At 37.4% G+C, this 72,089-nt stretch overlaps 1 long non-coding RNA gene across 1 annotated transcript; it reads right to left on the reverse strand.

Moving 5' to 3' along the window:
- Positions 1–20,733: 20,733 nt before the first annotated feature.
- Positions 20,734–39,366, reverse strand: LOC122705641. Its single transcript, XR_006344165.1, has 3 exons — positions 39,238–39,366; positions 27,961–27,972; positions 20,734–20,746 (listed from the first exon to the last, which is right to left on the reverse strand). It is a non-coding gene; the product is annotated as an uncharacterized LOC122705641 (long non-coding RNA).
- Between the last annotated feature and the right edge of the window lie 32,723 nt (positions 39,367–72,089).

A 72,089-nucleotide genomic window follows, 5' to 3' on the forward strand; every position in this document is an offset into this window, starting at 1 on the left:
AGGGCACATTCAGTTTCTATTTAAGAAACTGTTTCTACTACACTTTTTCACACAAATCAAGTAAGATTCCATCAGTGTTATGGACCAGTGACTGCTGTGGTTTCCACATTCTTATTTTTCTAAAGATGAGTTTTTTAAGCCCAGTCTTGTACCTACCATTGCATATTGTGCAGCATGTATGTGTTTACAGGTTTCTAGAAGACAAAAGTCCTATCCAAACCCAGAAAATAAGTTTGCACACTTGCACACTACCAAAACACCCTAGTCTTTGAGATGGATACTTTAACTCGATGGGAAAGATGACTGTGGTAGCACCCACATGGACTAGCAAGATCATGGTTTCTCAGAATCTGATTAGTAGAGATGTCACTACTAAGAAGAGTCTGATATAATTTATGTCAATTCCCTCTTTTCTAATAAACACATTTAATGATACAGACCCCATGTGCTTTGGGCATTTACTTAATAGATATCGAGTTCCTACTAAGTCAAAATGCTCAGGAAAGAGGTAAGAAGGGAATTACCAGTAGATAAAGATCTGTGTGTAAGAAACTGTACTAGAGATGAATCCACTTCTGAACAACTGTCTGATATATCTTCCTTTCAACTTTCACTTATTTTTTTCATTTCTTTCTATGAAGGCAGCTTCTCTTCTGTATTTTCAAACTATCTAAACTCTATTTCCCTCCACATTTCTAGATCCAAATTCTTTTCTAGGCTACTTTCCCACTTGTCTTTTGAAAAATATCTAATTTCTTGAAGACTTTAGATCGCAAATCAGTGCTGCATTTAAATTAATTTCAGTTGTTTTGCAATACTCAGTGGCAAAGATATGGGAAGAAACTCATGCCCGTTGATTGATGAGTACTAGCAATAAAACAGAAGTGAGCCTCTATAGGATTAAGGAATTTAAAGTAGTAAAGATTTTTAAAATTGATTGCAGAAAATTATTCAGAGTTGTTACATCCCATGAAGTTAAACAGAGCCTTCTTTAGAAGTGCTTTTACATGCAGATGATTAATTACATTGCAAACTTCCATGGGATTCCTTACAAGTCTTTGATATTAAAGCTACTTATCCCTCCCACATATACCTCCTCCTAACTAGAGTATTGTTAGTTTTTATCACTAACATTATTTAATTGTGTCACTATTCTTTAGACTTCAAATGCTACTTCACATCAGGAATAGAGAGTTGTCAATCTCTAAGGCATATATTCAGAAAACTAAGATCATGGCATCTGGTCCCATCACTTCATGGGAAATAGACGGGGAGACAGTGGAAACAGTGTCAGGCTTTATTTTTTGGGGCTCCAAAATCACTGCAGATGGTGACTGCAGACATGAAATTGAAAGACTCTTACTCCTTGAAAAGAAAGTTATGACCAACCTAGATAGCATATTAAAAAGCAGAGACATTACTTTGCCAACAAAGGTCCGTCTAGTCAAGGCTATGGTTTCTCCAGTAGTCATGTATGGATGTGAGATTTGGACGGTGAAGAAAGCTGAGAGCCGAAGAATTGATGGTTTTGAACTGTGGTATTGGAGAAGACTCTTGAGAGTCCCTTGGACTGCAAGGAGATCCAACCAGTCCATCCTAAAGGAGATCAGTCCTGGATGTTCATTGGAAGGACTGACGCTGAAGCTGAAACTCCAATACTTTGGCTACCTGATGCAAAGAGTGACTCATTGGAAAAGACCCTGATGCTGGGAAGGATTGGGGGCAGGAGGAGAAGGGAACAACAGAGGATGAGACGGCTGGATGGCATCACCAACTTGATGGACATGAGTTTGAGTAAACTCCAGGAGTTGGTGATGGACAGGGAGGCCTGGCGTGCTGCGATTCATGGGGTCGCAAAGAGTTGGACATGACTGAGCGAATGAACTGAACTGAACTGAAAGGAAACTTCTAGATCTATAAATCTAACTAGTAAATAATGTTGCTATTCTTAAGCATCACACCATTAACAATATTATTTTTGCCATTGGCATCTTTTCTTCAACATTCTTTACCTAAAATAGTGGCTCCAGTCAAAACAAAGAATACTTCTAGGATAGTTCAGTTCAGTTCAGTTCAGTTGCTCAGTCGTGTCCGACTCTTTGCAACTCCACGAATCGCAGCACACCAGGCCTCCCTGTCCATCACCAACTCCCAGAGTTTACTCAAACTCATGACCATCGAGTCGGTGATGCCATCCAGTCATCTCATCCTCTGTCATCCCCTTTTCCTCCTGCCCCCAATCCCTCCCAGCATCAGGGTCTTTTCCAATGAGTCAATTCTTCACATGAGGTGGCCAAAGTATTGGAGTTTCAGCTTCAGCATTAGTTAACAATGTTAAATATCGAGTTAATAGTTCAGTCTTTATGGCTGAAATTCACAGATTTAAATTTCACCCAAAACTAATGCAAACAGTCACAGGAGACATAGAATCGGACAAGCAGTTGTGAGAACAGGTGATTATCATACATACCCATAATTCATTGACTGCAGTTATAAATTAAGAAGTTAATCACATTTATTTAAATTTTGAATCATTTCATTATAGTTTTGAAATGGCATTGTTAATTCTTCATTGACAAATGGGAGGATATTTTCTTACAATATCTTGATATCTTGTCTTTTTTAATTTTTGACCTTGGTGAATTCGTTTCACAACACTTGTTATCAGTTCCTTCATCTGTAGAACAAATAATTGAAATTTTACATTCTAATATAAGTCTTTTAGGTCAACGTTAACATATGAGAATTTGGAGTTTTGGTATTTTAAAATATTCAGTAATAAACAGTCAGAATCATTTTGTAAGCACCTTTGGAGTTACACACAGTATGTTCTCTTAGGGCCAAATTGATAGATTATATGACATTTGATCTAAATTGTCTTATCCAAGGAGCTTATATTAAAAGGAGTGGTCCACCCTTCTGTGATAAAAGATATCAAATGAACCCAGTCCCCAAAAATGATCATGAAAAACGTCAACAAAGATCCCTTCCTTGTTCTATGTGTCTACCCCATATTGAATATGTCTACTGTCACAAGTATCTTAACTACAACACAGTACGATTCTTACCTATACATATCCTATCAGACTACATGATCTTTTCTAGGTGCTTGATAAATGCTGAGTAGGTTTATCTAAATCTAAACTATATAGTTATTTCAGCTTTGTTTGAAATCAAAATATGATAAACTGCATATGCCTACATGTACACACATTTGCAGATACAAGGATATGGATTCATGTATGCATATAAGCAGGACACATTGAATGTCTATCATCCTGTAAGAAAACTTGATTATTTCTTAATTGAAAGAGAATGAGAAAGAGAGGCTTAATTTTTAACTTGAACTGAAACACTGAGGTATGAGTGAGGGGAGCTTGGTGTATATAAACTGAAAAGCCACAGAATTGGGCCCCTACTCTATTCTCATGAGCATCTAGTGGTGTGGCCTGAGGTGAAAGTGAAAGTGTCACTCAGTCGGGTCAGAGTCTTTGCGACCCCATGGACTGCAGCCCACCAGGCTCCTCTGTCCATGGGATTCTCTGGGCAAGAATACTGGAGAGGGGTGCCATTCCCTTCTCCAGATTTGAGATAAGTCACTTAAAATCCCTAATCCTCAATGCCCTCATGTATAAACCAAATTGCAAAGATTACTGTGAAGAGCAAAATGCATGTAAAACTGGTTAAGAAAAATCTATTTATTAGTGTAGATTATGTCTGAAATTGCAAATGTGCAGAGAACATATAGTTATGAAAGTCAATGAACAAGAATCTAATGCATATCCGTAAGGGACTACTAATTAACAAATATGTTTAAGCACTCATACAAACACATGCCTATAGATGGAAATATACATACCCACATAGCACACAGATGCATACACTAAAGACACCACCATAAAGCACACATTGAAGTATTTAAGTCCGTAGGTACAATTATTCCCAAGAAAAACTCCTCCCAAAGAAGAAACTCATGCAAAACTAATTTGTTCTTTCATCTAATTCTTTATTTAATTAAGTCAAATACCATTCAGTAAGGTTCCCTGCTTTGATCAGACATTCAGACAACAAGTAAAACTTCTTAGCAAAAGGTACAAAATTATTAAATTTAGCCTCTTCAATAGTGATAGTCATTGGCATCATACCCACCTCCATCAGGCAAGTGCTCAAGCTGCCCTCAAATGAGAAGGTGCCCTTCCAGGCTCTGCGGGTCTCTGGTATTGACCTACCACCCCATTCTCCTTCAAGATATTAATACAAGATTTCTGCTCCAATTAGGTAATTTTTGTAATCTTTTGACACATTGGCTCTACTCTTTTCACATCTAGCATACTATAATCAGGCTTCTTATATCCAACTTTTTTGGAATAATTGCTTCTGCCTAATTATGTCACACAAGACTCTGTGGCCCAAGACAGATCACATTAAGTAACAAGCCGTAGCATCCATTCTTTGTTCAGAGGGCTTTCTCTTTACTATTTCATTCAATATCCTGAGAACCCTTCCTGTGGGGCAGGCACTATTATTTCCACTTCATAGATGAGGGGATTGAGGCTCAGAATGGGTCAAATTACCCAAAGTAATTTTCAGATAATTTGGTAAAGCCAAAATTCAACTCTCAGAGAGCCAAGAGGTCCACTGTTCTGTTAGGAGAAGGGTCTTGATCCTTGTAACAATATAACCTTCTATTCCTTCACCTGTAGTGTTTTTGTCAGGGTTAATGGATAACTCAACTAAGGAAGGTACTCAGCACATTGTCAGCATGGAGCAGGAATTCTATAATGCTGAGGGACTCCATAATGTTAATAGAGATAGTAATGTCCTGCTACTAGTAGGCCTGGCAACAGCAGCGATGACAGGCGTAGCAATAGCAGCAGTAACCTAGTACCAGCAGCGAGTGGAAGCTCATAAATACTTCATTAGATTCTCAGAGTGTCTTCTGTCCTAAACATGTCTCATTTGTAAGTTATCAAATGAAGAACAAAGAAGTAAGTCATTCTGACTAAAGATATGGAATTATCTATTTAAAACAAAGCCCTGGAATCGCCTGCTTAAAAGGAAAGACAGTTTAAACAGTTCTTCACATCTCTTTCTGCCTTAGGCATTTAGCGTGATTTCATTAATGGCAGACAAAATTAAAAAAAAAATCTCTTCCTAGGGATTATATCCTTATCTTAAAGCTCTCTTTGGTACTAATTTCAATGTTTTATGGAATCTTTTGATTTAATAATATCTTGAAAATCTATGTGATACGTGTTCAGAGAATACCGTGGATCCACATGGAAAACAGGAAGCTTCAAGTGTTTTTGTGAAATAAAGCTTTCAGTAACAAAAGCAGCCTGAGCTCTTTTGTGGTACAGGCCAGGTCATTTATTTTTTTTCTTTTTTACCTTTATATCCCCAGGAACTAGAAAGGAAGCACATGGCTATTGAATTCATTCTCAACACTTCCCGCCCCATCTTCTTCTGCCAATGTTTTTTGAATAGTTTATTCATCTAACCGGTTTCTTTGGAACCAGCATCAGGAGATGCCATGGTACCACGGAAAGATGGAAAGCATCTATGTCTGAGGTCAGTTTCTTCCTTAAAAGACACTTGTGTTTTTCAAGACCACGAAAGAGTTAAAATGCCTACTTTCTGAGAATTCCTCTGTGTGAAATGAATAGAAGCCTTCAAAAATGACAGAGTGGTGTTTAAATTCTGACCCCATCACTTTGTAGCTATGTTACATTCACCCAGTAAGTTTCCCTCCCTAAACCTCAGTGTTTTTTATCTGCCAAACAAGCATGATACTATCTATCTTTCTCCATGGCTATGTAGATTAAATACATTGGAAGCAAAGCTCTTAGAATGTGGCTTCATACATACTGAACGGGAGGGGTGGGGATTAGTTGCTTCTACTTTGCCCATCTTTGCACTTCCCAGGGACACATGGTAAGAAGTTATACTCTTGACCAAACGATAATAATAATAATAACAGTCACAATACCAGGTAATAATTATATGGTCCTCCTGTGCCAGACACTTTTCTATGCAATCCATTCAACACTTACATTAAGCAGATAGGGTAATTTTGGCACAAGATTAAGTAAATATGCCCAAGCCACTGATTCTTTACCAGCTGAGCCACAAGGGAAGCCCAAATGACAGGTTAGACCTGTGCAATCTGGCTGCAGATATGACAGTTTTCTATGTTACTATGGGAATGTTGACAGGCAGTGAGAAATACTGCACTGGGAAGGTAGTGAATGTGAGTTTTGTATAGTGACCAGCTACACAGTTTCCTTAAATGGGCCTGCTCTTCCCCGGCACATGTCCTGTTGTCGATGGAAAAGCCCTGCTGAGGTCTTCTGCCCACTGATGCCCGATATGATCTAAACGATCTTCAGCTTCCTTTTCTGTTCCTGCAGATCTTCGCAGGTCTTGCTGTCAATTTCCCTGCCTCTGTTTCCCAAATCTGAACCTGTACATCTGCAAGCCGTTCTTGCCGAAGTGTTTTTCCTTTGTAGAATTGTTTGGGATCGCATTTCTAGTTTGAACTCTGACTTTTTCTTTGAGATGGGATGTTACTTTCTCCTCTTGACTGTATATATTATGAAATCGATAGCCTTGGGGAAAAGCATCCTGCCTTTCTTCCCTAATCTCCAAGTACTCAGCCTGGTCTTCTAGTTTCAGCATAATCAGAGAATGACCATGTCATCAGTGCGACCTCTGACTGGGAAAGTATCTAGGATTATAAGCTCTTTTCTTTGCCTTCCTCCTGGGCCACAGCGTTGTAATCCAGGCAGACCCTCCGTGTGTGCCCTTTTGATTTAACAAAAGCAGGCAAAGGTTGGACGCAAGGTGGGAGGAAGTTAAGCCTGCTAAAACCAGATGATCCCTGCTGGCTACGTGCTTCTTCCTAAGCTGGGAGAAAACTAACCCAGGCAGGAATTTAGATATATCATTCTAAGTCAAAGAGAACCAGAGATCAGTGTGTGAAAAAGTCAGGCATAATGCCATCTAGTGGACAGTTACAATTAATTCAAAAGTTAAAATAGCCGCTCCATTTACTGAGTCAGGCAGAGTTTGGCTATAGTTCTGAATAACTTCACCTATCCACTATTTTCTCCAAGGAGCGACTGAGGACACAGGAGCACCCGTCTTAGGATGAAATTAACTAAAAAACGCTAGAACTCAAGAGCCCAGACAAGTTAGACTTCAGAGGAATACCTATTTCTAATGGAGGGAAGGCCAGGAGAAATATACTTGGACAAACAATTAAGTAAGGATGAATCGCAGTCCTAATGACCGTACAACACCAGGAGGTGGTAGATTTTGACGTCTGGAGAGAACATGCTGCCTGGGTGAACCCCATTGTCACAGAATGCTAGTTTGAGATGGTTGCCAGATTCAGCGAATAAAAATGCAGGAAGCCAGTTAAATTTGTTTTTCGTATAAACAACAAATCATTTTGCAGTATAATCATGTCCCAAACATTGCATGATTCATACTTATACTAAAAAAATAGCTTTTCATTTGTAATTCAAATGTAACTGGCTGCCGTGTGCTTGGACTTGACTCAAAAATCTGATGGACTGTAAAGTTTCCATGCAGAATTTCTTTTTGAGCATATCTCAGTAAATTAATACATTTCTTTTTCTGAGTCCCTGGAAAAGTTGTAAGATATTGGAAAAAATGGGAAAACCTTATAATTCTCCCACGATAATTAAAGTGTCATAAGCAACATAGCAACACTATAGACTTGAAAAACTCCTTTAAATCAGGCAAAAGGCAAGAACAGGAACTGCTGACACTCAGAGTTTAAAGTCAAGGGAAACAGTTCTAGGTGCAGAATAGTAGGACATCAGAAAGAAGCCATTAACGTGTTATAAGTAGGTGTAGTCCCATCTGCTCTTAATAATGGATTGTTCTTGCAAATAAATCAAATATTAATGCTTTATATGCATGACATATTTTGCATAAATCCTATGAGTTCCAAGTAAAAAGCCAAACTTCTGGAAGCAAACCATGCAATTACAGGGACTTCTTTGACACATGATTTTATGTGGGGCTGTTTATCTGCCTAGGAGATCCGAATGCTGTCTTTTTTTAATGCTACCCAATAGGGCCCACTAGCACTTACCATTGTTTGACTATTTGCTATAGACTAAAATTCGTTGCAAATATCACATCCATAATAATGACTAGCAAGTCTCCAAGTGGGTCTCCAGGGATCCTCTCCTCTTGGTATCCACACCTCCTACAATGAACTGGAGTTGGTCTCTGGGCTCAAGAGAATATGACAGAAGGGTGATATGTCACTCAAGACTGGCTCTAAGGGCATTTTGACTGCTCCTTCTCCCTTGCTTTCTTGCTCTCCTTCTCATTCTCATCACCACTAACTCTGGGGGAAAGACAAAGTGGAAACAACCTTTTAAAAAGGCCCGTATAGTACCATGTAGACCATAGGTTCCCAATCCAGTTCTCATCAGGTCAAGAAATATGTGAGCCAGGAAAAGCTTCCAATTCCTGGTAGTGGAATCCCTGACAGACAGTATCACTACCTGGATTAGGGCCCTGTGTTCTGCATGGTGCTGAGTGCTTTGATCTGAGGTTGGACAAGTCAAGTTTGGAGAATGGAGGCAAGGATCTTAAAAGAGGCAGATAAAACTCAAAGGGATCTTTCCCTAGACTCTGAATCTTCTCATATCTCCACTGAACACATTGTACTGTCTTTAAAGTTTCAATAATACTTGAATTACATCTGCTTTATGATTTAGACTTTCTTAATAATTTTTATATAATATACCCAAATCCTATAGTGCTTATTCTTGAATATCCATATTCCAGATTTCTTCCTGAGAATTCTGCAGATCTAACAGACTCTCCTGATCCCAGTGTCATGGAAAGAAACTCAAGAGTTTTGAAGTATGAACATCCCAGTTAAGATGCTGATCTTTACTAGCTTTGGTACTTAACCCTCCTGGTTCTTAGACCATTCATTTGTTAAATAGGGCTAATAACAGTTATGGGCTATGTGAGAACAGAAAAAAAAAACTTCAATATGTTTGTCAAACACATTCCGATAATTTCCAATATTGTTATATCATTCAGTTATTATATCTACTGCTCTTGATGTTCATACAACAGATGCCTCAAATGTAGTATTTAAGCATAACATACATAATTTTCACAGACTAAACAATTCACCCAGTGCCCAGGATAAGAAACAGAACAGTTTTGTCATCCTGAAAAGCTCCTGTATCCATGTCCTCTCCTCTTTTAATCATAAACCATGTTCTCCACAAGGGCAATCCCATCATGAGTTCTAATATACTGATGAGTTTTGACAATTTTTGAACTTGACAACTACCTTGTAAATCCTCAAATCTGTCTGATTACGTTAAGAGCTTTGAGCTGGAGTGAGTGACCTAGATTATTCAGATGAGCCCAAGTGATCACTTGAGTCTTTGATAGCAGAGAAACTGTCCTGGAAATGATGGGTAAGGGAGAGAGAGAGAAAGGAGAGAGAAAAATAGAGAGAAAAGGGGAGACAGAAAGAGAGACAGAGATGCAGGTAGAGAGAGACACAGAGATGATGGAAAGACACACAGAGAGAGAAGGATAGGCAGAGAGATAAAGAGACAGACACAGAGACAATGAGGGAAGAAGGGTGAGATAACCCCACATTCCTGGCATTGTCACCTACAAACTGGTACTTGCCGTCTCCCTCTGCAAGGATCAAATTCTGAGCCTCTGCAGCTGCTGACCTTCAACACACGTGAAAGGAGCTCAGACCGGAGATCAGGAATAAGGTACGTTGGGTTCTAGGAAAAGCTGGACTTTAGATAGTTTTTAGGAGAATATTTTATGAACCCAATTCTTACGTTACCTCATATCTAAAAAAGCACTAAAATCCCTCTTGGTGACATCTGCTCCTCATGACTAGCAGTAACTTTCATGAAAGTAGCAATAAGCTTCTGCAAAAATGTGTGTCTGATTGCATGTGCATCTCTTCACCAACATCACATATATACTCACCCCACCACAACCATCATTTTGGAGAAGTTTCTCAGAGCTACCTGAAGTGCTGTCTCTGAGTTATAGTCCTCACAACTGACAACTCTCCACCTCTCATGGTGTGTGTGTGTGTGTGATTTTTCAGTCGACACTGCACACTCTGACAGTCCCTTCTGAAACTATTTCCAGCTTCTAGAAGCTTCCTGCATTCCTCAAGTCCTGGCCTCTTCCTCCATTATTAACAGTAAAGGAAGCGGGTAGGGCCTGAGGAATGCAGGAAGCTTCTAGAAGATAGGAATGACTTTAGAAGGGACTCTCACCTACAATGTGCAGAAAGGAACATAAGACACTTTTATTCTAGCCCAAAGAGACCTGAGGAGTCTTTTGTTTTAAAGAAATGTGAGATAACATATTTATATTGCTTTAAGTCACGAAGTGTGTGGTGATTTGTTACAGCAGCAATAAGAAATTGATAAGTTTAGCCATGGGCTGGAATTGCTGAGTCATAGGGTAAGCTTTCACTTAACTTTATTGGAAACTGTCAAACACTTTTAGGTGGTTTTACCAGTCTATACTTCCACTAAGAATACATGAGAATTCCAGTTCCTCTAGAATTCATTTGGAATTTTCTTTTGTCATTTCCACTTTTCTAGGAAAATCATACATGCTGTCATTCTATTTTGCATTTCTCCAATAAAAAATGAGGTCAAACACTTTTCATGTATATGGGACAAGTGATGATGTCCCATCTTGTGATGACTGGCAAATCTCTCATTTATTTTTAATGTTTTCTCCTTACACAATTCTAAGAGATTTTTAAAAATATTCCATATATGAGTCATTTTTCAAACACAGTATCATCAATACCTTCATATTTTCTTCTAGTCTTTTCATTTGTCTTCTACCATCTTACTGGTTGATGAAGACAAAACAAAAGATTAATATGTTCTTATGTTTAAGGAAGTTTTTGTTTAATATGTTTAATATGTTATGTTTAATAACATATTATGTTTAATATGTTAAACATATTATGTTTGACATAATTAGTAAACATATTATGTTTAATATGTTATATGTTTAAGGAAGTTTTTACTTTTCCAAAATCATAAAGATTTTCTTCTATGATTTTTTTCTAAGTGCTTTATTTTTTACCTTTTATGTTCATATCTGCAACTGTCTTTAAGACAAAAGTTATTTTTTTAAAATCAGAACAATATTTTAAAGGTTTTTTTTTAATATGGACCATCTTTAAACTCTTTATTGAATTTGTTACAATACTGCTTCTAATTCTTTACGCTTTGGTTTTTGGTCATGAGGTGCATGAGATCTTAGCTCCCTAACTTGGGATCGATCCCACACCGACTGTATTGGAAGGTGAAGTCTTAACCACTGGACAACCAGGGAAGTCCCAAGACAAAATGTTTATATATATATATATATATTTACAATTGAGAAATGTCAAATGGGGTATGGAGATTTAAACATCAAATAGAAAACAAGAGAAGAGAATAAATTTTCGTCTTCTGCTATGCTGGTCTACAAACACTGCTTTATTTACTGACGTCAAGATGTCTTCCCTGATGCTCCAAAGTCAAATGAATCATTCCCTTTCTTAGACCCACCATTGCTCAACATCACTCATGAAATACAATGCATAACAATTGGAGATATTGTATGCAGATGAACTTGTAGTCTTCCCTGCTGGATTGTTAGCTTCTGTGATCAACGGCTGCATCATTATTCATCTTCACGGATCTCACAGAGTTAGCCCAGCATAAAACTGGTGGTGCACCATTACGTGGTTGTTAAAAGAAAGGAAGGATAACCATAAATTTCTCTGCCTCACATCTATAGTTTGCATGGTAGCAGTACTCAGTCTATGACTCAAAAAAGTAATGAAAAACTTTATTTTCACATGACATAAAAATGATCTGAGAAAACAAAAGTCTTTAAGAAAAAGAGGTGTTTTTTAGATAACCATGAGAACAGGTGTGTCAACATTTTACAGTTTTCTGTTCTCAGAAGGTTCATTTTTGGTGACTTGTACTTAAATTAAAATGCATATCGAGTTAATGGAGCCTGTAATCTTGAACTACATTTTTTAAATTAATTTATTTTTTATTGAAGGATAGTCGCTTTATAGAATTTTGCTGTTTTCTGTTAAACCTCAACATGAACCAGTCATAAGTGTACATATATCCTCTCCCCTTTGAACCTCCCTCCCATCTCCCTCCCCATCCCACCCCTCTAGGATGATACAGAGCCCCTGTTTGAGTTTCCTGAGCCAACGGGCATTTGTTGAGCTACATTTTATGTTGTCAGCATCTTTAGTCCTCCGTCCCTTTACAGACTCAGGCTGCCATCAGAGAGCCATTTGTGCTGGCTGAAAGTGCCTTCCTCTGCACTCTTTCTCTCTGGTTCTTCATCAAGTTCATAGGATGTGCTTCCCTGTTATCTGGTATATTTACTGTGTTTTTTTTTTTTCCTCCCTAAATCACTGGTCCCATAACCGTGAAGTTTTTTATCATTTAAAAAATACACTGGTAATAGTGCTTTTGGATATGGTTTAATTGCCTATTGTCTTACTTCATTAACTTGTTAAAGTCCACATGATACCTGTGCAACAAGATGAATTCAATTTACCACTTAGACTCACTCATTTCTACACTCACACATTCTTGGTGTTTTAAGGATTCCTACTCTAATTGTTCTTCTACTGGGATAGTGGAAAAAGCAAAAGATTTGAAATATGAAAGGCACTGATTTAAATTCTAGCTTTTTCATTTATAGCTTATATCCTTGGACAAAGTTACTTAAACTCAGTTAACTTCTATTTTTTTTAGTAAACGATTATTATGAAGACCTGCCCAAAATGCTTTTTGTTTAGTGTCTATAAAACACTCTGCCTTCAGTAAATGCTACTTCCTTTTTCCTTTCTGGGGAAATAAAGGTAAAGGTAGATAAAGGACCCTGAATGACATTTCAAAATGTAAAGGAGGCTAATAGGAACCAATTAGGATTCTTGAGAAACATATTAGTTTGATCAAATTTGAGAAGAGAGGGAATACTCCAGTGACAATGATGGATAGAGACAGTAAAAGAAAATCTTTATCGATTAAGACGCTACCATTGACTAGTAAAGAAACAGGGAGTGTTAGAATAATGGTGCTCTGGAGAAGGCATGCCCTGCTTGTATGGGTTGAAATTCCAGCAATCAGTGTTAGAATTCTTTCCTGATCAAAATAAACTTGGGGGATTAGATTTGCCCTGGTGGCAGAGGAAGTTCTTCATCCCCCAGGACAGAGAATCTAGGGCATGAGCGCTGTGGTGTCCAACTCTTTGTGACCCTATGGACTGTAGCCCGCCAGGCTCCTTTGTCCATCGAATTCTCCAGGCAAGAATTTGCCATGCTCTACCCCAGGGGATCTTCCTGACCCAGGATAGAACTCGTATCTCTTGCATCTCCTGCATTGGTAGGCAGGTTCTTTACCACAAGTGTCACCTGGAAAGCCCAGAGAATCTAGTGGACACCAGATAAATTCAAGGCACAGAGTGTTAGACTGTTATCATAGCACTTTAAGGAAGAAATTACCAAGACCTAGAACAGAACATCTGCTGTCACAGGGATAAAGAAGCAAATTCCTATCGTGGCCAAAGGACATGTAACTGAATAAATTAGTTGCATTAAAATTTAAACATCATAAAAGAATTTCATTGCAAATACTTGCATGGAGTTAACTATTGAAGTATCTCTTTGCATACAATAATTTACTCCAAATACATCTCTTGTCTAAATCCTGCTTCACAAGTATTAGGGCCATGTAAAGTCCCTGTAAATATGCATGAAGTTTCAAAAACACTTTTACATGTATATATTTAAGTGGACATAATTATATTATATATGTTGTATAAATTATAGACAAATCAATTACTTTTCATTTTATTTATTTATTTTTTTACTGTAAAGACTGTTCTCAGCTTCTCCAATGGTATTGCAGTATTGCCCTACGAACCTCTCAACAGAAGAAGGCAGATTCATTAACGGGTTTTCTTGGTGGTTTGGATAATGTTGTAATTATGAATGGATTTCTGTTGATTCATCAAAGCAGTTTTAGAGATGGCCTGAGGGATGAAATCCAGGTCCTGGTTATATAAGTTCATTAAAGAGTTAATTTTACAAGCTGAGAGAGGGTATATTTCCTCGGCTAAAATTCAATTCAGCTCATTTTACTATTACCAGAAATTATTTCTGCACTTTATAAAATAAATACCATTTACACAGAACCAACTTTGTATACATAGAACCAACTGGAAAAGGTTAGTCTTCATTCCAATCCCAAAGAAAGGCAATGCCAAAGAATGCTCAAACTACTGCACAATTGCACTCATCTTAAACATTAGCAAAGTACTGCTCAAAATTCTCCAAGCAGGCTTCAGTAGTACATGAACCATGAACTTCCACATGTTCAAGCTGGATTTAGAAAAGGCAGAGGAACAAGAGATCAAATTGCCAACATCTGTTGGATCATCGAAAAAACAAGAGTTCCAGAAAAACATCAACTTCTGCTTTATTCACTATGCCAAAGCCTTTGACTATGTGGATCACAACAAACTATGGAAAATTCTTCAAGAGATGGGAATACCAGACCACCTTACCTGCCTCCTGAGAAATCTGTATGCAGGTCAAGAAGCAACAGTTAGAACTGGACATGGTAAAACAGACTGGTTCCAAATCGGGAAAGGAGTATGTCAAGGCTGTATATTGTCACCCTGCTTATTTAATTTATATGCAGAATATATCATGAGAAATGCTGGACTGGATGAAGCACAAGCTGGAATCAAGATTGCCGGGAGAAATTTCAATAACCTCAGATATGTAGATGATACCACCCTTATGGCAGAAAGGGAAGAGGAACTAAAAAGCCTCTTGATGAAAGTGAAAGAGGAGAGTGAAAAAGTTGGCTTAAAGCTCAACATTCAGAAAACTAAGATCATGGCATCTGGTCCCAGCACTTCATGGCAAATAGATGGGAAACAGTGGAAACAGTGACAAACTTTATTTTGGGGGTCTCCAAAATCACTGCTGATGGTGACTGCAGCCATGTAATTAAAAGACGCTTGCTCCTTAGAAGAAAAGCTATGACCAACCTAGACAGCATACTAAAAAGCAGAGACATTACTCTGCCAACAAAAGTCCTTCTAGTCAAAGCTATGGTTTTTCCAATGGTCATGTATGGATGTGAGAATTGGACTGTAAAGAAAGCTGAGCACTGAAGAATTGATGCCTTTGAACTGTGGTGTTGGAGAAGACTCTTGAGAGTCCCTTGGACAGAAAGGAGATCCAACCTGTCCATCCTAAAGGAAATCAGTCCTGAATATTCATTGGAAGGGCTGATGCTGAAGCTGAAACTCCAATACTTTGGCCATCTGATGCGAAGAACTGAGTCCTTGGCAAAGACCCTGATGCTGGGAAAGATTGAAGGTGGGAGAAGAAGGGGATGACAGAGGATGAGATGGTTGGATGACATCACCGTCTCAATGGACATGAGTTTGAGTAAACTTCAGGAGTTGATGATGGACAGGGAGGCCTGATGTGTTGCAGTCCATGGGACTGCAAAGAGTCAGACACGATTGAGTGACTGAAGTGAAATGACTGAACTTTGTATAGCTCATTATGCACACACCACTCATAATCTTTGTAACACTGCTCAAGATAGCAACAACCTATTTCTTACAGGAAATTAAATGTATGGATATTAGTAAACTTGACCACACTCATAGTTAGAATACATTAAATGCATGGTTTGAAACCTAATGGCTTTTCCACATAAGCCATGAGCTTTTGCTGTACCATATGAAAAGTTCTGCTTCATTACTTACAAACATTATTTGAGGTCTATGATACCAAAGTTATAGTTTACCTGTGTACACAGGGATGCAAGGTAGCATGGACAATAAGTAGATAAAAACAGATCGAAGTCATTTTCACCAGACGTACAAAAGTTTTCTTTAAAACATTTCACAATATGTATCAAAATAATTTTAGAATATCCATAATCCCAGAAATTCCACATATGGGGAACAATTTAAGACTATCATCAAAGATAAATATGGTTAATAATACTGTATTGTATATTTGAAAAGTGCTAGAAGAATAGATCCTAAATGTTCTCAGCACAAGAAAAAAATATAACTATGTGCAGTGATGCGTGTTAACTAGAGGTCATGGTGATCCTTGTGCAATATATATACACAGAGAATCATTATCTTGTATACCTGAAATTAATATATGTCACTTATCTCTCAGTAAAAAAAAGAGATGAAGACAAAGTTGAGCTTTCAGATTTTTTTCACATATTTTCATGCATAAACTCAAAAAGTTAGAAAACTTCTGTAACCAAAAATTAGTTAAGAGAATTGTCTGGAACATATCTGTATGATATGGTATTCTAAACACTAAATATTTGTAAATAATATACAAAGAAGGAATTATAAAATAATGTTATGCAAAAAGAAACAGAAGGTAAAACTGTACACACAAGCTGGTGAATATTTTATATAATATGTGTGTTCATATCTTTGACCTCTAGCTTTCATTTATCTTTCTCCTTCATTTCTTCCTTTCTTCATACCTTCCTTCTTTCCTTCCTCTCTTCCTTTTTCCTTCCATCCTTTCTTTCTTTCCATCTATTCATCCAGCCATTCATCCAGATATCCATCCATCCATCCACCTTCTGACTATGGCACATATCAAGGATGGTTGTCAAGGAAAATGAAATACTTTTTTAATTAAATTATTGTTTATAATTTTACTTTCCTGCTTTAAACATATATTGTTTTGTATTTTAAGATAAAATACAAAGTACCATTAAAAATAATAATGTCTGCTTGTAGTGCAGTAAAAAGACTTTCTTTTCACAGTTTTAGGGTTGTTACAGCCTGGATCATACTTGCCTAAAGTAGAAAAATTCCTATCCTGACTCAGGCAAAAAGGTAAAAAGGCTGGGAATGGGTAGAAATGAGGATACGGAATTGAAGGAAATTTAAAAGGAAAAAAATGACAGTGGGTGGTAATAAGTTTCTTTGAATGAATAGATAATTCTTCTTAGAGGAACAGGGAGTGGGGAATGATAATTTATATATATACCATTACTAAATAAGGATTATGTGTATTGTGTTAGCTCTATAAAAAAGAATGTATAAACCCTATACACTTTGTACTGAGAATTGCTGCCATCAGGTAAATAGTATTCCCTATTTAAAAATTTTATAAACCTTATTTTTTCATTGAAAGTATACTTAATTTAATATACTATACTAACTCATAATTGAAGTATAGTTAATTTACAATATTATATATTAGTTTGAGATTCCCTTGGACCGCAAGATCAAATCAGTCAGTCGTAAAGGAAATCAATCCTGAAAATTCACTGGAGGGACAGATGCCAAAACTGAAGCTCCAATACTTTGGCCACCTGATGTGAAGAGTCAGCTCACTGGAAAAGACCCTGATGCTGGGGAAGACGGAAGGCAAAAGAAGAAGAGGGTGGCAGAGAATGAGATGGTTAGACAGCATCGCTGACTCAAGAGACAGGAACTTGAGCAAACTCTGGGAGGACAGGGAAGCCTGAAGTGCTGCAGGCCATGGCGTCGCAAAGAGTAGGACGTGACTTAGTGACTGAGCAGCAATGTTAGTTTCAGGTGTGCCACACAGTGATTAAATATTTTTATAGATTTTACTCCACTTGAATTTACTATACGCTATTGGCCTAAATCCGCTGTATTGTAAATATATCCTTGTAGCTCATTTATTTTATACAGTGGTTTGTGCCTTATACTCTCCTATGCCTATCTGGCCACTCTCCCTTCCTCTCCCCACTGGTAGCCACTAGTTCATTCTCTATATCTCTGAGTCTGTCTGTTTTTGGCCATGTTCATTCATCATTAATTTTTATATTCCATATGGACCATGTTTTTCCCTGGGCATATGCTCAGGAGTGGGATTGCAAGGTCATATGGCAGCTCTATTCTTAGCTTCTCAAGGAAACTCCATAGTGTTTTCCATAGTAGCTGCACCAATTCACATTCCCACTAACAGTGTACTAGGATTCTTGTTTCTCCATATCCTTGCCAACATTTATAATTTGTAGACATGTTGCTTCTAGCCTTTCTGATAGGTGGAAGGTAATATCTCATTGTGGTTTTAAATTGACTATTTTTATTATCATAGTACTTTGATGAGTATAGTTTTGTAATACAGTTTGAAGTCACAGAGTGTGATACGTCCCACTTTATTTTTTATTCACAAGATTGCTTTGGCTATTTGGGGTCTTTTGTGGTTCCATATAAATTTTAGAATAATCAGTTCTGCTGCATGAAAAATGTTATGGGTGTTTTGATAGGGATTATATTATATCTGCAGGTTGCTGTGGGTGGTATGGACATTTTAGCCATATTTGATCCTGGACTTTTATTGGGAGCTTTTTAATCACAGATTCAATTTCAATACTTGTATTTGGTCTGTTCATATTTTTTTAATTTCTTCCTGGTTCAGTCTTGGAGGATTGAGCCTCTCTAAGAATTTGTCCATTTCTTCTAAGTTGTCCATTTTATTGGCATATAATTGCTTGTAGTAGTCTTTTCCAGTTCTTTGTATATCTCTGGTGTTGGTTGTAGCTTCCTTTTCACTTCTAATATTTCTTGATTTGGGGTTTCCATAAAGGGAACTTTGTGCTTCCCGTACCCAGATATCTGTTTCCCTCTTCAGATTTGGAAAGTTTTCAGCCTCAATTTTATGAAACACATTTTGATCTTTTTCACTCTCTTCTGAAGGCTCTATAATGCAAACATTGATGCACTTGATGCTGTCTCAGTGGTTTCTTAAACGGTTCTCATTTTGTAGACTTATTTTTATTTTTGCTGTTCTGATTGGGTGATTTCCATTATTCCATCTTTTAGAGCACTTCTGTGTTCTGTATCACCGTCTGCTGGTGTGCACCTTCTACTGTCTTTCTCACTTCAGTTGTTATATACTTAATTTCTGATCTTTCAAAATATTTTCTAGTGCCTTATTAAAATGCTCACTGTGTTCATCTAACTTTTTTTCCCCAAATTCAGTTAGTATTGTTATTACCGATGATTTGAACTTTTTATTAGGTAAATTATGTATCTGTTTCTTTAGTTTTTTCAGGGTTTCTCTCTTGTTCTTATATTTCATCTTGCTTAGCATTCTCTGTCTTTATGAAGTTACGTAAAATAGTTTCCTATCCAGGTCTGGAAGATGTGTCCTTGTGTGGGAGCATTCTTACACAGTCCTGTTCCCAGTGGCTATTGTGGGAAAGCTGGATCTGATGAGAACACAATTCACACCTGCCTGCAGGGGGCGCTAGAAGCTAAACCCTTAACAGTTGTGGCTGGAGGAGGGGCTAGACCTGATGGATGTGTGACCAGGGATTCTCAGCTGCTCAGCGGCCAGTACCCACCTACAGGGAGGCAGGGGTGGGTCCCAAGTTACCGGAGCAAAAGCCCTGAAAGTTGGGTCCGAGCTGGCTCCATTTCCTCTGCTCTGCTCCCTTATGGCCCTGGCACCTTCAGCCTGGAGGGCAGCAGTTCTCAAGCACGAGGGGCCAGAACCGGTGCTGGTACCGGCCAGGGCCCATCCTGTCAGTGCCAGCAAGGGTGGTCCTCTCCCCATTTGGGTGCCATGCTGGGCTTTACCCAGCTGTGTCCCTCGAAACTGCACACTCTCCTGCATCAGTGGACCTTGCCCTGGTGGGGATTTGTTCCACAGAGGAAAAATGGTTGGCGTAGGAAAAATGGTTCAACTTGGCTCAAGTTGAAATATGCCCTAGGGCGGTTGTAGGAGACCAGCCGGAGTCCTGGTCCATTTCAAACTGCTTCCTTTGCTTTGTGCAGAAAGTAAGCAAGTTTGTGTGTGCTCTTCAGGGCTTCCTGGTGGCTTAAATGGTAAAGAGTCTGCCTGCAGTGCAGGAGATCTGGGTTAGATTGCTGGGTCAGGAAGATCCCCTGGAGAAGGGAATGACAACCCACTCTAGGATTCTTGCCTGGAGAATTCCATGGGCCAGGGAGCCTGGCGGTCTACAGTCCGTGGGGTGGCAAGGAGTCGGACATGACTGAGCTTTCAGCTAATAAGAACCAGTTTTAACATTTTCAGGTATTTTGTGATATGATTGATAAACATAGAAATCACTCAAATTAAATTTTATACTCTTACAGTTAAAAAGTTATGTTACAGATGACTCAAAAGTCATGTCTTCTTAACTATTTTACTACATTTTACTTTCAGCTATGCTCTTGAAATTATTTATATCTATTGTACACATTGGAGAAGGAAATGGCAACCCACTCCAGTGTTCTTGCCTGGGAAATCCCATGGACAGAGGAACCTGGCGGGCTGCAGTCCCTGGGATCACAAAGAATCAGACACAACTGAGAGACTAACAACACAACTGTATCCATGGTCTGGATATGCTACATATTGGTGTGCTACTGCAAATCTCTTTTCAGCTCCAACTTCAGTGACGCCACAATGCAACTAGAAATCAATAATTGTGAAAGCGCTCACACCATGGAAATAAATCAGAAAATTCTAAAATAAGACTTTCATTTGTACCTTTCATCCCTGGAAATCTGGTTGTTAAATATTTACCAGCAACCATTGCACATATTATTTCTTTACGACTTCCTCTTTTTTCTCCAAGACATGTCCAAACATAACATATAACTGCGTTTGTCTATCATCCACTTTTCTACATAATGGATCACGGAAAAATAAAAGAAAAATATATCACAATCTACCTATTCCATATTTACTGAATGATAATAATCTTGGTACCATCCAGTGATATTGATGCTGTGGAGGATATAAGGACAAATAAAATATAGTCCCTGCCATTATGGAGGGGGCATAGAGAAATAGTCAAGTGTACACCGCTCCAGTATTGAAAATAATGCAAATTTATATAAGACTGCTTGGGGCATCCCAGGTGGAGCAGTGGTAAATGATCTGCCTGCCAATGCAGGAGATACAACAGACATGGGTTTGATCCCTGGGTTGCAAAGATCCCCTGGAGTAGGAAATGGCAAACCACTGCAGTATTTTTGCCTGGGAAATCCTATGGACAGAGGAACCTGGCAGGCTACTATCCACGGGGTCACGAAGAGCATAGCACATACAAGATTGCTTAATGTTTAAAGTGTCTTCGTAAGCAGTCTTCTTCATTTGATTCTCACAAACCTCAGAAAGCAAACAAGCCAACTGGTATTGTAAGTCTCAATAGAGATCAAGAACAACACAGAGATAAAAGTAGAATCCGATCTACCTCCTTTAACTATGTGACCTGGGCTATTTGTGTTCCCTCCTGCTAAGAAAACATTTTAGGGAGGATTTCCAAATTTCATCTACTAGACTTAATAAAACTATACCTGGATACACTGAGCTTTTCCAAGAAAACCTCAAAGGCCTCTTATGGCAATCTTAAAAGTATCGGTCTATTTTTACAAAGTACAAGCACACAGTGATTCTCTAACTCTGGATTCTCACAGCCAGGACCAGTGGATAGACAGAAGACACACACATGCCACCCTTGAATCTGGCTGTGCGTCAAGTATCTGGACACTGAGGGACACATACAGTCTCCAGTCCAGAATGAAAAGCTATGAAATGAAAAACATTCTTTCAAACAGGACTGCTAGAAAGAGACAAGATGCATCTAACAGGAGTGAGGATGAGACAGGCTGTAACAGCATGAAGAGAACAGCAGGAAAAAAAATAATACTTGCACCAAAAGCTCAGTCAGATTGATGATTTTAAATTGGAAAGGGAAAATATGTCACTTGCAAAAAATTGAATCAATCTGTATTTTCGTTTTTAAAGAATGTTCAGTAGATTTCTGTGGGAAAAGTTATACAAAGGTTCAAAGAGGCATGGTTGCATAGTTAGTATCAGACCCAATCAATTCAAATATATTCCAGACAATTTAGTATATGTCGATTAATGCCACTGTAAATGTAAATGCAACAAATAGAAAACTCATACAGAGGGAAAACGGAGTCACTGTTATTCTTGTTATTTTATTTTAAAAAAATGTATCCTTATCCTCTTTCTCCTTTGGTAACCTTAACTTTTTAAACTTTATCTCTATTTGATCATTATACAGAACATGACTATAAAATATACTATAGTTTCTAGTTGACTCAGTACCCAGGAGATTATTGGACATATGCAGCAAATATGCCATGTTATGACATCAAATCATTTTATTTTTCCCCAGCTTAAAAAGCAATTGATAATCCAAGTCTATCAATAAGGAAGATGAGGTTTTTTCATGGACTCTCCAATAAGTTTTCTCTCCTTAGACAAAATACCTAAGAAATGTCACTTGCCAGGGAAGAACGGAATGCAGTATAAAAAGGAATGTGAATGAGATAATCTGAGTAATGATATCTGTTTGTAGAGTATCCTTGTTTATTCACTTTGTCCTATTTCAATCCTTCTTCTATATCTGTATTATCATCCTCTTTTCCTTTAGCTCCAAAATTCTGCCTCATAACCTAAAGGGTATATGAGTTCATTGAGAATTATGCCAGGAATGAGCCAGTACTAAAGTGGTTAGTGGATAGACCCTCTCAGGGGTGTGGGAGCAGAATGAAACTTTGCTAACTACATAGGCAGATAGGCAGCAAGCCTGCAGAGACTTTGGAGCCTGTCTAGTCAAGGCTATGGTTTTTCCAGTAGTCATGTATGGATGTGAGAGCTGGACTATAAAGAAAGCTAAGCGCCAAAGAATTGAAGCTTTGAATAGCAGTGTTGGAGAAGACTCTTGAGAGTCCCTTGGACTTCAAGGAGATCCAAGCAGTCCATCCTAAAGGAAATCAGTCCTGAATATTCATTGGAAGGACTGATGTTGAAGCTGAAACTCCAATACTTAGGCCACCTGATGCAAAGAACTGACTCATTTAAAAAGACCCTGATGCTGGGAAAGATTAGGGGCGGGAGCAGAAGGGGACGACAGAGGATGAGATGGTTGGATGGCATCATTGACTCAATGGACATGAGTTTGAGTAAGCTTCGGGAGTTGGTGATGAACAGGGAGTCCTGGCATGCTGCAGTCCATGGGGCCTCAAAGAGTCAGACATGACTGAGTGACTGAACTGAACTGAACTAAGACTACCTACCCTTATTTAAATCTGTTTCCTCATCTGTAAAAAAGGGCTAATAAGTGTACCAATTTCAGGAGGATTAAATAGTTAATACCTATAAAAAATCCTATAACTGCCAGAATGTAGTCAATTCTATATAAATTATATATAATCATATATATATACACATAAACACACACACACACACCAGTTAATGCCATATAAATTATATCGATAATGACATGCAAGTTACATATGTAGATATAAAAATCAATTATCATATATATGTATATGGACAGTCATGTAATTTGCAATAACTCTTTAAAATGAAAGTTGAATTTTATCAAATCAATAATTTTGTTTTAGAATTAAGAGAGAAGTAAGAATTTAATGATATTTGCCTCATCACTTTTAGAGATTAATATCCTGACCTAGGGGCTATAGGAGGCCATAAGCTTTAAATGAAATTCATGAAAACTTCTCAAATAAGGGCATTAATTCTTTTATTAGTTACCAATGATGCATTAAAAATGAGCTAAAAACTGTGACTTAACCATAATCATTTCTTACCTCTCACAGTTTCTGTGCGTTAGACGTTCAAAATCAGCCTAGTGGGGTGGTTCTGACTCAGGATCTCTAATTAGCAGACAGTGAAATGTCTGCTCAGGCTGAAATCTTCGGAAAGCTCGGCTGGTGCTGGGAGCCCAGAGTTGGTTCACACAAGGATGGAAAATTGGTACAGGTGTTGGTGGCTTTTAATTCCCCTCCACAAGGGCTTCTCCACAGGGCTACTTGAGGATCCTCAGGCCATAAGTTAGCTTTTCCTAGACATAGCAAGAGCCCCAAAAGAAATATGCAATGCCTTTTTAGGCCAAATTTCAGAAAATACATTGTCATTTCTGTCACATTCTATTACTCATATGGGTCAACTCAGGTACAATGTGTGAGGGGCCTACACAAGACCATAAATAACAGGAAGCAAGGGTCTTGGGAGCTATTTTGTAGGATGGCTATCACGCTGATAAATAATCATTTCTTCTAAGGGCTGATTTAGACATGTGATCTACCCATCTGGGCTGTTTATACTGTAGGACAATATATTCACTTCTGAAATAAACATTTATTGAAGATGTACATTTCAAGCAAAATGTTACATATTTGGTTCCATGAATCAAAGAAAACAAAGATGCAGGACTGTAGAGAAGCCAGATGCTTTTATAAGAATCCAGCAGAGTTGGTGATGCAAAAGGGTTGACAGTGCTAGTAAAAAGAGGAGATATCTTGCTTATTATCTCATGACTTTGGTTAGTTTAAGTTAGTCCCTCAGATTTTGAGTGATTCTAAGTTAAGGAATAAAGTTTAGAGCCTTGTTATAAGGAAAGATTCACTCTATGGAATAATGGTAATCCCACCACATCAGAGATACTTTCTGAGGCTTGGGCTCGAAACTCAACCAATGTGTTCATAATAATCCGCAAAGAGTAATGGCCATGACTGAATTCACCAGGGTGACATATGCAGGAAAGTGAAGTTGCTCAGTTGTGTCCGACTCTTTGCGACCCCATGGATTGTAGCCTACCAGGCTCCTCCGTCTGTGGGATTCTCCAGGCAAGAATACTAGAGTAGGTTGCCATTGCCTTCTCCAGGAGCTCTTCCCAACCCAGGGATCAAACCCAGGTCTCCCGCATTGCAGGCAGATGCTTTACCATCTGAGCCACCAGGGAAGTGAAGGAAAAATAACTTAAATTTTTGAAGGGTCATTATATGGAATAGGAAAGGAACTATAAGTCACATGGAGATGGATTTCTGCTCAATAAGGATAATTTTAAGGTGATTTGATTGGCTATAGCTTACACGGTTGCCTTATTTGGAGAAGCCTAGCTGGATATATGTGATTGGTCGTTCTTAAGTTTCTTTTTCTGATTCAAATGCCTTGACATTGGCTTGGGTTTTGATTTGCTTATGCAGACCACCAAAGTATTAAAGCCAACTCAGTTGAATGGTCTCCTTATTTAATTTTTATGTAATTCTGTATATCATCTATCTAAATATGTGTATACATTATAAATAATATTATATATATATAGAAAGAGAGAGAGAGAGAGAATAGATATATGTCCCTTGCATGTTCCCTGTATGTTCCACTGTTTGCTTTAAAACAATAAAATGATATTTAAGTATGCATTATGAAAACTATAGGAGCTGAGATTCTTACGACAATCAAGCCAATTCTCCAATGCATTCAGAGATACATACTATGTTAGTGAAATAAAAAGCTTCAGAAGACTTAAGTGGCACAAGTTTCATTTACAATAAAGATTGGACTCCCTGCCAAACTTGTCTTTCAAAAATCTAGTAAATGAGACAAGACTTCTCCAAATTCCCTGACACCAGGCTCACACAGTATTTCCTATTTCAGAAAGGGGAGAAAGGGTAGAGTTTCTTGGATTGCAGCATAGCTGCTAAATGGACTTGAACTGCAATCATCTTCTAATAAAAATATCATTAGCACATTTCAAATGGGAAGATACCTAATATCACTTCACAATTCTTATTTTAATTACCTTTTTCCTCCTCAAAATTCTAATGAAATGATTTTGCATTTACATATCTTTAATGATGTTTCAATCATCCATTATGGATATAGGCAATTTGCAACTTTTATTCAACATACTCACATGTGCACTGTTTATGAATTCCAACGTTTATTAGATAATTGACTAATTAAATCTTGTTTAGAGCTAAATTTGTTAAGCATGCCCCATAGACTTCATTTTTATTCCACTTCAATTCTGAAACGCCTCTATGTTTTCTACTGTAAAACTCTGAATAAAACAGCTCTTATCCTCTAAGAGCTGTGGATTCCCACCAAGTTGATAAATGCATTTATCCTATTTCACTAACATCCCATGGATAACAAATACTAACAGCAGTGGTCTTTATAGGATATGTGAAGTCACCTGGGTGTTTATCATTTACTGACTCTTGGGGTTGCAATGGTATGAGGGCAATTAAATGTTGCTTTCTCCCAGGCCACTACACCAGAAGATTCTGGTTCATCATTTAGAAATTCTTTTATTTAGTTTATAAACATACATGACATTATGACAATCACTGAGGTTATGTAAGATATTTAGAAAGATAAGAAGGCAAGAGTCTTTGGAGAAATAAGTATGAAAGTGCTGTGGTTTCTTTGCTTTGCTTTTATAGAATATAAGATTCCATATTTCTGTAAGTATTAAGGGGAATTTGTCAAGCTTGGATAACTAATTCCATATTTAAATGTATTTAATTATCCAATACACAGATGATTTTCTAAACTGTCCACACTGAATTTGCTGAATAAATGTTACAAATGAACTATATGAGGAATGATTGAAGTATTTAAAAATGCAAATGTAAATACTTTCATATCTTGAGAGAAGAAAAAGTGAAACTGGAAACAATAATAGAATTTCTTAAAAGTTTTCTCCTGAAATTTTGCCTGCTGATTAGACTAATGACATCAAGAGACATCCCCAGTGACTACCTATCACTTAACACCAGTCTTTTTCTTACAGACCAGCTGAAACGGTTTTTACAGAGAGAAGACACAGTGTTCTTTGATCACTGCAAGTAACATCAGGATCACATCAAAGGTTCATCTGGGGCTTTGAATTATCTTAAGATTAGACATACAGTTACATTTTCAAACAGTATCAGACTTCCAACTTCTATTAATTTTTTTCTTTTATAAATGCTATATTCCCACCACCTATATCAAGCCATAATAATTTCAGTCACTGTAATTTTTTTTAGACATGTTATCTTCTAGTATTTATATCTGCCAGTAGATATCATGAAGAATTATTTTGAAGGACTGCATGTGGAATGGGATCACGGGTAAAGACAGGTACACATCCACTTAAGACCGTGTTTATGTTAAAATGTGAGAAATAATTGTATGATAAACCATGTCGCCTCAGTAGTCCTTGAGAATACAACTGAATGCCTCAACCAGTTTGTAGATTTTTGTTTTTATTTATTTTTAACTTCCTTTATAATTAATGCCTTTTCCCCAGTTATCCATTATTACTGGATCTGGACAGCTTATGATTATTTCCAAGTTTTTGACACTTTAAGAATGCTTACCACAATGTAAGCAGAGTTGCTTTTGTTCACTATCTGTATTACTTGATTTACTTATATCAACTTTTTCTTTTCCAAATAATTCTTGCTCTAACTCTAGAACTTCAGAAGTGATATGTTATTAAATATCCCTTTATGGGAAACCTTATAAAACTATAGTCAATTATCCTCAAATATCTATTTGTATATCTCAATGATATCGCCACTGGTGTTTACTGAGTCAATTCTACCTTATTTTAAAGTGTGTTTATTTTTCCTTTTTGATGATCTATAAAATATTTAATGTGTGTTACTTGCTTAGTCATGTCCGACAGTTTGCATGGACTCTAGCCTGCCAGGCTCCTCTGTCCATGGAATTCTCCAGGCAAGAACACTGGAGTGGGTTGCCATTTCCTTCTCCAGGGCATCTTCCTGACCCAGGGATCAAATCCAGGTCTCCTGCACTGCAGGCAGATTCTTTACCATCTGAGCTATAGGGATATATTAGTCCTTCATGAAATATAAAGGTAAACTAAACAGTTCACCTAATCTCAATAAGTTCATAGTCTAAAATGTGAAAGTAAGTATAATAATTCTCAGAAAAGAAAATATATCTTAAGAAGTACATACAGAGTCAATGGGAAATCTTCCAACTTCTTGTTCCCATTTGAGAAAATTAGGTAAGAATACTGGAATATTCAGCTTTTAGATGTAACATCTTACAAGTAGATGGCTTAGTCAAGCCATGTATCAGGAAAAAGATCCTTTCAGGCAGAGGGAACATAAATTGGGAATAGACATAAAGTAAGAAACTCACAACAGAGAAGTTGTCTGTAATATAGTTGGATATTGTTAGACCCAAGATGATGGCATCCTAGAGGAATGCAAACTTCAATCAACCTTTCCTGGTTTTGTGAACAGAATGGGAACTACTACTCACAAAGCCCTTCATGAAAGATGTTCAGAGACTGAGAGAAATAATAAACATAGGAGAATATATATACTCATATATATCTATATAAAGATATATACATTCATATATATGCATATATATGAATGTATATATATGATATATATATAATTTATGGTAAATCATTTATGATTCAGCAAAAGCAACTGAGGCAATTAACTCCTGGGTGCATGCAAGAATATCTCTGAAACACTACAGCATTGTAGAACTTCCTTTTTGAAACAGGTAGCAAGTTTAGAGGAAACATATCAGCTTTCTTCCCTTTATAAGAGCATCATAACTCTTTATGGCAAATTTATTCCTGCCCTGTATAAATAACTCTTTGTGCTCATTTATAGATTGGTTCCACCAATTTTTCTTAAGTATCTACAATATACACTGCACACTTGTGAAAACAGTTATTAAACACACATGCACAACTGAATACAATATCTTTTAAAATAGTTTGCAAAACATCTGGGAGAGAGAAAATCATGGAAAAGTATAGATGAAAGAAATAATATTTATATGAGTGCTATCCTGAGTGCCTGAGAGAGTTCAGTTGAAGAAGTCATTTATCTGCTGGGAGATTAAAATGAAGTCATGAATGAGAGGTTCTACAGACACTAGTTGTTGCCATTGCAATTATTGTACGTTAACTCAGGCTTCAAAAAGACATCTACTGATACCTATCAAGCATGTGTATTCTTTAAGTATTTTTTTAAGAAAAATGTTCCTAAAGTAGTTCTCCTTAAGACATACTTCTCTTATTCCATCTTAAATTTCACCTGCCTCAAATCCAGAGTATCCACATAGTTAACTTCCCTAAAGGGATTAACAACTGAATTAACTTGACAAAAATTAGAACAGATCTTCATACTCATTGAGGCCAAATGAAAAGCTCTAAAAGATTGCTCTCCTTCTAGCCACCATGGACAATCCCTGTTGCTATAAAGAAAAATAAGTGTAGCCCTCTTTCTTCAAGCAAAAACTCCATTTAAAATCCAGTGATATAGTTTTGGTTGGGTTCCCACTGATGGCTCAAGCCTTTCCCAGGAAGTTCTAGGATTCTAAACGCAAATTGCCATGCCACAGAAAACATATTAGCATCTGCCTAGTGGAATTCTAAGACAAGCATATTTTTTCTTCTCTTTGACAAATGATGTATTAGAGAGGGAACTAAAGGCCATCCTATTAAAAAAAAAATCTTTTTTCAGGAGAAAGCCAATATGATGACTATTCGGCATTCTTAGCAAAATGAGAAGCTTCGCATATTTAGACAATTGGTCAACCCTCTAGGATACTTTCTTCCTGCTGCCTATAATTTATATGTTGCTATAATTTATTAATGTCCAATAAAGTGATAGATATAGTCATAGGCAGCTCTTAATATCACCAATCTACATTTTATAGACAAAGAAACTGAGATTCAGGGGTTTTGGATGACTAGCCTAATAGCAACTAGCAGAAGTTAGAGGGGCCTTCTCTGGTGACTCAGTGGTAAAGAATCCACCTGACCATGCAGGAGAGGCAGGTTCAATCCCAGATCTGGGAAGATCCCCTGGAGAAGGAAATGGCAACCCACTCCAGTATTTGCCTGGGAAATAACCTGGAAAGAGGAGCCTGGCTGGCTATAGCCCATGGGGTCGCAAAAGAGCCAGACACAACTTAGTGGCTAAACAACAGCAAGAGATCAGAGGAGGGGATTCGGTGCTAATTTGAAATTTTCATACTGACAGTCCATTGGAGTATCCTGGTGAACCCTCACATTACATCTTTTAGCTGTCATCCTGCCCTTCCCGAGTGTGTTACTGTGAAAAATCCACTTAACCAGGCCCTGTGGCATAAAAAAATCAAAGAACCCTGGCTTTACAATTCAACCATCTGGGCTAGTGTGAAATGTAAACCTCTCGGATCACACCCCGCTACACCAAACAGCAGCAGTTCCTGGCACTGGCTTCATGAGACAGCTTCATAGCTGCTACACGTTTCATATATTAGGAAACAAAGTGAGAATGGAGACTTTCTCAGGAATTTTGGAAACATTATCTTTATAGAGAGCTCTGTCCACATTTCCCACTACAATGTAGGAAAGGTTTCTGTAGGTTCTCCACGTGTGGGATGGCAGAAAGGCATTCCCCTCAGAGAGAACAGCATGTAAAAAGCCTGGATGCATAAAAGGCCTTGTACCATAGATGACGAAAGATTTGGTTTTCTGTATTGAAACATGAGGTACTGTTAGAGATCTGTCCAAAAAGAAAATAGGGCCCATTTTGATCTTTTCCACCTATCTAAAGGGGTCTGACTTAAACCTGTGATTAATGTGTGGTACGTATGTATCCATAGCCAAGCATCACAGGTTTTTAAGAGTAGCATGGCCACATTTGCTTTGGAGAGAAAATTTTAGAGTAGGGGGTGAATTGGAGAAGTAAACTATTTATTGCAGGGATTAGAGAGATGGACATAAAAACAGAGTTTGGGTATTTTGCAGAATTTGTGCTTCAACAACTAGCACTCTACAGTTTGCCAGTACTAAAAAATAACTAATAGTGTATTTTTTATCTGTCAGAAAAACATGCCATTAACAAACTTTGCTAGAAATTTATTTTCCTTTTTACCTCCTGGGAGTCTTTTATACCCTAACATCTTTCTTTCCTTTCCTGAATGTAGCCAAAAATTGGCATTAAACTTAGGATGTTTCAGCATTTATTTATGTCATGAGCATACCAAGGATTCTGAATTGATAAATGGAACCTCTTTATATGTTTGGGTTAATCATATCTGGTTAATAAGAGGTAGTTAGTTGGTAGGAAATCTTCAATTACAGAAGATAAATCTATATTCTGGAGATTTAATCTCCTCACTCATAGAGTCTCATCCAATGGTATAAGTTTTCTTGGCCACATAATTAGCATACCTGCTTATAGAAAAAATTGAGATCTACAGCATGAAATTGGAACATAATTGGTAAAATAAATTTCTTGAGTAATGTCACAGGAGGATAAAGATCTACCAAGGAAGAAGAAAAGAAACGTGATTCAATAGTGCAAGTAGCCATGATATTTCCATTAAAAAATAAGCTTATACATGGGCTGTCAGTGTTTAATTAAAACACAGTGAAACAGTGCATAACTCTTTATAACAATGTAATAGTTTTCTCATGGCAATTATTTCCCTTACATAGGGTAAGCTGTACATCTTAGGTAAAGTCTTACTCAGAAATTCAATTCTAGAACTATAATACAATTTGCCATACTGCAGTTTACCATTTAACAACATAATTTATTTGTGGAAAATAAAGACATGCTTTACTTGTTCTAAGTCAGTATCTCCATATGGCACATGAAAACCACAATATATTGAAATTAGGGCACATAGGATAAAAATAGTGACTCTGACACTAAAGTTCTGCTTGTTCTGAGAAATACAATGCCCCACTCTTTCACTCTTATCTTTTGTTTTAGCCATTACAAATCATTCGTAGGTCCCAAACACACTCATATCTGACTTCCTACCTTTGCATGGGCTGTTCCAGTTTCTTGACACAATCCCTTTAATTGGCTAACTACTACCCACCTTAGAGTTTTTATCAGCAACCAACTGGCTGAGGCATATCTCCTTTCATTTTTAGTACTCCATGTTATATTGAATATGATAATTATTCAATATTATAATTCAGATTACCTTGTTCATCTCCACTTTCAGATTTAAAAATATCTAAAAGTAGAGAAAAACTTAATTTTACTTCACCTAGAGTTTTTCTTCACAGTAAGTGTCAGTTGAACCCATCTCACTATTCTTGCTGGGATAATCCCATGGACAGAGGAGCCTGGTAGACTGCTGTCCATGGGGTCACAAAGGGTCTGACATGACTGAACGACTGAACACGCACACGAGTCAGTTAACTGAATAAATGTATAAAGCAACTGACAGACAGGAGTGAAAGAATGAATAAATAGGTGAATATTAACAGAAAAAAATCACATTATATTTATTGGCAACCTCATCTCACATTTAACGTAAACTGTGCTACTGACAAGAATCCTTAATAGTCTTTATTACCAGTCTAACCCAAGTGGAAACAGAGTAGGCATTGGTGTATATTTCCATTAAATTGCACCTTGTTGAATTTAACATATTATCCCAGATCCGTGATAATTAAACTTTAATCTTCACGGGAATCACTTGAGTAAAAATGCTAAAATCTCATACTTGTGGTCCTCCCATTATGTTCCCTTGGGGAAGGCAATGGCACCCCACTCCAGTACTCTTGCCTGGAAAATCCCATGGACGGAGGAGCCTGGTAGGCGGCAGTCCATGAGGTCGCGAAGAGTCGGACATGACTGAGCGACTTCACTTCCACTTTTCACTTTCATGCATTGGAGAAGGAAATGGCAACCCACTCCAGTGTTCTTGCCTGGAGAATCCCAGGGACGGGGGAGCCTGGTGGGCTGCCGTCTCTGGGGTCGCACAGAGTCGGACACGACTGAAGTGACTTTGCAGCATTATGTTCCCTAACTCAGTTGGTCTGGGATATGGTCAAGAATCCTGGAGGAGAAAATGGTAACCCATTCCAGTATTCTTGCCTGGAAAATCCCATGGACAGAGGAGCCTGGTGGGCTATAATCTATAGTAACACAAAGAATAGTGTCAACAATTTAAATTAATAGTGTCAACAATTTATAGTTACACAACAGCGACTGAACACACACACAGGAATGGTCAAGAATTCTGACTTTAAAAAAAAAGATACTTCAAGTAAACCTCATGTAAGTGATCCAGAAGTCTTATTTTAATAAACACTCCTACCGAGTCATCTTAATTCACTTTTTTTTTTTTTTTTTTTGCATTTACTGTCATGGCTAAACCTATTCCACCCTAAAGATATGAGTGCACCCTGCATCTTCTTGTACAAAACACTGATTCTGTGTAAGAAGTTCAGGACAGACTATGGAGGCAGAACAAGGTGATTTTTTCTATAAAAATTAACCTTGAGCCATCAACATGATTGAAACTCAAAAGCTTGTCTATAAATCCATCCCTTAGTTGCCAACTTATTCACAAGTATATGCTGAGAGACTGACCATGTCAAATGAGGGCCTCAGCCTCATAAACTCTGTATTGACTTACTTTCTCTAATCAATCTATATCTTCATAATAAAGAGAAGAGATAGGCTTGGTGGGACATGTTCTAGCCTCCTTGGAATCATATAAGTTTAAATTGTTGCTCTTTATTTAAGGTAAGCATAAAGCAGCCTTTAAAAAATTGTTCTAGAATTTTCCTAAGAATACAAATGAAAATTTCCCCCCTTTAATATATATATATGTATATACATATATATTCATACACATATGTGCATATAATCTTAATCCTCACAACAATAAATCCTTAGATTTAAATCCTCTTTTAAATTTAAGAAGCAAAGCACTAATATTTTCATTCTTTAAATAAGAAACCAGAGAAATTTAAATTCAAAGAAATAAGTAGTAAAACTTGATCTGGAGTAGTCTAATTCCTGAGTTTGTGTCCATTCTTCCATTAGCTCCTTGGGAAAGAGAAGGTATTAGCCACAATAAATCTGTGTCTACCGACAGCCCCCCTGGAAGCCCTATTATTTATAATAGAAACACACCGAAATGAATCAACTGATGACGAATCTGAGGAGCACAGCTTTGAACAAAGCCAAAGTCTACACATATGCCCTCGGTCAATCAAGGCAGAGTGTTGTATGTGCCCAGTGAGACAACACATGAAGTAACTACTTGGCACCTACCATGTATCAAACCTTGATCTTACGAACAATGACCTCATCCTTGCAGGCATACAAGTGATAATAAGACATTGTACTTGTCTTCAACACTTATAACCTATTAAGGAAGAAAGATGAGTAAACAGGACATATTATCATGACTGCAAATATGAGGTCCCACGTGGACCTTTAGCGAGCCCAGAGATTAATACCAACCAGATAGATCAGGATAACTCTATGAAGAAGCTAGTATATAAACACACCGGGAACAGTAATAAAGTAGAAACTCCACTTTATTCAAGTCTCTACTCTGTGAATCTGTGAGGTTTTCTGTCTAGTGAACTCCCTCAGCAGGATGAAGCTGAGGATTCAATTTCATTTTAATTGCATTAAATCCCAGAAGACTAGGAAAATTGCAAATTCAGTCCCTGAAGTGAAAAGACTGTACTAATATCAGTCTTCATGCTTAACTGAAGCAAATACAAAATCCACTAATTAGCAGAGGCAAAAAGAATAATTTAAGACTTTATTTAATTGAAAGCTCATAACTTATAACACAACAATTATTTAATTAGATCATCCTTATATTAATCTCTCTCCCTCATACTTACAAATTCCATCAAGTTAGCTCACCATACTTAGCGATTTAATAAAGTTTTCTGAACTCACTTTTGTAGGAATAACCATTGTTCTACATATTTAGGAATTGAGTTCTACAGATTCTACTTTGAGTACCCAATATAAAGGGAAAAACTGGAGGACAATTACATAAGAGTAAAATGGATTTCAATATTTGTCTGCTATTTATTCTTCCAAAACTTTCTATCAAACTCTCAACTTTTGTAGTGGAATTATAAGTTATTTGAACTCTAATTGTTAAAAATATGAACATATTTTCCAACAGAGGGAACTTCTCTTTGCCCATAAATACCCGAAGTGAAGTCAAAGTCACTCAGTCATATCTGACTCTTTGAGACTCCATGGACTGTAGTCTGACAGTCTCCTCTGTCCACGGAATTCTCCAGGCCAGAATACTGGAGTGGGTAGCCGTTCCCTTCTCCAGGGATCTTCCCAACCCAGGATTGAACCTGGGTCTCCCGCATTGTAGGTGTATTCCTTACCGTCTGAGCCACCAGGGAAACCCTAAATACCAGAAATATATATGGAATTATCTTTAGTGATCTTTGGCATAGAGAATGTTCCAAGGAAAAGCAACTTCTCTGTAACATATGGCACATTTGCCAAGTTCTTTGATATTCAATCCACTGTTGGTGCTCTCTTGTATGTCCGTGTTGATATTTCTTATGTTTTAACCATATATTGGTGAGCATTTGCTTCCCAGGATGCGCTAATGGTAAAGAACCTGCCTGCCAATGCAGAAGACACAAGAGAGTCCCTGGGTTGGGAAAACCCTCTGGAGGAGGGCATGGCAACCCACTCCAGTATTCTGGCCTGGAGAATCCCATGGACAGAGGAGACTGACAGGCTACAGTTCTTTGGGTCGCAAAGAATCGGACACAACTGAAGCAACTTAGCACGCATACACACACTCGGCGATCATTTGCATGTACAAATCAGTGTGTTAGTGGCTCAGTATACCCCAAACATAAATTATTCTTCCTTGATGTTTGGTTTTCTACAGTTGCAATATTTTTTATTATTTTTGCCCCATCATTACCACTTTGTAACAGCAAGCATGTTGCCACGGCCTTTGCAGGACTTTTGTCTTCTTTTCACTCACATAACTCTCTCTCGTTCTCCTTCTGTCTCTGTCTCTGTATTTTTCTCCCCCACCCTCCCCTCTCACCCTCTCTCTCTCTCGCTCTCTCCTCTTGTCTGCAGTCTTTTCCTTTTAATCTCTCACTTTCTTCCTGCATCCATTTCTCCTTTGTCTACCACTATTTGACTTTAGCCTCACTTCTCTATTGAAACTGTTCTATCTGAGGTCAAAAATGACTTCCTACTTTCATAAATAATATCTTAACCTTATCTTAATTTGTTTCAGGAAAGAAGCAGGAGATGGGGGTAGGTAGGCAAAATGTTATCAGAATTGGAGGTGGGGTGGGGTGTAAGGGAATGCATTAGAAATCTTGAGATGACATAGTTTAAATGTTGCTAAAGTGTCTGCATTTTTGCACTGGGATTCTTTCCCAGTCTGGAGAGTTAGAGGGGCAGCAACAGATAAAATGGCCAAACAGATAAAAGAGAATAAAGTTGGTCCCTTACTTTGTATTTTGCCTTTTTTGACTTGACAGCTTAGTACCAATAATGCTAATAAACTACAGCTTCATTGTTATTACTCAGGCTCCAGGTGTCTCCTAGTTCAGGTCTCTTTGGCCTTTTATTTGAATAATTATAATAACTTCTAACCAGCACCCTGACAATTCCATCACTAATCTAACCTCCAGAGTCGTGAGAATTACCTTTCACGTGTGAAAATGCTGTAAAATAAAATGGCCAAAGATTCACTACTTTAACCCAACTGTGGTTATAATTTTGTAATGTTTAGCTTTACATAATTGTCTTTATATGGTATAGATTCGTTTCTGTCCTACCAACAACACTTTGCCATAGTATAAGCATTTCCCTATGACACCTGGAGATACAGTAGAAAAGATTTTTCACAGAACTTAAACTGAATAAGTATTGCTCCAGTGCTGTCAGAAACCCTTATTTTAGGAACTCAATAATCACAAGGTATAGAAAACAAATAGGAGTAACCAAACCACTAGGATTCAAATCTTGTCTCAAACTAAATAGCCTGCAACTTTGAATAAGTAATTTGATATTGCTACATCAAAATATTTACATTAGAGAAGATATATTTGTATCATATAATTTTTGGGAGGATCAAATAGATAAATGACTGTCTGGCACATAGTAACACATATTACATATATATAAATACATTACATCTATGTAAGTAACACATATAATATGATATATATCTTATACATTATATATAAGCAACACATATGCTATATATATAACATATAGTAATGTGATACATGTATATATATGTGTGTGTGTATGTGTGTGTGTGTGTGTATTAGTGCATCTGGAAAGCATGAGGAAAACATACACACATATTTTCTGGGAGGGAGGTGTGCGCTAATAGCTTCAGTGTGTCTGACTTTTTGCATCCCCATGGACTGTAGCCCTCCAGGCTCCTCTGTCCACCGGATTCTCCAGGCAAGAAAATTGGAGTGGGTTGCTATGCTTTCCTCCAGGGGATCTAGCTGACACAGGGATGGAACCTGCGTCTCTTAGATCTACCTGCATTGGCAGGCAGGTTCTTTACCCCTAGCAGCACCTGGGAGGGTGGTAAATCCGTATAACAAAGAAGCCAGAGACTGGATTTCAAAAATCAAAGAATGGATTTCAAAAGGCAAAGAATGGATTCCAAATTTTAGATATATTGTATCTAATGTAGCTCTAACACTAGTAGTCACTATGCGATTTTGGGCAAATCTTCCTACCCAGCTACTTACAACTGTGATTATATCCTATAGGTTTCATAGATGAGGAAAACTAAGGGTTAGAGTCTCTTAACCAACATTTCACAAATGGGAAATGAAACCAAGGATTCAAAAGCAACTCCTGACTATACTGTGACCTCTGTAAAATATACACATTGATTCAAGAGATCCTGAAAATTCTTTGAACAAGCATCAATTACATGATACTCTAAAACAGTTACTAAAATAAGTGAATATAGTCCTACTCAGTTAAAATGTATTAACTGAGACATTATCTAACACTTTTTCATAGAGACATTTCTGTAAAAGAAATAAAATCATCTCTGCTGATTACAAAAATAAAATACTATCCCATTCTTTACTGTGAGATTCATTTTTCTTTTCCTATTTCTTGACACAGTGCCAAAAAACATAGACATTTAGCGATTGTTCTTTTTTTTCCCCTTCCTACTTGTTAGACTGTGATGGAAAATAAATAATGAAAACCTCTTTACTGCCAAGAACTGTTCCAGTGTATTCAGAAGCTCTGCTAGTAACAATAGACATCTTTATGTCAAAATTACCTTTACTGAGATATTTCCTCTTTCTTCTTTGATTCAAAGGTATGTTTTACAATAGCAGCATAAAGCCTACATTAAGTGTAAACTTCAAGAAGTATAACTGAATAGTATAATATGTTCAGTGCCAAAGTTCACACTGCCTTGAACCTTACAAATGTCACACTATCTTACAGGTTTCAAAAATGTGTCTTTACTGGGAACTTAAAAAGCTTCAAAGGTTTCTGAGTCAGGCTCCAGGCTCCTGTAATTGGAGGGTGGACGTCTTCTCACACAAAATGTGCCCAGAAATAGACTAGAAATAAGCAAGATGGTTCTGACTGGAAGTTCAGTGAGAAAGCTTATATGTCACTAAGTCCCCAGTTATGAATTAAAGATAAAAATTATTTAATGTGGAAATATCATTATGGCCCAAGGAGAATGTGTAGAACTAGATACAACTTTAGAGTTATTTAAACCAAATGCTTCCTTTTGAATCAAGGAAACTGAAGTCCAGAGAGGTTAGTAAGGTAACATCATGCAGTGAGTTCAGGAAAAAGTTGGGACTGGAATTGGGACTTTTACTGCAATGAAACTTATGATGTGTTTTTCGATGTGCCATTTAATGTGTAAGACTGACATCAGGCCAGCCTACCAGAGTCTGTCATTCTGATTGTAAACATATTGCTTGGCGTTTGTTTTTAATGAACTAAAAGGGAGGATTCGTGAATGCCTTGTTGCATATGAAGTTGTTAAAAATTTACGTTCAAGCTAAAACTGAAGTGAAAGAAAGGGATGCCGCAGGGAAAGTGTCATGTCATTGCAAGAAAGGATCAGTTTATTTTCAAACTTAAATATAAGCAAAAAGTGATATTTTTTTCTGCCTAAGGGTTTGAACACCCCTCTTTTCAGTGAAAATAGTAAAGAAGCCACCACCAGAGAAAGAGAACCGATGGAAACATACGAGAAACACAGAGAGGTCTTGAGTCAGGGACAGAGAGGTATGGCATCCTGAGTCCCAGGCAAACTTCAAAGATCATAATAGCGAGAAAACGAGGCTGAGCAATATTCTACTGTGTACAGGGCCTACATCTCCTTTATTCATTCATCTTTCAATGGAAACCTAGGTTGCATCCATGTCCTGACTATTGTAAACATGCTACAATGGACGCTGGGGTATATGTGTCTTTTTCAGTTATGGTTTTCTCAGGGTAGATGCCCAGCAGTGGGATAGCTGGAGAATGTCACTCAACCATAGAAAGCAACCGATTGTAGTCAGTTCTACTGAGGTGTATGAACCTACAGCCTGTTATACAGAGTGAAGTAAGTCAGAAAGAGAAAAACAAATATTGTACATTAATACATACATATGGAGTCTAGAAAAAAATGGTACTGATGAGCCTATTTGCAGGGCAGGAATAGAGACACAGAGGTAGAAAACAAACTCGTGGGCATAGTGGTTGAAGGAGAGGGTGGGACAAATTGAGAGAAACATATACATTACCACATGTAAAATAGAAAGCCAGTGGGAAGTTACCATATAACACAGGGAGCTCAAGATGGTACTCTGTGACAACCTAGAGTGGTGGGATGGGGAGGAGGGAGAGAGGCTTAAGAGGGAGGGGACATGTGTGTACTCATTGCTGATGTTTTCCAGCAGAAACCAACGCAACAGTGTGAAGCAATTATCCTTCAATTACAAAGCGAACTAGGCAAAGCCTGTGTAAAAATCGTGTGTTATGGACTGAGAACACCAATCCTGTATTTGGACCAAGTGAACAAGCAGAAGACAGTGAGTCATAAAGGTTTCACCGTGACAATTTAAAGTCCCATTAAAACTCTGTAAAATGGCACCAATATGACATCATTAGGAAAAGTCAGATTGAACCAGCTCAAATATAATTGTGCTGGGCAGATTAACGACAAATTATTCTTAGCTCTTTTAATATTTGGAACCAGAGAATGACATTGATATCATTCCTTAGAGCATTAGTACTATTAAATATGAATTAAAATGGCAGATATGCAAAAATATGTGTAATTTTTGGGGAGTAGATTTTAAACTTTGGTTTTAGTCATCTTAATAAATATCTCAGTTAAAATATGCACTTTACTCTCTTGATGTTGTTAAAGATACACAAATTTCAAGACTGGGTAAATCCACTCTGTTTGACATTCAAGGTTTTCGTGTGTGTGCATGCTAAGTTGCTCTAGTTGTGTCTGACTCTTTGTGACCCTATGGACTGTATAGTCCGCTAGGCTCTTTTGTCCATGGGATTTTCCAGGCAATTCCAGCCAATTTTGGAGTGGGTTGCCATTTCCTACTCCAAGGGAACTCCCCAACCCATTGATGAAATCCGTTTCTCTTACGTCTCCTAAACTGGCAGCCAGACTCTTTGCCACTAGCACCGCTTGGGAAATCCCATATAGGCATATTACATACATGTATATAATAACTGAGAACTCTCCATTTTATAGATAAGCCTATTATGATAGTGTGTTCACTCACTTCTAGAGATAAGTGCCAGCTAGAGAAAACAGGGAAGTTAAGCTACAGAAAACAGAAACAATAGCTAACGTTCAATCTATTTTGTTGTGGAATTTTTATTGAAGGTTTAAATCAGAGATTACAAATTGGTTCTGTCTTATGTGCCAACTGAATTAATTGTTAGAAAGAATTTTGGCATAGAGTCTGAGATTCCATCTGCTCTCAGCAGGATAAGAGGGTGTATTTGAGGGAAAAAAAAAAAAAAAAAAGCCTGCTCTGGTTGACGAAAGAGGACACCAGGCCTTATGCCTACTGTAGACAATCTAAGGACTTCGAGAATATCATTACATGTTCAAAATTGTGTCAGTTCAGGCACAAAATATCTTGAGAAACACAAATCATTGACTACTATTCTCATGGACCTTGAAAAGTCTTATAAGAATGAACTAGAACATATTGTATATGTGTAGTTGCATGTACTGAAAGGGTGACTTCTGCATAAATGCTAGACATGTTTTAAGAATTCAGAATCTTATGAAAGCAAAAGCCTGCAAGGCAATAAATTGGCATGGTGATTGGATTAAAGATAGCTATTCTTGACCTTAATAATGACTATGTACAAATAATAATCACAGTTGCTAATTTTAATCAAAATTTAGAAAATGAAAAATTAAAGTTGATATTTAAAAGAAAATTTATATAAACATTCCAGATTGCTAAAATTTTGGAAAATCTAATGAAAGATGTGTGAGCAGTATAAACTATGAAAACCAAAAACCATTGCTGAGAAAACTTAAATAAGATCCAAAATAACAAAGAAATGTACAATGCTCATGAATTATAGAGAGACTCTATAATTGTAAAAATGTCATTCTCTTCAAATTGATCTCAATCATAAGGCAAAAAGAAGGATGTGTATGTGTTGAATACTGACAGGTTAATTTTAATTCATTTATATTGTAAGACAAAGCACCAAAATAGTCAAAACAATCTTGAAGGAAAACAAGACTGAAGAACTTATACTACCATATTTCACTTCTACTATAATTAAGAGAGTATAGTATTGGCACAGAGATAGACATTTAGATCAACAAAAAGAATAAATAGTTTTCTTTCTTTCCATCTGTGTGTCTGTCTGTCAGTCTGTCTGTCTGTCTTTTATAAGATACACACTTCAAAAGTCACTTACAACATAGTGTTACTGCAATTCAATGAGAAGAGGATAGCACTTTCAATAAATGGTATTGGAGAAGCTGGGTATCTTGTATGGAAAAAAAGTAAACTGTTACTCCTACCTCAAACCATTCACAACATTTAATTCAAGATGGACTATGGACCTACAGGTAAAACGTGAAAAAATAAAGCTCCTAGAATAAAGCGAAGACAAATATCGTAGTGATCTTGCACTCAACAATTTTTAAAATAATAAACAAAATTCACTAATCATAAAGTAGGAGGTTGATGAATAGAACTTATTAAAATTAAAGCAAAACCCTTTTTAAAAATACAGCATTAATAACCTGAAAATGCAAGCTTCTAGTTGGGAGAATATATTGCATGTGTGTGTGTGTGTATGTGTATATATATATATATATAAAATCTCCATGTATATAGAAAAGAAAACTTTAAAATACATTAAAAAATGCTCAAGTCAATATAAGGAAACATGAAAAATATGAGTACAAGACTAAGTAGGCACTTTATAACACTGTTTTCTAGTTCATAGGCCACTTTCAAATGCTCTCTAAACATGTGACAAAGATATTCAACATCATGACTTGTCAAGGAAGTGTAAATTAAAATCATGTTGAGTACTTTTATGCAGCCCCAAAATGGTAAAATATAAAAAGATGGAAAATACTGTGTTGGTAAAGATATGAAGTAACAGTGGGATATTATATATGACATATTATATATCTCATCATCTATATATCTATCTGTCATCTATCATAGAACTTTAAACTGTCATAATCAATTGGGGTAGCCACTATGGAGAACAGTATGGAGGTTCCTTAAAAAACTAAAATCAGAGTTACCATATGATTCAGAAATCCCAATCCTGGGCATTTATCTGGAGAAAACTATGATTCAAAAAGTTACCTGGATCCAAATATTCATAGCAGCACTATTTTCAATAGCCAAGACACGGAAGCAACCCAAGTGCCCATTAACAAATGAGCTGATAAGGAAGACATGTTCCTCAGCCATTAAAACAAAGGAAATAATGCCATTTGCAGCAACATAGATGGATTTAGAGATTATCATATTAAGTAAGTCAGAGAAAGACTAATATAATATCACTTATACGTGGAATCTTAAGAAATGTGTAAATGAACTTATTTACAAAATGGACAGAGACTCACAGATAAAAAGCAAATGTATGATTACCAAAGGGGTAAGGGGGGTGATGAAGGATAAATTAGAGGAGTTTGGGATTAAAATATATATGCTACTACATGTAAAATAGATAACCAACAAGGACCTACTATATAGAATGGGAATTATACTCAATATATTATAATAACCTATAACGGAAATAACTTTACTGCATACCTGAATCTAACACAAGACTGTAAAGCAGTTATATTTCAATAAAAATTTTAAAAATTAATAAAACACCACACATAAAATACTAATGAAGCTCATAAGCATTATGTTAAGTGAAAGAAATCATAAATAATACTTCTGACATGTATTATCACCTTATAAGTTTTCCCAGATGGCACAGTGGGTAAAGAATCTGCCTGCCAATGCAGGAGACACTTGTTTGGTCCTTAGGTAGGGAAGATTCCCTTGAGTAGGAAATGACAACGCACTCCAGTATTCTTGTCTAGAAAATTCCATGGACAGAGGAGGCTTGTGGGCCACAGTCCATGGGGTTTCAAAGAGCTGGACACAACTGAGGAAGTAAGCGCACACATAAGTGATGTATATGGGTTCAGTGGGTAAACTGTGGGCTTCCCAGGTGGTGCTAGCAGTAAAGAACCCTCTGCCAATTCAGGAGACATAAGAGACCTGGGTTCAATCCCTAGGCCAGGAGGATCCCCTGGAGGAGGGCACAACAACCCACTCCAGTATTCTTGCCTGGAGAATCCAAGGACAGAGGAGCCTGGGGAGATATAGTCTATAGGGTCACAAAGAGCTGAACACAAATGAAGTGATGTAACATGCACAAGTCAGAAGACTGATTACGTTGGGAAGAGAAGGTTATGGTATTGACTAGAAAGAGCCATCAAGAAATTTTCTAAGGCTCTGGAAGTGCCCTATATTTTGGTTTAAGTGGTGAGTACATTGATTTGGCACCTGTAAATATTCATTAAGTCACACACTTAAAGCTAATGAATGTTATTGTACATATGTTGTACCCCCCCCAAGGTATAAAATTTAAAAAGTTGCTCACATTTAATCATTAGATTGGTTACTATTGAAAATATAACATGGACTAACATTTTAAAAATGTACTTTTATACATGCAAGCCTTTTGAGAACCAAAAAGAAATTTAGAGATCATTTTATCCAATATTTACCAAAGCATGATTTATGACCCACCTTTGGGAGTATCCGCCAGAGAATTTGCTAAAAATGGGCTTCTAGGACACATGCAAGGCATATCAACCTAAATAGTTGGCACATTGATCCAAATCTCTGAGGATAGGATTTGGAAATCTGTATTTTAAACATATCCCCTAGATTTTTTTTTAATGTCTCTAAAGGTTGATAATTACAATCTAAATTGGCCTCTTAAGTTTACAGTTAAAACTTGAGTCTAGGTTGGTCCAAGGATATATAAAAATCCCTGGCACAGTCAGGTTAAGATTCAAATAACTTCAGGTAAATCTTACATATAACAAACATATTTTGTCTTCATCTTCATAATTATACAATTTGGTAGCTGTTATCGCCTTTTGCTTTTGCATGAAAAAATCAATCCCAGAAATGTTATCTCACTCAACTTCAGAAAATGAGTAAAAGTCCCAGTACTCAAATTCATACCTTCTGACTTAGAAGCCTCTACCACTCTGCACTTGCCACTCTCTTGAACATAATAATTAACTGCACAGTCTCCACAGTTGTTATTTTATGACTCAGATTCAATGCTTTTGGTATCGATGGAGTGGTAAGGCAACTCAAATACAGCTGTGTTTTTTTTTTTTTTAATGTGTTGTAAATAGCAGCACCCCAGGGTATATCCTTATATAATACGACCAGGTGAAAAATTCTATGCTTATCCCAAAGTTTCTCATCATGCACTCAGTCTTTCACACAGTCAGCCTCAGTAATTCTCAAAATGGTATTTCTGATATTCAAAGAAGTAGAACTGATTTTACCCACTACAAATTTCCCTTTTGGAATCTCTAAATCTGTTGTTGAGTAAAGTTGCCTAATGTGTGAAGGTTTACTAGATTATTTGCCATCAGGTTGCAGATCTTCACCCGATGCTGAAGCAAAAGGATGAGTATATGCCAGATGGGATGAGAAGAGAGGACTAAATGAAAGATATTAGGAAAACAAAACAAAGGCTCACTCTTTTTTAGTCCCATAATTTGAATTAAAAACAACAACAACAAAAACAGCATTTTCCCTGAGAAAATGGGAAGCAGCATCTGTTGCATGTTACTGATTCTGGAGCACAGTCAATCTGTGAGAAACTTCTCAGAGAAAAATGCCCATAATTATGCAACACATATGATATATCAGTAAAGAAGGGAATGGCCATTCATTCCAGTATCCTTGCCTGAAGAATTCCATGGGCTACAGCCCATGGGGTCACAAAGAGTCAGGCACGACTGAGTGACTAACACACATACACGCATGATGTATCAGGCACTTTTTAATAACAATTGTATATGTATCACTTTATTTCAGACTGACAAGTAAGTATCATTATTATCTTTATTCTATTAATTGAGGAATAGGTGTGTGAAGCAACTTCTGTAATACCATTCCTTTTCCTGGATGAATCTATCACTCTTTCTGTGGGTTACACATGACTATGTATTTTCTATTGTGTGATTACCATGTTCTATCTTATATCTGATAGAAGAAATAATTGTGGACAGATATCTTTCTCTGGTGAAGTTGCAAGATACATGTTTCTCTAGATCTCTGAAAATAGAGCATTCCTATGAACACTTTCATAACTGAAACAGTGTAAAGTAAAGGAGAAATAAGCTTTGTTTTTTCCATAAAAGCAAAAGCGTCTTTAGATTTCTTTAGTGAAATCTAAAGAATATGGTTAGAAATCCAAAGAGTTTGGTTACTGAAACAGGTACTAATGCAGGTCTTTCATAAAAGCAAAGTAGCATAAAACCAACTTTGGAAAAGTGGGGATACCTGTTCCTCAATGCAAGTAAGAGAATCAAGGTGAACTTTAAGAGAGGATAACTTGGAAAAGCTGGGCTATCACCACCATTAACTACAGAAAGAGTAAGTAACAATTACTGAAAACTTATGTGATGGGGACTATATTAAGTGCTTTACTCACAATGTATCATTAAATCAACAAACACTACTTATTCTTTTTTTCTATATAAAAAACCTCTTAAGTGGGAATAACTTGCTCATTATGACAGCATGAGTAAGTGGCAAAACAAGAATTCAAACAAAAATCTGTTTCCAAAGCCCATTTGTCTCTCCCTACTGCACTAAATACCAAATTGTCTATGTTTCATTTTTTATTGCTGTTTGCCTTAACTAAATAATGGAATAGATTCAGACTGTTTTGGATACCATATAGAAAAGCAGAGTTGTTTAAATTTGAAATGCTAACATCAGAGGTGTGATGAGATATCACTTAGCTTCTTTTCAGGAAGAAACTGAGCTATTCTTCATTTGAAAGCCCCTATTCTCAGTGGAAGAAATAAAAAAAAGATAAGACATAGTAAGGATTTTCTACAATGCCTAGGTCTCCTCAATCTTTTAGCAAACATTGCTATGAAGAGGAATGTCAAGTGGTTGTTATTTCAGAGATTTGGTGTCATTTCCACAGTGAACATAGCAATTAGAAACAAAAGCTTATGAAGTTTAGCTTCTTAGTACTTAGCATGTTAATCCTGGAAAAGACAAAGGAGCATAAGGCAGCAAGTTAACTCCTAGATACTTTACATGCATTCACTAAAAATAAGTTACTTTTCCGAGATTCAATAGCACATTCGTGGATTTGGGTTTATTTTATTGCTTCAATATTACATAACAGGAAAGTAGGTATTAGCTTGAAAGTTGATAAGCTTTTTTCTTTTTTTAAGACAAAGTCCATTAACTGTATTCATTCATTCAACAAGCGTTTATCATGATAAGGAAGAACCATCCTACAGTCTGAAAACATTGGTTGTTATCAGTCACTCTAGGGCTCCCCTGATCGCTCAGTTGGTAAAGAATCTCACCAGTTTCAAAACTCACCCATGGCTCTTCACCTTACCTGGAATGATGTGCAAAGTTGTCAGAAGGTCCTACACAAGGCAGAAGCATCTCTATACCATTACGCCTTTGACTGAACTTCCTTCTCTTATACCTCTATTATGAAGCTCCAGTCGATGGACCTTGATCAAGCTCCTACCTCAACCTTTGCATTAGCAGTTCTCTCTGCCAGGAACGGTATTAGTGATATCCTTGCTAATATCAGTATGCCTCACTCTGTCATCTCTTTCAGAACTTTACTCACTTTACCAAGGAGCCCTTTCTGGTTAAAGTTTTTAAAACATTCATTTGAGATAGTAAAACAATGAATACCTCCTCTGGAGTTCTCCTTAAACTACTTTCCTGCTTAATTTCCCCCGTAGCACTCATCACCTCCTATGGGCTCTTTATTTGTTTATTTGTATCATCAATATTCCCCTAAAGATTAAAGCCACATGAGTGGGGTTTGTTGTTGTCTGTGTTGTTTATACCTATGTCAACAATTCCTGAAATCACGCCTAACACAAAGGAGATGCTCAGTAAATATTTGCTTTTTATCAATGGGTAAGGGAATGAGTAGATAATTGAAATTACAGGATGATCTAGGAGAGAGAAAGCCAAGTTAGAACAAGAACAAAGGGCCAAAGCAGAACTGATCTTGTGTCTGAAGTCTAGAAACAGGGGCCAGCAAACATGAAAACCAGGATGTGAAATGAGGGCAGGGCAGGAAGCAAATGCTGGTGGCGCTAGAGGGAAAGAACCCGCCTGCCAGTGCAGGAGACCTAAGAGACATGGGTCAGTCCCTGAGTCAGGAAGATCCCCTGGAGGCGGCCCAGCAACCCACTCTGGTATTCTTGCCTGGAGAACCCCTTGGACAGAGGAGCCTGGAACACTCCACAGGGCCACAAAGAGTCAAGCGACTTAGCCTGCACGCATAGAGCCCTGAGGACTATGAATTTTGTTTTGCACTCTAGGGCAACAGGAAGTCTTTGGCAGTTTGTAAGGAGGAAAGTGATGACAACTAATTTGTATTTTAACAGTGCAGCCTGGGTATGATGTAGAGAGTTAATTAGATGAAAGCAAGAATGGAACCACTGCAGATGACAAGGTGAGAAAAGGTGATGACTTAAGAGCAGGACAATAGTAGAGAGATTCTGGTATGTGATTGGGAAGACTTTTTAAAAGTCCCGGAGGAATAAGGGACCTACTTTTGCTGGAGTCAGTTTCTGTTATAATCATTCTCTCTTTCAACATGTAACTGAAATGGAGAATTTTCCTAGGCGGTTTGAAATATACAGAGATGGCTTATAATCAATTTTTTATATGATTACATTGGCTTAGTCATTTCCTCCTTGGCAATTTGGTTATAATTAAAGTAAAATATTACTAGAGAGAAAGAGAATTAACATTCATGACTTACCTAAGTTACATTAGGGGTAGGTGCTGTATTTCTGTTATCTTATTAAATTCTCTGACCAGTCCTGACAAATGGATGATTTAATTACAGAGGATAAGCTAAATTTTCCAAGAACAGACAGATATGTGGTGGTTGAATAGAAACTGATACTTTCTGGCTCCAAGTATCCAGACTTTTCTTCCATACCAGATTCAATATTTCAACAGTCATGACTTCATAAAGTAATCTTATAATTTTTCACCTTGTTCTCTTTGGAAAACACACACACAGAGGCCCTCACACACATACACATGCATACACTCACATGCAAAAACAGGAAAAAAAAAAGTCAAATTTTAATAAAAAATATAGCCTTAAAAAGGAGTCGTAGATAGTCCATTAATGTGCTTTTAAAGAAGCCAGCAATTTAGGTATAATTTAATATTGTTCTTGGTTTTTAATTATTCTCAGTCATTATTTAATTTAATCTCATCTTTGACTTCAGGCATAAGACTATTTCTTTTAATATACCATAACTAACCTTATGCTTAGTCACTCAGTCATGTCCAACTCTTTGCAACCCCATGGACTGCACCCCGCCAGGCTCCTCTGTCCATGGGGGTTCTCCAGGCAAGAATACTGGAGTGGGTCGCCATGCCCTCCTCCAGGGGATCTTCCCAACCCGTGAATCGAACTTGGGTCTTCTGCATTGCAGGTGGATTCTTTACCAGCTGAGCTACCAGAGAAGCCCAACCAACCTTACACTTCAAATTAAAAATATTTCATTTGACATTCTTCTAATGATCTAGAGGCCAGAATTAAAACAGCTCTGCTTTTTCTTTAATCCTGTGAGGGGAAAAAATGATTTCAGAACTTTATTTAAAGCTTATCAAAGACCTAGGTTTATTTTGCCTCTTAGAATTCTGCTTTTAACTAACACACACAGAGAAGATATTTCCCCCAAAGGAAAAATAGTCATTAATCTCCTCTGTTATCCATCCCAAACTCTTCTGACTTCCCTTTAAAAAGACTCTCAAGGTAAGAAATCCTACACACTACTATATATAGGATGAATAGCTAATAAGAACCTACTGTATGGCACAGGCAACTCTACTCAGCACTCTGTAATGACCTGTATGGGTCATATAGAATCTAAAAGAAGAGTGGATACACGCAAAACTGATTCACCTTGCTGTGCTCCTGAAACTAACACAACTCTGTGAATCAACTAGACTCCAATAAAATTAACTAAATGTCTATATTTAAAAATAAATCCCTTTCAGTAACACCATGCTATTCATTGGGTCCCTCTATCACGCGCGCGCACACACACACACACACACACACACACACAAAGATATGCTAAGATACCTCTGAATGTGCCCCTAATTACCTCTGAATGTGCCCCTAATTTTGTAAAAAATGCCACTTCAGATGTAATTAATTACGATGAGGTTTTTTGGAGTAGGGTGGGCCCATAATGCAGGTTGGCATCCTTATGAGATGCCATATGAAGACAGAGACACACAGGGAAAATGCAAAGTTTGAATTTGTAGGTAGCTTTAAACCAAGAATCACCAAAGATTGCCAGCAAATCACCAGGAAGATGTCAAAGGGACTATGCCCATGCTGATACCTTGATTTCAGACTTCTAGGCTCCAAAACTGTAAGGAAAGAATTTTTTGTTTTTTTTTAAAGCTACCCAGTTTGTGGTAATTCAGTTCTGCAACCCCAAGAAACTAATATACAATGTAAATGTGTATATCTCTCATAAATTACACCATTTTTAATGCATTGCAATTAATTCAATTTCTCAGAGGACTGCTTTGTTACATTTATTTTATCTATTTTAAATACATTGCCATTCTCTTAACATAGTACTTATTTTTCAATATCTGCTCAGCTCTTCCCTCACTTTATGAAAGTTTTAGTTGGAATGTCTTCTCCCAAAAGAGACTTCATCTCTCCATTCTATTTAAAATAGTGCCTCACAACATTTCTTATCCCCTCACTCTGTTTTGTTACTTTTATATCACATAGAAATATTTTAAATTTTATTTTGTGAATATTTTCTGTTTCCCCAGACTTAAGTGTACAGTCTACTGGGAAAGGAATTTTGTCTTTTAACCATTTCTGTATTTCCAGTACCTGTAATAGCAACTTACAGTGTTGGCATCCAAAGTGAAAGTGAAAGTTGTTCAGTCGTATCTGACTCTTTGAGATCCCATGGGCTATACAGTCCATGGGATTCTCCAGGCCAGAATACTGGAGTGGGTAGCCATTCCCTTCCCAGGGGATCTTCCCAACCCAGGGATCAAACCCAGCTCTCCCACATTGCAGGCAGATTCTTTACCAGCTGAGCTATCAGGAGGCCCCTTTCAAGTAAGCTTCAAAGACTGACAAAACAGCCATCATTTTACTGATGAAGAATTTGCTCTTGGTACTAACTAAAAATTAGAAAGGAAAAATTGCACTCATCCAATGATGGACACTGAATAACTGAAAGAAAAACATCATCTGAGTCAAGCTGACCTGAATGCTAGGAATGCTATTGTCGTTTCCAAGTTTCCTTCTTAAAAAATTTCAGCTTCTAAGGCACTAGTTCTTCAGACTGTTTTATATACACCAAAGAAACAAATAATAATGCTTCTCAAGCCTTCTTTGCAAGTTCAAAATAGAAACACTGCTTCATTTTCATAAAACAAATCTTTTCTATAGAAGAATGTCAGCAGAGATTACTAGAGCTTTTCTTATAATAGGAGCATTTAAATGGCATCAGAAACAATCTGAATTTACTCATTCATTCATTCTTTTTTAAATTTTTTATTTATTTTCATGGAGGCTAATTATTTTATAATATTGCAGTAGTTTTAGCCATACATTCACATGAATCAGTCATGGGTGTACATGTTTGGAGGGTAGGTAATGCCACTGATAAATTAAAAGCCTTGTTGATTCTGCAGAAAGGTACCGTAAGTGTCTGATAGGATGCCTTTGTTTTAAACATGATCCAAATCTTTGTTTTACATTTCTTTTATCCAAAATATTTAGGCATCTGACATTTTCAACCAAAATTTGAATTATATACTGTGATTTTTATTTGCTGCAATACATTAAAATTTCAGAGATACTTTGGGGCTCAGAAGCTAGGATTTTTAGTCAGCATGTGCATTTCACATAATAAAGCTGTTAATGGTGAGCAAAGTATTATATACTAACTAGATTTTTCCACATCTGTATAGTATATTATATGTATCTTGTGGTATTGAGATTAGAGAAAGTTTAGAGTGTCAAACATGCATTTAATGTGTATTTTTAAACAAATTTATGACAATTAAAATATTTGGAGACAAGGGTATCACATTTCAATTTGTAAAGATTTTTTTAACTCTACTGTGTCAATAAGATGCTTTGTATAATGCCAAACCATAGCTGGAGAAACTAAATTTAATAAATATCAAATATATTTTCTGCAAAAAATAAATAAATAAAGATGAACAGCAAAGAGTCCCTTATTCAGCCCTCCAGAAGAAATTTTAAAAAGATGTATAAAACAATATAATTTTAGTTAGGAATTGATAAATCCATAGCATAGGCATATTAATTGTTCACGGGGAAAAGAGATATTAAAGCCAGAGCTGGTCAGCTTCAAGCTCTCAGTGCTGTTTGCTACTCTTTCTCCTCTCTCTCTTCAATCCTGCAACTTGTAAGGCCTTCCCATCATTTCTCACCTCTGGATGCCTCACCAAGCTTGTCTGTTCCTTTAACTTTGCTAAGACTTTTCTAAATCCATTAAAGGCCCTTCATCAAAACTGCTTCCTTTGAACTCTGGGGAGGAATTATATTTCCTATGGCACAATTGCTGTTCAGTTCAGTTGCTCAGTCATGTCCCACTCTTTGCGACCCCATGGACTGCAACATGCCAGGCTTTCCTGTCTATCATCGACTCCCAGAGCTTACTCAAACTCATGTCCATGGAGTCAGTGACGCTATCCAGCCATCTCATCCTCTGTTGTCCCCTTCTCCTTCTGCCTTCAATCTTTCCCAGGGTCAGGGTATTTTCAAATGACTCAGTTCTTTACATTGTGTGGCCAAAGTATTGGAGTTTCAGCTTCAACATCAGTCCTTCCAATGAATATTCAGGACTGATTTCCTTTAGGATGGACTGGTTGCATCTCCTTGCAGTCCAAGGGACTCTCAAGAGTCTTCTCCAACACCACAGTTCAAAAGCATCAATTCTTTGGTCCTTTCTTTACAGTCCAAATCTCACATGCATACATGACTACTGGAAAAATCATAGCTTGACTAGACAGACCTTTGTTGGCAAAGTAATGTCTCTGCTTTTTAATATGCTGTCTAGGTTGGTCATAGCTTTTCTTCCAAGGAGCAAGTGTCTTAATTTCATGGGTGCAGTCACTATCTGCAGTGATTTTGGAGCCCAAGAAATTAAGTCTGTCACTGTTTCCATTGTTCCCCCATCTATTTGCCATGAAGTGATGGGACTGGATGCCATGATCTTAGTTTTCTGAAAGGTGAGTTTTAAGCCAATTTGCTGTCCTCGTCCTATTTCCTGGTTCGTGGTAGGCACATTCAATAAGTGTCAGCTACTGTTATCACAGATTGGACCATTCCTAACTGTTATATAGCCAAGTGTAGAAAGACGTGAATTACAACCGCAGATACGCATTCAACGATATTAGTCTTGAGCTACACCCCTCTGACCTTCCTATTAACTCACATAAAGATGGTATCAATAAGTAAATGTACTAGCAATATTTGTTTTGAATATATGTGAAATAGCAATCTGTTTTTAAGAAAACTACTCAGAGTCGGCCATTTTAACCTTTCCCACAAACACTATAACATTTTCATCACTTAAGGTTAGTGATAGGGCTAACTGAATATTTTTTCAACTTGTTTCCCTTTCAAATAAAGTGAAAATTCTATTTTTAAATGAGTTTTCAGTTATGGACAGTAAAATTAGTCAAGGAGAAGAAATCTAAAACAACGGAATCAAATTTAAAACAAAACCATAGAACGTGGGCACAGTCCCATCCAACAGGAAATGAACATACAGGGTTTTGTTATTGTTGTTCTTTGTTTTGATGTCACTCAGATGCTGATGGTAGCCCAGAAATGAACAGGACTGACAGGCTGATATCCTGTTCTTGATTCTGTGGGTGATGGTACATGGACATTCTTAATTGGTAGAAAGGTTTGTTTGCTTAATTCCTATGTCAAATGAGACTCCAGCAATGCTAACTAGTTATGTGACTCTGGAAGGATTGGCATCCTAAACTTCTTAGGGGGACAAGTTGTGTTCAGCCACCCACTCACTCCCTGTTCATGATAGGGATGAAGGATGCAATCATTCCTCATGAATGATAAGTTCTCAAGGGCAGATCATAAGCTTGCACTTACAGGTTTTTATGTAATTGCTTTCAAATTGCGTTAACAAAGGGGTACAAATCTTCACTGTTAAACTCAATAGGACTATTGGTAGGAGATAAATACACATGCATGCCCCTAAAATGTAAAGTTGACACTTTTTCCAGTTCTCTGAGGATGATCAAGGACAACTAGAAAGAAGAAAATAAAAATAAAAGCAGGGTATCCTAAGTAAAGGAAAGGAGTACATCAAGGCTGTATATTGTCACCCTGCTTATTTAACTTACATGAAGGGAACTTTATGTGAAATGCCAGACTGGATGAAGCACAAGCAGGAATCAAGATAGCTGGGAGAAATATCAATAACCTCAGATATGGAGATGAACACCACCCTTACAGCAGAAAGATAAGAACAACTAAAGAGCCTTTTGATGAAAGTGAAAGAGGAGAGTGAAAAAGTTGGCTTAAAACTCAACATTCAGCATCTATTGAGATAATCATATGGTTTTTAACACATACATATGGAATTTAGAAAAGATGGTAACGATAACCCTATATGCCAAAAAGAAAAAGAAACACAGATGTACAGAACAGAATTTTGGACTCTGTGGGAGAAGGTGAGGGTGGGATGTTTTGAGAGAACAGCATCAAAACATGTATATTATCTAGGGTGAAACAGATCACCAGCCCAGGTTGGATGCATGAGACAAGTGCTTGGGCCTGGTGCACTGGGAAGACCCAGAGGAATCGGGTGGAGAGGGAGGTGGAAGGGGGGATCGGGATGGGGAACACATGTAAATCCATGGCTGATTCATGTTAATATATGGCAAAAACCACTACAATATTGTAAAGCAATTAGCCTCCAACTAATAAAAATAATGGAAAAAAAAAACACACAACTCAACATTCAGCATCTATTGAGATAATCATATGGTTTTTATCTTTCAATTTGTTAATGTTGTGTATTACATTGATTGATTTGCGAATATTAAAGAATCCTTGCATTCCTGGGATAAAGCCCACTGGTCATGACGTATGATTTTTTTAACTAGACAGACCTTTGTTGGCAAAGTAATGTCTCTGCTTTTTAATATGCTGTCTAGATTGGTCATAGCTTTTCTTCCAAGGAGCAAGTGTCTTAATTTCATGGCCACGGTCACCATCTGCAGTGATTTTGGAGCCCAAGAAATTAAGTCTGTCACTGTTTCCATTGATTCCCCATCTATTTGCCATGAAGTGATTTTTAAAATATGTTGTTGGATTCTGTTTGCTAGAATTTTGTTAAGGATTTTTGCATCCATGTTCATCAGTGATATTGGCCTGTAGTTTTCTTTTTTTGTGGCATCTTTGTCTGGTTTTGGAATTAGGGTGATGGTGGCCTCATAGAATGAGTTTGGAAGTTTACCTTCTTCTGAAATTTTCTGGAAGAGTTTGAGTAAGATAGGTATTAGCTCTTCTCTAAATTTTTGGTGGAATTCAGCTGTGAAGCCATCTGGTCCTGGGCTTTTGTTTGCTGGATGATTTCTGATCACAGTTTCAATTTCCTTGCTTGTGATGAGTCTGTTAAGATCTTCTATTTCTTCCTGGTTCAGTTTTAGAAAGTTATACTTTTCTAAGAATTTGTCCATTTCTTCCAAGTTGTCCATTTTATTGGCATAGAGTTTCTGGTAGTAGTCTCTTATGATCCTTTGTATTTCAGTGTTGTCTGTTGTGATCTCTCCATTTTCATTTCTAATTTTGTTAATTTGGTTCTTCTCCTTTTATTTCTTAATGAGTCTTGCTAACAGTTTGTCAATTTTGTTTATTTTTTTCAAAAACCTAGCTCTTAACTTTGTTGATTTTTGCTATGATCTCTTTAGTTTCTTTTGCATTTATTTCTGCCCTAATTTTTAAGATTTCTTTCCTTCTACTAACCCTGGGGTTCTTCATTTCTTCCTTCTCTAGTTGCTTTAGGTGTAGAGTTAGGTTATTTATTTGACTTTTTTCTTGTTTCTTGAGGTAAGCCTGTAATGCTATGAACCTTCCCCTTAGCACTGCTTCTACAGTGTCCCAAAGGTTTTGGGCTGCAATTTGTACGGAAATACAAAAAACCTCGAATAGCCAAAGTAATCTTGAGAAAGAAGAATGGAACTGGAGGAATCAACCTGCCTGATTTCTGGCTCTACTACAAAGCCACAGTCATCAAGACAGTATGGTACTGGCACAAAGACAGAAATATAAATCAATGGAACAAAATAGAAAGCCCAGAGATAAATCCACGTACCTATGGACACCTTACCTTCGACAAAGGAGGCAAGGATATACAATGGAAAAAAGACAACCTCTTTAACAAGTGGTGCTGGGAAAACTGGTCAACCACTTGTAAAAGAATGAAACTAGAACACTTTCTAACACCATACACAAAAAGAAACTCAAAATGGATTAAAGAGCTAAATGTAAGACCAGAAACTATATAACTCCTAGAGGAGAACATAGGCAAAACACTCTCCGACATAAATCACAGCAGGATCCTCTATGACCCACCTCCCAGAATATTGGAAATAAAAGCAAAAATAAACAAATGGGACCTAATGAAACTTAAAAGCTTTTGCACAACAAAGGAAACTATAAGCAAGGTGAGAAGACAGCCCTCAGATTGGGAGTAAATAATAGCAAACGAAGCAAGAGACAAAGGATTAATCTCAAAAATATACAAGGAACTCCTGCAGCTCAATTCCAGAAAACTAAATGACCCAATCAAAAAATGGGCCAAAGAACTAAACAGACATTTCTCCAAAGAAGACATACAGATGGCTAACAAACACATGAAAAGATGCTCAACATCACTCATTATCAGAGAAAAACAAATCAAAACCACAGTGAGGTACCATTACACGCCAGTCAGGATGGCTGCTATCCAAAAGTCTACAAGCAATAAATGCTGGAGAGGGTGTGGAGAAAAGGGAACCCTCTTACACTGTTGGTGGGAATGCAAACTAGTACAGTCGCTATGGAGAACAGTGTGGAGATTCCTTAAAAAACTGGAAGTAGAACTGCCATATGACCCAGCAATCCCACTTCTGGGCATACACACCGAGGAAACCAGATCTGAAAGAGACACGTGCACCCCAATGTTCATCACAGCACTGTTTATAACAGCCAGGACATGGAAGCAACCTAGATGCCCATCAGCAAATGAATGGATAAGGAAGCTGTGGTACATATACACCATGGACTATTACTCAGCCATTAAAAAGAATTCATTTGAATCAGTTCTAATGAGATGGATGAAACTGGAGCCCATTATACAGAGTGAAGTAAGCCAGAAAGATAAAGACTAATACAGTATACTAATGCATATATATGGAATTTAGAAAGATGGTAATGATAACCCTATATGCAAAACAGAAAAAGAAACACAGATGTACAGATCAGACTTTGGGACTCTGTGGGAGAAGGTGAGGGTGGGATATTTTGAGAGAACAACATCGAAACATGTATATCATCAATGGTGAAACAGATCACCAGCCCAGGTTGGATGCATGTGACAAGTGCTCGGGGCTGGTGCACTGGGAAGACCCAGAGGAATCGGGTGGAGAGGGAGGTGGGAGGGGGGATCGGGATGGGGAATACATGTAAATCCATGGCTGATTCATGTTAATGTATGGCAAAAACCACTACAATATTGTAAAGTAATTAGCCTCCAACTAATAAAAAATAAATGAAAAAAAAAAAAAAAAAAAAAAAACCCTCAACATTCAGAAAACAAAGACCATGACATCTGATCCCATCACTTCATGGCAAATAGATGGGGAAACAATGGAAACAGTGAAAGACTATTTTTTTGGGCTCCAAAATCACTGCAGATGGTGACTGCAGCCATGAAATTAAAAGAGGCTTACTTCTTGGAAGGAAAGTCATGATCAACCTAGACAACATATTAAAAAGCAGAGACATTACTTTGCCAACAAAGGTCCATCTAGTCAAAGCTATGATTTTTGCAGTAGTCATGTATGGATGTGAGAGTTGGACCATAAAAAAAGCTGAGCACCAAAGAATTGATGCTTCTGAACTGTGGTGCTGGAGAAGACTCTTGAGAGTCCCTTGGACTACAAGGAGATCCAACCAGTCCATCCTAAAGGAAATCAGTCCTGAATATTCATTGGAAGGGGTAGGAAACTCAGGTTTTTAAAAGGACCCAGGCTCTAGGAAGAAGGGGAAGCTGAAGTTTAATTCAGTGACACTTCTCAGATAATTGAGAGACAAAAGTAGTGGCCTGTAGTGGAAGGATTATTGAGACCTTTTCTGTGGGTAGAGGCCAGCTAGACCAATCATGGGGGCTTCCCAGGTGGCACTAGTGGTAAAGAACCTGCTTGCCAATGCAGGAGATGTAAGAGATGTGGGTTCGATCCCTGGTTGGGAAGATCTCCTGGAGAAGGGCATTGCTACCCATTCCAGTATTCTTGCCTGGAGAATCCCATGGAGAGAGGAGCCTGGCAGTCTATGGTCCATAGGGTCACAAAAAGTTCATCATGACTGAAGCAACTTAGCATGCTTGCACACAAACCAATCATACCAAAACTCTCTAAAACTCCAACTCTCATAAGATTTAGATTATAATATCATGAAATATAATATTGAGAATTTAGAGTTAATTGGTGAATAAAGCCATGTTATAGGTTCTCAATGTTTGTGCTCACTTAGTTTAAGGGAAGGGACTAACCACCTCACTTTGTGTGCACACAAAAACACCACTGATGTGAGCAGTGATATGGAGACAAAAACCTTCTCAGTGATCAGCAGGGCTGCTTTTTCTCTAGGCCTTTTAGTCTTGCCAGAAAGAAGCTATAGACACTACTGTGGGATTAAAGAAATTGGAGGTAAGGATGCTAGTACCTCAGTTTCATAAACGGGTGAAACCCAGGGCTCAAGGGGATTGAGAAACTTATTCAAGATCACTCATTTGAGAAGTGGTACAAGCTTAAATCTCCCTCTGACTGGGGCTATTTCCACCCTGCCTCTCCAGTTGAAAATGTGGACCATTAAAGATCTGAATGTTATGTCTTCATCACTTCCCCCTGCATTAGCATACCATGAATTTAATTATTTAATGTCTGTTAGTGACAAGACTCTTGAGAGTCCCTTGGACAGCAAGGAGATCCAATCAGTCCATCCTAAAGGAAATCAACCCTGAATATTCATTGAAAGGACTGATGCTGAAGCTGAAGCTACAATAATTTGGCCCCCGGATGCGAAGAGTTGACTCATTGCAGAAAACGCTGATGCTGGGAAAGACTGAGGGCAAAAGAGGGCAGCAGAGGATGAAACGGTTAGATAGAATCACTGACTTAGTGGACGTGAGTTTGAGCAAACTCTGGGAGATAGTGAAGGACAGGGAAGCCTGGTGTGCTGCAGTCAATGGAGTCACAAAGAGTCTGAAACAGCTTAGTGATTGTACAACAAGTGACAAAATTAACACAAGTTAGTGTTATATGAGCAGAGAAGGCAATGGCAACCCACTCCAGTACTCTTGCCTGGAAATCCTATGGATGGAGGAGCCGGTAGGCTGCAGTCCACGGGGTCACACAGAGTCAGACACGACTGAAGTGACTTAGCAGCAGCAGCAGTGTTGTATGAGGCCAATCTTTTATGTGCCTTTTAAGTTTGCAAAAGTTAAAAAAAAGAAAAAAAGCACTGCTCACATAGAAAGCAAGTTTTCATTATTTCATGGGTTGAAACTTACACTAAGAAAGCAAATGTTAAAATCAGAAGTACATTTGAAGGAAGAAATATACTTTAAAAATGTTTAGCCTGCAGGATGAATTTTAATGATAATTGCATTTTTAATATAGAAAATAAAATTATTAACATTTTAAAAACCCTGATAAAAAATTGCAGGCCATTGTACTTTAAAATGCTTGTTGGAAATTGATGATTGGCCTCTGGCATTTTCCACTAATTTTCTTTGTATGAAGATTTGAAGAAGATAAGTGTTTTGTCTAAATCAAACATCTCTTGCTATAGATTACACACTTAAAAAGTGCATAATGTTATAAAAATGATTTAATGCTCTCTAATTTTGTCCTCAAACCCCTCTTCAGAGGTGCCTGGAAAAAACAAAATAGACGGTCCAAAAGATGATGTGATGGGCTGAATTGTGCCCCATTCCCCAAATTCTTATGTTAAAGACTTAATCAACCCCAGGAGCTGTATTTTGAGTTAGGGCCTTTGAAGAGGTGAGTGTCTTACAATGAGGTTCCATCTTCATAAGAAGAGGAGATAAAGACATGCAGAGTGACATCAGAAGTGGTGTACCCAGAGGGATAAGCATCTGCTAGCCAAGGAGAGAAGCCTCAAAGGAAATTAACCCTGAAGACAACTTGATCTTGGACTCCCAGCCTCCAGATTGCTGATAAAATAAACTTCCGTTATTTGAGTCACCAGATATGTGGTAGGTTCTTACAGTAGCCCTAGCAAGCCAATATACTCAGCATGTATTTATTTACTTACTTGTCATAGAATGCACGGAGAATGTGATATTCTGGCTAACTTAAAGGAAAAACAAAACCATTTATAAGAATATTATTAATTTTTAAAAACTTATAGTTAACATATAATAAACTCATTTCAAATATATTAAATTGTTGTTACAAGAGTGCTCTAAAAACGTAAGGTATATATGCCTTCATGAGGAAAGTCAATTATGATAGAACCTTTTTTTTTTTGGCTTGGCATGGTAAAAAATTATACTGGTTTCATTGAGGTCTATAAACAAAATATTTTAAGGCTGTAACTGATATAGAATCCAGCATCACATAGGAACAGCAAAATGATGGAATAATCCCCCAGTATATCCATGTGCTTATTCAGCGCCCATTTAATAAACAATAGTGATGAGACATCATGACACAGAGCTTTGCTGTCCAATATGGCAGTTCCTAGCTAGGGGGCTATTTAAATTTAATTTGATTTAAACTAAATAAAATTTAAAATTCTATTTTCCAGTTGCACTAGTCACATTTCAAGTGCTTAATAATCACTCGTGGCTAGTGGTTAAATTATTGATATAGATATAAAGCATTCTAAGTTGCCAACAGAATTCCTAGTTTTCCTATCCTAGATATTCCATTTATCAGTGATTTAATTTTTCTGTAACTCGAATTACTTTATTTGAAGATAGGGAGCAATGAGTAAGCCATTCTCAAAAGGTTATGATGAGAATTTAATGAGATAACACCTGTGAAGGTCAACTGTGAATTGAGAAATGTATGTATCATAAGTCTTGTGCTATGCAGATAAAAACAGTGGTGAATCTGATATAGATCATACTTTGAAAGAGAGTATATTGCATAAAGGAGAAAATACTTGTCAACAAATAACTATCACACAAATAGAACAAGAGAGAAACATAATTAATAGGGAACTATGGAGACACTGAAGATTTTCCCCATTGCTAGGGTATCAAGTCCAAACTCGAAGAAGTCATCCATGATCTGGTCTTCTGATCTCTTGATTATTTATTTGTGCATTTTGTCTCTTGTGGGGCATCACTTTTCTTTATAATGTATCCTATGCACACTTAGAGATTCTTTTTTAACTTGGAGGATAATTGTTTTACAATACTGTGTTGGTTTCTACGATACAACAACATAAATCAGTCATAACTCTCTCTGTATATCCCCTCCCTTACCGGCCTCCCTCCCCCATCACAGAGGTTTTTTTATTCAGTTTTTCAAATAAGATAAACTTCACTTCTAGACTTCGTTCTTTTTCCTGGACTGTAGTGCAATGCTGGGCTGCTTCATTTTGACCCCTCAGATTCTCCCATCCTTTCACCTGGCTGAATCAGTTATTATTTCTCATCCCAGACAACATTTCTTCTCCAGCATCTTCTCCGAAACCAAGTTCTCAATCATCATGATTATCATATTTAGTTGAAATGTCCTGCAAACTGAAATTCCGTCCCTCCTACTGACTTCATAATTATGCATCATTAATCTTTTGACCATTGTTAAATCCCAAATACCTAATACTCTTGCTAACTTTAGCAAGAATCCAATATGTTGGAAGAATCCAATCTAAATGAAAGCTAAAGGAGAGAAAAAATGCTTTTAGCTGATAAATTTGTATACAAAAGTAAATCAACAAAAAGATAGTATTTGAATGACTTCCTTCAAATGTGATTTTTCTCTTTTTCTACTCAAGCATGTTGTATACATCATAAATATAGTTTTCAGGTCTTTACTTGTCTAATGTAGAACTCACCCTATGTTTTTGCTCCCAAACTTAATATTTAACATAATTTATCTGTATTTTGTCATGTAATTCATTCCAAAATATTAAAAGTTGGGTAGAAAGAAAAAATAGGAATTATTTCTTAATCATTAATGCCTAGAAATGGTCCAGCAATTTTATGTGGATTATTTCATATAACCCTTACAACAATCCAAGGAATTAAGCGTGATATTTACTTGGTAGGTAAATAGAAGCTAAGAGAGGATAAGTGACTTGTCAGATGTTACACAGTTATTTATTAGCAGAACTGGAGGTTGAAAGAGGTGTATCTGATTTTAGAAACTATTCATATCTCACTGGAACATTAAGGCGACTATGAGATAATGATGTCACTTCTTGAACCATAAGTAAAAATTATGTACAAATTAGCACCATGTGTCCCTTAGGGACAGGGTAAAAGATTTCTGATTTTTTAGGCAATTATGTTTACTCATCTATTATTTCTGTTGTCACAACCAGGTATGTTAAAAATATACTTTACTTAAGCTCACTCCATTTCTAGCCTCTTTGAGCAAAAATATTTGATCCATATAATTTGTTTCAGTTTCTCAGATTACATCTACCCCAAGATGTTTTAGTTGACAATTTACTATATAGAACAAAAATGTTATTTTCTAAATAAAAGAAAATAATAGTTTATATCAATAAGGAAATAAGTTTGTATCAATAATAAACTATTATCTTTTCGCTTACTTATGCGTCTATATATGTATATAGGGGCTTCCCTGATAGCTCAGTTGGTAAAGAATCCGCCTGCAATGCAGAGTTCCTGGTTCGATTCCTGGGTTGAGAAGATCCGCTGGAGAAGGGATAGGCTACCCACTCCAGGATTCTTGGGCTTCCATTGTGGCTCAGCTGGTAAAGATTCCGCCTGCAATGTGGGAAACCTGGGTTCGATCCCTGGGTTGGGAAGCTCCCCTAGAGAAGGGAAAGGTCTACCCACTCCAGTATTCTGGCCTGGAGAATTCTAGGACTGTATAGTTCATGGGGTCGCAAAGAGTAGGACATGACTGAGCGGCTTTCACTTACTCACACACATGTATGTATGTAAGAAATCTGAGATAAATGAGCTTGATAAAAGTCTCTAGGGAAAGATGAGTCTTTCTGAGCATTTTGTAACTTGCTTTCATTATTAAATTTTGAGTTGATTTATTCCACTTAAGCTAAACTGATTCATTATTCATATTTACTGAAGGACATAAATAATGTTGGTTTTTATAATATATCCAAAAGCTCTTTTTACAAATTCACTAGGAAGTAGGCTATAACTCATTGCTAATGCATTATCAACTCATTAGAACATGAAATTTATAAGAATCTTTGTTCAGTTCCAGGGAGAAAGGGTATAACATTTTATCACAGGTGAGGTAAACACCACAGACAGACTAGAATGGGGACAAATTATTATGTACTCAATAAAAAAAAACAAAAAACAAAAAACAAAACTCTTGAAATCTCTTATAGGAAGTTGTTCCTTTGCACTTTAACTCTCTGCAAACTTGCTGCTTAGCATGGAACACTTTATTTTGCAAAATAACTATGTCAACATGATGGCTGGAAACGTAACCATGTTTCCAACATTCTCAGTGATATCTGCTATATCAAGCCCTTTCACTTTTCTTATCCAATATCCAAACATCAGGACCGTCCATGGTATCTTTAAAATGGTCATGTGTTAGGAAAATGGTGAGAAAAGTCATTCATTCTCCAGTCATTCAGAATGCTGTTTACTGCCTTGTTAAAATAATCTACTGTGGTCAGTTTGGGAAATGTCTAGGGAGAGGAAAAAGAAAATAAGGAGACTTATAGCATTAGACAAAAACAAAGCTCCAATCAACTCTGCATTCATTTTGCAAGCATTTATCTGAAACTTATTCTGTGATGGGTGCATCATAGCTACTGTAAAAACAGCACAGAGAGGAAAAGGATGCAGACTTTGTGCTTACACACTTATATAACTAACTACAAAATATAACCATGTAATTGTAGCAGCATGTTACTTAATACCTATAGCTCAAATAGCACAGCGCATGGTACATGAAATGTCCTCAATAAATATTAGTGCATTGTTATATATACTATAATATTAAAATCATAGGTACATCATGTATGCATATACACCACATGTATTATATATCATTTATATGCTATATACGAATTATTATTATTTAAAAGTACTTTTTTTATATTCTGGAAAGGAAGTAATATGTCATCGTTATGATAAGGAAGGATAATCAAAAGCTTACACGGAAAATTTGACAAATTAGGTTGATCTTGAGAAACAAACTAGATCACATTAATAGGAAAATAAGGAGCAGAATTTTATTTTATTTTTTTGGCCATGCTGGGTCTTCACTGTTGCATGTGGACTTTCTCTAGCTGTGGGGAGTGGGGGCTATCTCTCATTGTAGTGCACAAGCTTCTTACTGCGGTAGATTCTCTTGTTGCAGAGCACAGTGTGGGCTTCAAAAGCTGCAGTGCATGGGTTTGGTTGCCCCACAGCGTGTGGAATCTTCCTGAACCAGGGATCAAACCCATGTCTCTTGCATTGGCAGGTGGATTGTTAGCTAATGAACCACCAGGGCAGTCCAATGAGCAGAATTTTGAACCAGACATATAAGCAGTGTTCTCCTTACATCTGGGAAAGAGGTGCTTGTGTATTAAATCATGAACTTTAGAGAATCAGCCTCCATCCTTTCTCAGGTCATATTACTCCTCCCTCAGAGCCCATAGCACACCTTCTAGATCATGCTCTAGATACGCGGGTCACTTGAGTTCCCAGGGATGTACAATACTTTTTACCAGCCTTATTATTCTGAGGGCAGATTGCACTGTATCGTCATAACAATGCTACTGAATAGTGGCCAAGACTTGGTTGATTGTCAGGAGTGCGGCTGGAGCTCAGAATAATGGGCTGGGTTGTTCAGATGTGTAGGTTTCAGAACAAAGACCACCGTGAAGGATTAAGATAGTTTTCTTTTGTGCAGCCACATTCTGGAGTAGAATTCTGAGGGAAGAAGACAATTCTATATTTGAAGTAAGTCTTCAAAATCATTATCAAGGTGTACTTGACATAGTAATAAGATAGGATCCATTTATTAGTTTGATAGTTGATTTGCAGTTTTTCACTACTTATATATAAGGACCTCTATTTGGATGTTTGTCCCAGATTCTAAAAATGCAAGGGATGGGCTTGTAACCTAACCAGGAAAGTAAAATTGCCCCGATCACAGTATATGGATCCATGTGACAGAATTATAGAAAAGAAGAATGAATAACAGGGAGGAAAGGATGACTAAGAAGAAAGTGATATTCAGGTCAGATCACAAAAGACTGATGCTAAGGATATGAGATTTATCCTAACAGTGGTTTGGTTATTGCTTCCAAGGTTATCCATGTACACATCTTTAGAATCTATGAATATGTTATCTCATGTGGCAAAAATGATTTTGAAGATATGATCATATTACAGGTTTGGGGATGATGTCTGAATTATCCAAAGGCTTCTAATTTAATTTCATGATTTCTTAAAAGCTGAAAGTCTTTCCCAGCTATGTTTAGAAAGTGAGATGTGGGGGTGGAAGAAGAGTGAGAGAGATTCAACACCACTGACTTTAAAGCTGAAGAAAGGAAACGTGAGCCAAGGAAAACAAGTGGCCTCTAGGAGCTGGAAAAAGCAAGAAAACAAATTCTCCTCTGGAGTCTCTAGAAAGTAATGATGCCTTGATTTGAGCACTGTGAGACCCGTGTCAAACTTCTCACTTTCAGATAATAAATGTGTGTTATTTTAAGCCTCTAACTTTTTGCTAATTTATTACAGCACCAATGGAAATGTAATAGAGGCAGCATCACTGAAAGTGTTTCCAGAAAATCTTGTTAGAAGTTAAACAATGATAAATTCCTGCTGTAACCTTTAGGAATTATTCTGTCACAAATAATAAGATAACCTGACAGATAGTGGTTTACATGGGTGATGTATTTTCCTGCTTTAACCAGAAGTCCAGAGATAGGGACTCTGGGCTACAGCAGCTGTGCTGGGACCCAGAATTCCTCAGTCTTTCTGCACGCCATTCCAACAATTCAACACGTGTGCTCATGGTCACGAGACGCCTGTTGTAGGTTTCACATCTGTGTCTGAGAAAGGAGGAAGAAAGGGGGTGAAAATATAGGAAGCATGCCAATACAGGAGGAGGATCTTCCTTTAAAATATTGTTTCCAGAAGCTCCACCCAATTCAACTACACTTAAATTTCATTGGCCAGGACTGGTTTACTTAACCAACTTCTGGATAAAAGGAAGCCACAGAGATTAGGGTTTTATGTGGACACATTGCCAGAGTTCTGATAGTAGGAAGAATTAGGAGAGGGAAACCGGGAAGATAAAGCAGGTTTCTGAATTGCAGGATTTATCAAAGCTTCTAAAATGTTAGTGTATGTTGTGACTCTCCAAGAGGGGGATATACAGTGTTTTCCAACCTTATCTGAATAAGGACACATAACTTTATTTATTTTCATATGGAGGAAGGTTTCACCAGGCTAGTAGATAGCACTGACTGTAAAACATTGTTATAAAGAAGGATAGCCATCAAAGGATTCTGAACAATTCTGAACGGGGGACGGCCTGAATCAATTTCACTCTGATAGCAGCGTTGACATGGGTGACTGGGAGGCGTCACTTTGCATAGCCTGTTGTTCACGCTGCATTCCAAGGGCAAATCAATGGATACAGGAGAGGACCTTAATACTCCCTACCATTAGGTTAGGACAGTAAATGCTTTAAAGTTCTCAGGATCTTCTCTCTTAAACTTTGTTCAAGTGTTCAGCAAAACAACTTATTAACTGAATGATTGATTCGGTTTCCAAGAATCTAAAGAAACTGATTAACCTTTGTTTTAGTTACGCAGATATACTGGCGAGACTTTAGGAAGCTAACACCCGCATCAAGGTTTTGCTTTTTAAGAGCAAAATACTGTTGTGAGCTTTGAAGGAATCCATAATAGTACTGAAGACAAACTCACACCAGAGGTTAGAGAAACCGTCTATCATTACACAGCTGTCCACTGGTGATCTTAGGGCAGAAGCCCAGTTCTCTCATTATCCAGAATAGGTTTTTTCTATTATTTCATGAGACTATTAAGCAGTAAACTTTTGCCTGATGTAAGCATTACGTTTCAGGGGATAGGATTAGAATGCAGTATATGTGCATATATAGACTGCTTTTCCTTCTATAAAATAAGACTACCATCTTCTACTTTCCACTGCTTCCCAGGAGTTTAAATAAATAAGTTTTAGCAATGCCTTTATGATGATAATAGGGTTCTACTTTATTTCAAATATATTCCTGTTTGGAATTAAACCGAAAATCACCTCACTGCTGCAACTAAGTTAACATGTGTAGACATAGCTGTAAATTCAGTAATATATTTTAATATAACTTGCTAGGTTCATCACACATTATTGAGTTAAGGACAGAGCCCTCTGCTGGGGGATGAAGATACAGGGGTATAGGACACATGCTTGTGGTCCTCGGAAGAGATTATACTTTGGGTAGAGAAGAAAAAGATTCAGAAACTGGCAACTAAACCTGCAAGACAGCCAAGGTTGAGGAAGAGAGATGAGATTTAAGCAGAGGCCACATCATTAAAAGAACTCTGTTTACTACAGACTTCGGAAGCATCAGATGCTGTCTAGGCTTCAGAATTACATCACTGGGACTCAAGAAGAATCACAGGGTATGAGCTTGGCTTACAAAAAAAGAAAAAGAAAACAAGACCTTCTCTCCCCCTGCTACTCTCAACTGCCCCTTCTTTGTGTTCTGGTAATACCAAGGGCACATCCCTAGCTTTAGCAACTGTTTCCATACTTTGAAATACTCTGTTTATCTGTGGGTGCAACCAAATATTTTCTGATCATCTATAGGTAATTGATCAATGTGCTTCAATACTTGTCTCTTCCATGCCAAGCAGGGTGCCAGGCTTAAGTACTGGGTCAGTGCTGATTAAATTCAATATTAAGTTAGGAAAACATTCCTGGAAAGGGGAAAATTCCTCCTCCATATTTTTATCCCTTTGAATATAATGCATTTATAACTTGTAATACACTTAATTAATAATTAGACAATGTTTTATTTAATTTATTAATACATTCCAACCCTCATGAGCTATCTAAAAGCACCCTGGAGGTGTGGAAATATATTGGTCAGCAATGTATAGTCAGCACACTCCAGTACAAATTCCATTTCTGCCACTTATTATCCTTGGACTTGTAGGCAAGTGACCTGACTTTTCTAAACCTCAGTTTCCACAGAAGAAAAATGGAGGTAATCCATTTAATAGATGACCATTTCGTGTATATAGATTTTTAAAAGACAGATTTTGTTGTAAAGATAAAATTGCATCATGCGTGTTGTAGCAGACACCCTCTGAACTTTCATCATACCCCCTGGCATCATTTGATGTGGCCAGGAGGCAGAGAGTTCCACGCACACTCAGGTTCACCTTGACTTCTGGTGACCCACACCGGGCAGAAAGGGTCCATCTGTCTATCTTTCTGCATCACAAAGACAGAACCTAAGGATAAACTAGTGAATTTAGTTAATAATAATGTAGCAATATTGGTTCATCACTGGTGAGATTTTAATAATAGGGAAAGGTATAGGGAGATGTGGAATTTCCTGCTCAGATTTTTTTTTTTTTTAATAAACCTAGAACTGCTGTAAGAAGAAAGCTAATTAATTAAAAAAAAATAACAATCTAGTGCACATATGCTTCTTTCTGATCTAAAATTTCAGCATATTGAATTTTGTGTGTGTAATGCATTTCAAGGGTTCATTTCTTGAATCCAGGAAGAGCATTCTTTCCTTTGAATATATAAAGTGTTGCACTTCACGACAATGACACATTTTCCTTGTTACTAGGGTGGTTGAAAGACAAGTACAACAAGCAACCATTTAAAGTGATAATATAGTTTCATATAAGCTTTACAGCTAAAGGAGGCTCTGTTATTCTGCTTTTACAGTTGAAGAAACAGGCTGAGAGATCTAAGGTCAAATATTACACAACCAGGAAGCAGTCAGTCAGAATTCAAACCTATTCATTTCTCTTAGCATCCATGATGCCTTTAGTATTACAAAGGTAAATACATCTCCATATATATATATATATATATATATATATATATATATATATAATTATTTATCTTGGCCCTTTACAAGAACACTTGAGCCTAATTCTTCAGTTACTTGACAAACAGCATAGTTTGCATCCACGATGTGTCACTGAACCATCTTTGTCATCAAAATATTAACTAGTAAACAATATTTTTTTTCCAAAATATTCCCATTAAAATAATGAAAGCAATAAAGCAATGGATACATTTCTGGACAAAATATTCTGTTAATTTCCCTTGATTTATTCACACGCATCCTTAACTAATATTTATACCAGAGAGAATTCCCTTTCCAAATAAGCAGTTAGCAGTCTAGGAATGATTAGCCAATTGATTGCCCTCAGCTCAGCATAGAACCTTGGATGTTAGAGGGCAATTATGTAGAGATGGACGATCCAGGTGAGATTGTAACAAGTAATCCTTCAGAGAGAGTAGGACTCTCTTCCTCCTAACTTTGGATATATTTAAAAAAAATATTTCCTTGGCTGCATGTGGTCTTAGGGGTAGCACAGGGGTTTCTCTCTAGGTGTGGTATGCAGGCTTAGTTGCCTCTTGGAAGGTGGGATATTAGTTCCCAAGCAGGGATCGAACTGAAGTCCTGTGCATTGGAAGGCAGATTCTTAACCACTGAACCACCAGGGAAGCCCCTGGATATGACATTTTTGACATACTGAATCTTCCCTTACTCAGCTCGATGCTTGTGTATTGTAGGTGCAATGCTTGTGTATTGAAGCCCATATGTCCCTGAGGGTCATTTGTATTGATTTTCGCATGTGTGCTCTTTAAGGACAGGGACGGTCTTCTCCAGTATACAAGTACACTACCACTACCTCAAATATTGTTGAAAGCATTGGGTCATTGAATGAGAAAGCAGGATAACAGTTAAATGTACAACAAGACAACACCACAATAAGAACAATGCAGAGATAGTCCCAAGATAATTAACATTGCATCTGCAGGTATAAACATTACAACCCTAACTTTATGAAAACAAATGCTTTTGTTTTATCTACTTTATGTTATTTTATCTTACTAGTCTCTTTCCTATTACAGGTATCACAAACCAATTATGTATATAGCAATGAAAACTGCAGGTATAATCTCTAGGCAACAGATCTTGGGACACACTTTGTACTTTTGTGGTTTATGTTAAGATTAGCATAAAATCATAAATCTTTCTTTTTCCTTTATTAAAGACAATAAAAATCTATTATTATTGTTGTTGTTATCCCTGTAACTGAATATTTTCTATAGTGGAACCTAAAGTCTAAAGTCACTTCTGGGATCCACACTACCTCTTTGCACATTCTTAACAAGAATTCCTGAGATACATCATTTAAACTCTTTGACAAGCTGATCAAACACCGTTTTCTCACTTTAAAATTTAATTAACATGGCGACATATCACCTTGAGAAAATTTCCAAATCTAGAATCACTACCTTCAAAACCCATTTCTATTTATCTCCTTCCTCCATACTGACCACGTGCTAACTCAACTCCCGCTGGACTGAGCCCCGCCGGCTGCACGGGCCTCGCTCACACCCAGGGCCCCACAGCCTCGCTTCCCGGAAGGCTGTCTCCTCTTCCCCACTGCCTTCTTGCCCTAATTATTCTACCTGCCAACTGTCACCCTTTTCTCTTCACAATTGGCTAATTCAATACTGCCTCATCTTTCAACACCACTCCCAGAAATACCTGCTTTGTTAACTGTCTCTAGTTGAGGGAGAAGGCAACGGCACCCCACTCCAGTCCTCTTGTCTGGAAAAGCCCATGGACCGAGGAGCCTGGTGGGCTGCAGTCCATGGGGTCGCTAAGAGTCGGAGACGAGTGAGCGATTTTACTTCCACTTTTCACTTTCATGCATTGGAGAAGGAAATGGCCACCCACTCCAGTGTTCTTGCCTGGAGAATCCCAGGGACGGGGGAGCCTGGTGGACTAACGTCTATGGGGTCGCACAGAGTCGGACACAACTGAAGTGACTTAGCAGCAGCAGTTTGAGGTTTATACCTAAGTGGACACAGTTAAATCCTACTCAGCATTCCTCCTCTACTTTAACCTTCCTAACACAATACCGGTTTTACCCTCTTCGTATTGTTTCTCTCTGATTTATCAGTTCGGTGTTTGTGATGGTTTCAGAGAACTAACACAATAATGGGAACTAACCCTATATATTTGTACTTTTATTCCCTTTAGGATGTTATTTACCTCTGTATACAACACTGTTCTCCAACAATGTCTGTTGTATAATGAAGACTTGATTCACTCTTGCAGGAGACAGCACAGTGGGAACACAGGAATGGAAAGGAGAGAGGAAGAAGACAGCAGGGACCAAAGCAGGGATGCTGGCATGAGATTGCTTCGACACTCATCACAGGGCAGACACGTGGCTATGTCTCATGACTCTTCTCCCATCAAAATTCGACTGCTAGATTTTCACAGAAATGTTCCTTTTTAATGCCTTTCATGCTTGGCATCTGGATCCCCTATCACCTCTCCTGAATGCCAAATATACCTCCACATGCTTTTCATTTTTCTTCTCAAAAGATGTGCCACCATTTATAGCATCACCTTTTTCATCTGGGTCATCTGTTTTCTGGTTACACCAAGCTCTTGCTAAATCTGTAAATGAGCTCAGAGCATCCCTTCTTTTAGAGGATTCTTCATTTCTCTCCCTCTCCTCTGTACTTCATGCTGGGATTGCGTGTGCCCTGTCCACATGTTATCTTTCTTTCCAAGTAAGCTGAGCCAGAGACTAGTGGAGCAATTTAACAAGAAGTAAAGCCATTTTTGATCTATTGGAAATCTTTGACTATAAGTGATATTAATAATATTCCCATGAGTAAAATGAGAGCTACTGGCCAGGTAACATACTGGGCCTATTCTATACTGTCATGGGCTGAATGATGTCCCCATGAATTTTGCAGGTTAAAGTCTTAACCCTTAACCTTGGGTACTGCATAATGGAATGGTATTTGGAGACAGAGCCTTTAAAACAAG

Source organism: Cervus elaphus, chromosome 2, assembly GCF_910594005.1.
Source record: "Cervus elaphus chromosome 2, mCerEla1.1, whole genome shotgun sequence".
NCBI lineage: Eukaryota > Metazoa > Chordata > Mammalia > Artiodactyla > Cervidae > Cervus > Cervus elaphus.